Below are 72,089 nucleotides of genomic sequence, written 5' to 3' on the forward strand. Positions count from 1 at the left end.
CCCCCCCCCCCCTCCCACCCCTCCCACCCCTCCCACCCCTCTTTTCCCTCTACACAGTCCTTCTTTCCTTCATTCTTACTGCTCTCCTTAGCCTAACTCTAAACCTAACCCTAAACCTAATGCTAGCCCCTCCCACCCCCATTATATGTCCTCATCCGCTTATCAGCGAGATCATTTGTCCTTTAGTTTTTTGAGATTGGCTTATCTCACTTAGCATGATATTCTCCAATTTCGACCATTTGCCTACAAATGCCATAATTTTATCATTCTTCATTGCGGAGTAATATTCCATTGTATTAATATGCCACAGTTTCTTTATCCATTCATCAACTGAAGGGCATCTAGGTTGGTTCCACAATCTGGCTATGGTGAATTGAGCAGCAATGAACATTGATGTGGCTGTATCTCTGTAGTATGCTGATTTTAAGTCCTTTGGGTATAGGCCAAGGAGTGGGATAGCTGGGTCAAATGGTGTTTCCATTCCAAGCTTTCTGAGGAATCTCCACACTGCTTTCCAGAGTGGTTGCACTAATTTGCAACCCCACCAGCAATGTATGAGTGTTCCTTTTTCACCACATCCTCGCCAACACCTATTGTTGCTTGTATTCTTGATAATCGCCATTCTAATTGGGGTGAGATGAAATCTTAGGGTGGTTTTGATTTGCATTTCCCTTATTACTAGGGATGTTGAACATTTTTTCATATATCTGGTGATTACTTGTACATCTTCTTCTGTGAAGTGTCTGTTCATTTCCTTAGCCCATTTGTTGATTGGATTATTTGTATTCTTCGTGTAGAGTTTTTTGAGTTCTTTATAGATTCTGGAAATTAGCGCTCTATCTGAGGTATGGTTGGCAAAGATATTCTCCCACTCTGTAGGCTCTCTCTTCACAATTCTGATAGTTTCCTTTGCTGAGAGAAAGCTTTTTAGTTTGAATCTATCCCAGTTGTTGATTCTTGCTTTTATTTCTTGTGCTATGGGAGTCCTGTTAAGGAAATCTGATCCTGAGCCAACAAGTTGAAGATTTGGACCTACTTTTTCTTCTATAAGATGCAGGGTCTCTGGTCTGATTCCGAGGTCCTTGATCCATTTTGAGTTGAGTTTTGTGTAGGGTGAGAGATAGGGGTTTAGTTTCATTCTATTGCATATAGTTTTCCAGTTTTCCCAGCACCATTTGTTGAAGAGGCTATCTTTTCTCCATTGCATATTGTTGGAACCTTTGTCTAGTATGAGAAAATTGTATTTATTTGGGTTTGTGTCCATGTCCTCTATTCTGTACCATTGATCTACCTGTCTATTTTGGTACCAATACCATGCCATTTTTGTTACTATTGCTTTGTAGTAGAGTTGAAGATCTGGTATTGCAATACCCCCTGCTTCGCTCTTGCTACTGAGGATTGCTTTAGCTATTCTAGGTTTTTTATTCTTCCAGATGAATTTCATAATTGCTTGCTCTATTTCTGCGAGGTACATCATTGGGATTTTAATTGGAATTGCATTGAATCTGTATAGAACTTTAGGTAGTATAGCCATTTTGACGATATTAATTCTGCCTATCCAGGAACATGGGAGATCTTTCCATCTTCTAAGGTTTTCTTGAATTTCTTTCTTTAGTGTTCTGTAGTTCTCATTGTAGAGGTCTTTCACCTCTTTTGTGAGATTGATTCCCAAGTATTTTATTTTTTTCGATGCTATTGTGAATGGAGTAGTTTTCCTAATTTCTCTTTCTGAAGATTCATCACTTATGTATAAAAATGCATTGGATTTATGAGCATTGATCTTGTAACCTGCTACTTTACTGAATTCACTTATGAGTTCTAAAAGTTTTCTGGTGGAATTTCCAGGTTCCTCTAAATATATAATCATGTCATCAGCGAACAGGGATAGTTTGAGTTCTTCTTTTCCTATTCGTATCCCTTTAATTTCTTTGGTTTGTCTGATTGCTCTGGCTAGAGTCTCAAGGACGATGTTGAATAGAAGCGGTGAAAGAGGGCATCCCTGCCTTGTTCCAGTTTTTAGGGGGAACGCTTTCAGTTTTTCACCATTTAGAATGATATTAGCCATGGGCTTAGCGTAGATGGCCTTTATAATGTTTAGGAATGTTCCCATTACCCCAATTTTTTCTAGTGTTTTGAGCATGAAGGGATGCTGTATTTTATCAAATGCTTTTTCTGCATCTATTGAAATAATCATGTGATTCTTAACTTTAAGTCTGTTGATATGGTGAATGACATTTATTGATTTCCGAATGTTGAACCAACCTTGCATCCCTGGGATAAAACCCACTTGATCGTGGTGCACTATCTTTTTAATATATATTTGTATGCGATTTGCTAAAATTTTGTTGAGAATTTTTGCATCGATGTTCATTAAGGATATTGGTCTGAAATTTTCTTTCCTTGATGTGTCTCTGTCTGGTTTAGGTATCAGGGTGATATTGGCTTCATAGAACGAGTTTGGTAGGGTTCCCTCCTCTTCTATTTCATGGAATAGTTTGAGGAGTATTGGAATGAGCTCTTCTTTAAAGGTTTTATAGAACTCGGCTGAGAACCCATCTGGTCCTGGACTTTTCTTTGTTGGTAGGCTTTTGATGACCTCTTCTATTTCATTGCTTGAAATTGGTTTATTTAAGTTGTGTATGTCCTCCTCGTTCAGTTTAGGTAGTTCATATGTCTCTAGAAATTTGTTGATGTCTTCAAGGTTTTCTGTTTTGTTGGAGTATAGATTTTCGAAATAGCTTCTAATTATGTTTTGTATTTCACTCGTGTCTGTTGTGATGTTTCCTTGTTCATTCCGAATTTTAGTAATTTGAGTTTTCTCCCTCTTTCTCTTTGTTAGTGTGGCTAAGGGTTTATCAATTTTATTTATTTTTTCAAAGAACCAACTATTTATTTTATTAATTTTTCCGATTGTTTCTTTTGTTTCGATTTCGTTGATTTCGGCTCTGATTTTAACTATTTCCTGTCTTCTACTACTTTTGGTATTGGTCTGCTCTTCTTTTTCTAGTGCTTTGAGCTGTAGTGTTAACTCGTTTATTTGTTGATTTCTACTTCTTTTTTTGAATGCACCCCATGAAATAAATCTTCCTCTAAGTACTGCTTTCATAGTGTCCCAGAGATTTTGATATGATGTGTCTTTGTTCTCGTTTACTTCTAAGAATTTTTTTATTTCCCTCCTGATGTCTTCTGTTATCCATTCATCATATAATAGTGTATTATTTAGTCTCCAGGTATTGGAGAAGTTTCTGTTTTTTATTCTGTCATTTATTTCTAGTTTCAATCCATTATGATCTGATAGAGTACAAGGTAGTATCTCTATCTTCTTGTATTTACTAACAGTAGCTTTGTGGCATAAAATATGGTCTATTTTAGAGAAGGATCCATGTGCTGCTGAGAAGAAAGTGTATTCATTCTTTGTTGGATGGTATATTCTATATATGTCCATTAAGTCTAAGTTGCTGATTGTGTTGTTGAGATCTATAGTTTCTTTATTCAATTTTTGTTTGGACGATCTATCCAGTGGTGAGAGAGGTGTGTTAAAATCGCCTAGTATTATTGTGTTGTGGTCTATTTGATTTCTGGAATTGAGAAGGATTTGTTTGACGTACGTGGATGAGCCAATGTTCGGGGCATAGATATTTATGATTGTTATGTCTTGCTGATTTATGCTTCCCTTAAGCAGCATGTAATGTCCTTCTTTATCCCTTCTGACTAGTTTTGGTTTGAAGTCCACATTATCTGAGATGAGGATGGATACTCCAGCTTTTTTGCTGTGTCCGGGTGCATGGTATGTTTTTCCCCATCCTTTCACCTTTAGTCTATGGGTGTCTCTTTCTATGAGATGTGTCTCTTGCAGGCAGCATATTGTTGGATTTTTCTTTTTAATCCAATCTGCCAGTCTGTGTCTTTTGATTGATGAATTCAGGCCATTAACATTCAGGGTTATTATTGTGATATGATTTGTATTCCCAGTCAATTGACTCATATTTGTTTTTGACATGATTTGGTTTCTCCTTTATTTGGCTATTCCTTTAGGCTAGCGCCTCCTGTTGCTGATTTGCATCGTTGTTTTTCACCTCTTCCTCATGGAATATTTTGCTGAGAATGTTCTGTAATGCTGGCTTTCTTTTTGTAAATTCCTTTAGCTTTTGTTTATCATGGAAGGATCTTATTTCATCGTCAAATTTGAAGGTAAGTTTTGCTGGGTATAAGATTCTTGGTTGGCATCCATTTTCTTTCAGGGCTTGGTATATGTTGTTCCAGGCCCTTCTAGCTTTTAGGGTCTGGATTGAAAAATCTGCTGATATTCTTATTGGTTTCCCTCTGAATGTAATTTGATTCTTTTCTCTCGCGGCCTTTAAAATTCTGTCTTTATTTTGTATGTTAGGTATTTTCATAATAATGTGCCTTGGTGTGGGTCTGTTGTAATTTTGTATGTTTGGAGTTCTATAAGCCTCTTGTACTTGGTTTTCCATTTCGTTCTTCAGATTTGGGAAATTTTCTGTTATTATTTCATTGAATAGATTGTTCATTCCTTTGGTTTGTTTCTCTAAGCCTTCCTCAATCCCAATAATTCTCAAATTTGGCCTTTTCATGATATCCCATAGTTCTTGGAGATTCTGTTCATGATTTCTTACCATCTTCTCTGTTTGTTCCACTTTGTTTTCAAGGTTAAATATTTTGTCTTCAATGTCTGAGGTTCTGTCTTCCAGGTGTTCTATCCTATTGGTTATGCTTTCTATGGAGTTTTTAACTTGGTTTATTGTTTCCTTCATTTCAAGGATTTCAGTTTGGTTTTTTTTCAGTATCTCTAACTCTTTATTGAAATGATCTCTTGCTTCCCGTATTTGGTCTTTTAACTGTTGATTGGTGCGATCATTTAACGCCTGCATTTGCTCTTTCATCTCCTCCTTCAATGCCTGCATTTGCTCTTTCATCTCCTCATTAGCTTCCCTGATCGTTTTAATTACGTACATTCTGAACTCCCTTTCTGACATTTCTTCTGCTCTGCTGTCATTGGGTTTTATTGATGTAGTATCTAGGTTTGTTTGGGACATTTTCTTCCCTTGTTTTCTCATAATGGTCAGTTGTCAGTGGGACCCTGAGATATTGCAGTTTTCCACTATTGGCTTATAGTGTCCCAGTAGATTTCCAGTGTATCACCTCCCAGCCTTCAGTAGCCTGATGTCTTGGAGGAATCTGATAAAGCAGCTCATTCGAAGAATACTGCCCCTAGCCCCCTACTGGTTCCACGTTTTGGAACTGGCTCTGTGCGGAAATGCTCTCACTGTGGGCCTGCACCGTGCAGCTGGCCGTGTGGGAAGAGCCCACTGCCGGAGTGTGGAAGACTACCTTGGGAAGACTCAAGCTGCCCTGCCCGGCTCTGCTAAGCCACCTCTATCTGGGCCTGCCACCCGGGCCGAGCTTTACCCAGTGGGCAGACTCACCCGTGGCTCCACTTCAGTCCGAGTCTCTCAATGCCTCCCCTTCTTAACTCCTGGGTTCTGGAGCGACCGGGGGTGCAGTCTCCCTCTAGGCCGCCATCTTGGATCGCCCCGTGAAGAGAGCCCGCAGCCGGAGTGGGCAGAGCCGCCTGAAGAGGTCTCCGGCTGCCCTGACCTTATCCCTGAGGCTGACTGCAGATCGAGCCTCTCCGCTGGTTCTTTGCAGGAGTACACTGCACTGCAGGGGCTCCGGGACTCGGAGCGTGCTCTGTTCAGACAGGCTCTCACTAGCGGGCCAGTTCCGTTCCGAGAACCTGGAGAAGCTGGCTGTGTGGGCGGGGCCCACCGCCGGAGTGCGCAGGACTGCCTGTGGATGGCTCTAGCTGCCCTGCCCGGCTCCGATAAGCCACCTCTATCTGGGCCTGCCACCCGGGCCGAGCTTTACCCAGTGGGCAGACTCACCTGTGGCTCTATTTCAGTCCGAGTCTCTCAATGCCTCCCCTTCTTAACTCCTGGGTTCTGGAGCGACCGGGGGTGCAGTCTCCCTCTAGGCCGCCATCTTGGATCGCCCTCCAAAAGAGGTTATTAACTTAAGGAAGGAACCTAGCACAGGGAAAGAGGGATAGGAAGAAGGGGGAATGATGCCCCAAAGTATCCCAACAGAATTTCTTTATTGTGATGTCCAAAAGGGAAAAATACATAATTGCTTGATATATGATAGTTTTTGAAATCAGCTGTTTGGATTATGACATCAGTCCCTGTGGTATAACTCAATATAGTATAAATTTTAAAAAGTATGAGAGAAACAGAAATTGAATTGAAGAAATTCAAGTGATGACTGCCATTGTCTGGACACTACCCAAACATTTAAGCCCTGCTCTCTCTCTCCTCTCTCTGCTCAAGGGATCTTTGCAAATGCAAGTCTGCTAGTCTTTGGTGACATAGGGCACCTGTGTTAAGAGACAATGTTAGGAAACCTCCAGAGGCACCTGGGCCATTCACAGCTGATTAGCAATGCAGTGAGTGGGTTGCTGCAACAGGGGAGCTGAGTGCATATTATGAGACATGGGTTACAGTGATGGCAGAGAGATATTTGGGGGGAGATTTTATTGCAATTTGACAAAGAGCCTAATTCCTACAGTCTCATCTGAAATTGTCACACCATAAAGCTTACTCCGCTAGGTCGGTAAGTTTAAACTAGGTGACATTATATCCTAGTTTCTGAAGTCAAAGTAACTTCTTTCTTCCCTTCATAACCCCAGTGCCTCAAATGGCCATAAGAACCGGAAAGATTCTAGTGCTAAAAGAAAGTTCTCAAGGTAAAATGCTTCTAAAAATTCTGTCAGGGATAAAGGTGGCTTGCTACTGTGGATGCTTCATAGCCAGAATGATTTCCTTCTTGCAAAATGAGAATATTTTTTCAGTCTCAAAAGAGTTATTTTCCATTAGTTTTTCTTCTATTTTCCTCATAATAAATTATATTGCATGTTTCTTATAGTCATAAGTTTTAGTTAAAATGTGAATCAAGGTGTAGAATACAAAGAACTAAAAACACTAAAGATGGCGTTTTTCTGGGGAAAAAGGGAAGCTTATCAGGGAGAGTTAGTTTTGTTGGCAATGCTTCATTCCATATTAGTGCTGTGAATGCACAGATATTCAAAGTATCATTTTATTTTATTTATTTTTGGTAGTAGTAATTGAACCCAAGAGCATTTTAACCACTGAGCTACACCCCAAGCCCCTTTTTATTTTTAATTTTGAGACAGGGTCTCACTGGGTTGCTTATTGTTTCGCTAAGATGCTTGAGACTGGCTTCGAACCTATGCTCCTTCTGCCTCAACCTCCCTCAGCCTCCCAAGCCGCTGGGATTATAGGCATGCGCCACCTTGCCCGGCTCAAAGTATTATTTTAAAGTCTACTTCTGTGTCTTAAATGCAGCAAATTAACTTTTTCATTTGTCATGTGCAGCTTGGATGTTTTGAAATGTGTATACATTGTGGAATGGCTAAATTGAGCAAATTAACATAGGCATTCCCTCAGTAAAACTCAAGGGTAGAGAGAGTAGTTGACAGTAAAGGAATTAACTTTTAAAAAATGAAGTCATGGTAACATTCTTGTTGCCTTTCCTTCAAGGCAAAAGATTGCTCCCAGAAATATTCTTTGCGCTTTTCCCAAAGCTGTAGAATTGACTTTAAACTGTAACAAAAAAGAACTGGAAAAACAAACAAAAACCCCTTTTATCTCAGGAAGACTTCGCATTATGGTTAAGCGGACCTGACTACCATATGAAGTGGATATTCATTTTTGTCGTGTATATATTTATCCACCTTTCTTTTCGTGCTCCCTTGCTGTTAGATACCTTCATTTTGCTCTGAAGGACTCTGTTTCCTCCTCCCTTCTCAGCCCACACACTTTGCACCGACCTCTGTGGAGGATGTGACCCTGTCAAAACTAGTCACCAGGCTACAGCGATGGATTCAAAAGATTTTGTAAGGAGTCATTGAAAAGCAACACTTGTCATTTTCTCCTCCACTAAGCTGAGACCAAGAGAGAATATGAGCCCCAAAGCTGTTCCAGGCTTGTTGCGAGTAGGAGGTTTTCCAGTTAGCCTAAGCATGAGGCCATGGACAGTAGCACCAAGTGAAGAAAGAGAGCAGGAGATACCAGGTCCTCTTGGATTTGTCCCATCTTCTGATCAAACTATATCTGATGACAGTCCCACCTCTGAGCTTTCCAGAACTGAAAAGATCAGAACACCCTCTTTATAATTTGACTTTCCCTTTTTTTTTTTTTAAGAAAACCCCAAATGGATATACCTGATCTTTCAATGTAGTAAAATATGAAAATGAATCTTCTTATGAGTGAAGAAGATCTTATCTTCTTCTTAGTACAGTCACAATTTTGGCTGAAAGGAGAGCACTCGGCCCCCTCTGCCCATCCATGGCCCACCTGCCATGTCATCAGTTTCCTGAGCCACTTTCCTGAACACCTCAGCAGCTCACAAAGGAAACACAGCTGGCTCTACTCAGATGCAATACCTAGTCCTTTTATCATAGAATTGCCTAATCAAAACAACGAAAATTGCCTTCCCAGAAATTAAACCCTTCTTTTGACTAGAGACACTTATCCCAGCCAAAAACACTTGATGAAGACCCAAGGAGGGGGTCATTGTTATCTTCATTTTGAATAACCTAGAAAAATGAAGGGAAAAGAGATGAGTCCCCGAGGAGGTAATTTGTTTCTTCTGTCAGATGTTTCACAACAAAGGTGATGGCCTAAATTTAAAGATTCCTTAAACAGCATGTACCCAGACTAATGAAAATCAAAGTTCAAGGACTTATTTCAATTCTGATGCACAATCCACCCATTTGTAAGGATTTATTGACTAGCTGGGGAATATTTAAAATTTGCATTTCACTTACCACTTTAGAATTTTTTTTTCCAAGAGCATTTAATCTTTTTTCTTCTTTCTCTGTTCTTCAAAAGGTCTTGACTTGCTATTCTTAAATGAAATTATCCTTGTCTGCTTCCTCTTCAGTGAAATGAAACCAACTTTAAATAACTCACCTACACGGCTGAGTTTTAAAACTTTCTGAACAAATACTTTCTCTGAAAGCCACTCTGTGTTCTGATGTCACAGATGAGTTATTCTATCCCATGCCATTCCATTCTATTTTAAAACACCTTGGACAGAACCCACAAAATTTGCTACTGCTGAAATGATTTCTTTATTTCAGAGTTGCTCTGTACTTGATCAGAAAAATCTTTGAACCAGCAAAGCAAAGATATATATATATATTTAATTTTTTTTTTTTGTAACAGGAATTGAACCCAGAGATGCTTAACCACTGACCACATCCCCATCCCTTTTTCATATTTTATTTAGAGTCAGGGTCTTACTAAGTGGTTAAGGGCTTCACTAAGTTGCTGAGGTTGACTTTGAACTCACGATCCTCCTGCCTCAGCCTCCCAAGGTGCTGGGATTACAGGTCACTGAACCAAGCCCAAGTTAATTATTTTTTTACTTTATCTTTTGTCTAATATTTTCAATCAATGAGTACAGGTAATGCATTGAACCTGGGAGTCTTCAGTTCTGTCTTCCTTCTCTACCACAACATCTATGTCTAAAAGGACTTTTCCAGTTATTTGCTTTTTGCTTTTAGGTAGAGGGAGTGTCCTTCCTATGCTCTGCATAAAGAAGCCTGTTTTTATATTTCTCAGACTCTTTTTCCAACTACCAGTTAGTTTTATTTCAACAGGGGAATTGACAAGTGGAGAGGTACTGAGAGGAATAAAGCACATTTCTTCCCCTTCTTAGCACTGGTTGCATCTCCATAGGACCCTCATTGTTTTGGAAGCCTCTGTTCTTTTGCTTTGTTTTTGTTTTCTTTAATACACATATTTATTAGAAAAGACCATTGTGTTGTCTGAACTTCCCTTTCTCTTTGCAAAGAAGACGGATGTCAGTATATATATACAGAGTACATATAATCATAAACAGTGTTACTTAAATTATAAATTGTATCAATTTTCTATTAGCAAAAAGGAATTAAAAGACATCATCAATGGTCAAAAATTAGTTTTATGAGATAGAGGTTAAAACAGGTGTTATCTGAGCGTGACTCAAAAATCACATTTTTTCTTTTTTTTAGTATGTTCTTTTTAGATGTACATGACAGTAGAGTGTGTTTTGATGTATTATACATACATGGAATATAACTTAGGATCCCATTCTTGTGATTGTACATGATATAGAGTTTCACTGTAATGTATTCATATATGAACATAGGAAAGTTATGTCTAATTCATTCTACTGTCTTTCCTACTCCCCCCCTTCCCTTCATTCCCCTTTGTCCAATCCAATGAACTTCTAGTCTGGAAGCCTCTGTTCTGACTCTGGTTTGCTCTGCTAGACCTCTGGGTAGAAGCAATTTTCTGCCTTGCTAATCTCTGGGTTGCCCTCCCATTCTCTATCTGACCTTATGATGCTTTAGTACCTTTGTTAACTAGTTCTCATGTTAAATTCCTTCTATTGAATTGCCTGTTATTCACTGTTTTCCATTCTTGACTTTGACTGATAGCTGACTTACTATTGGATTATACCTGTTATTAATATGACCTACCTATTGAACTTTATTTATGAAGAAGGGTGCATTTGAGGGTCCAGAATCCCAGAGAAAAGAATGTCACAGAAAAGTGAACCAAATATTCTGCATGCCTGAATTTTTCTCTTGAGAAATTTGTTATTTTAAGAGGCTGAGAAATCCAAGAGAAATGTAAGAGATTAAGAAACTAATTAGAGGATTAAGTAATCCCAAGGCACTTGAAAGATGAGAAGAGAGAGAGAATATTTTAAGGTCTGCTGTAGGAAAGGGAGGGATCTTGGAAAGAGCACAGACATTTAGTTGAGACCCTTGAATGACTCTTTCTAGGAACAAGAGCAAACTGGAAGGAGGCCAGTCCTCACCAAGTCTGTATCGCAATCCGAGACATCTTAATTACTGATTAAATCAAGATGGTCTTCCCAAGTTGGTCTGCCAGAGGAAAATTAAATTTTACCTGGAGGAATATAAATCATCCAAAGCCACTATATTAAAAAATACAATAAAACTAAACATGATAGAAAAAAATGATCAGATGACCAAAAAAAAAAAAAAAAAAAAAAATCAATAGAAAAAAAAAAAAAAAAGAGAAAGGGATCAGAGCCATAATGCAAGAAAGCTCCAGATCTACAATATAACTCCAGAATTTGAAATTATCAGACAGGATTTTGTTTTCAAAAAGAATTACACTTCATGTGCTCGGGAAAATAGATGGGACATGTTACTGTCAAACTAAAATCTATTTTAAAAAGTCAAGTGGAAATTTTATAGCTGAAATAATTTCAGTAGATTAGTTCAACAGTAACATGGTTACAACAGAGCCAATTAATAGAAAATTAAAATGTGGATCAGTAGTAAACATATAGTTTGAAACAAAAAGAGAAATGTGTAAAGAAAACAGGAATGACAAAAAAACTAAATATGTGTAATTGGAATCTCAAGAGGAAAGGAAAGAAAGAATAGGGCAGAAAAAAATGTTTAGTGTTTCAGGCTAAGAACTTCATAAGATCTAATGGAAACTCTCAAGACCAAATTCAAGCGGTTCTACAAACCATAAGCAGAATAAATGCAAAGAAATATACTTCAGCACATAGTAAAACTGTTGTAACCAAAGTCAAAGTACAAATCTTAAAAGCAATCTGAGGAAAAGAAAGTTAATTAACTTCAAAGGAACAATAATAAGACTGACAAAAATCAACAAAAAATAAAACAATACCAAATTCTAAAATAAAAATATGCTCACTTACAATTCTGTGTTTTAAAAATGATAGTGTGTTTGTTGACTGTTTCCCTGAGAAAAACAACTTAGGGGGTAAAAGTTTATTTTGTCTTGTGGTTTCAGAGGTTTAGTTCACAGATAGCTACTCCATTGCTGTGACCCTAGGTGAGGCAAAATATCATGGTGGAAAGCTGCTCACTTCAGGGTGATCAGGAAGCAAAGAGAGAGGGGCACACAGAAAGAATAAACTCTTCCACAGCACACCCCCAGTGACCCACCCCCTCTAGCCATGCCCTCCCGCTTACAGTTACCATCCAGGCAGGTCATTCAAATTGGGATGGACTGAGTAGAACATAGTTGTCATAACCTAATCATTTCATCTCTGCATATTCCTGCATTAACACAGGAACCTTTGGGAGGCACTCCACATCCAAACCAAATAGATAATAAAATATTTTTAAGAAATACAAAAGGAGAAAACTTATTGCCAGTTGTCTCACACTAAAATAATGACTGAAAATATAAAGACCTGTCATATTGAGGAAGTCAACTGAAAATTATAAAATATATAAATTTCTTTGCATCTAATAAGATTAGTAATATATGTTCATATACTTCTGTAATATGGTAACTTTTAGAATGTATTGTCTTAATGTACCATGAAATCTTTATCAAAATAGGCTATAAGAACACTTCCTTAATAATATTTCCAGAAATTTCAAAAATTTAAAATCCTGTAGAGTATGTTCTCTGATTCTGACCAAAACAGAATCAGTCTAGGAACAAAATCCCTAAACACTTGAATATTAGTCAAAACACACATCTTGATAAACCTTGAGACAAAACATAAATCATAATGGAAGTTAGATAATATTTTGATTCAAATATTAATGAAAACATAGAATATCAAAACTAGGATGTGAATAAAGCAGTTCACAGAGGAAAACAAACCTTAAGTTCACAAATTACAAAACAAAAAAGCATTAAAATAGAGGTGCTACACATGTATTACAAGAAGACACATAAAAGACATAAATGAAATAAGAAAAACGATAGGGGCAGAAATCAAACAAAATTATCAATAAGACCAAATATTATTTCTTGGGAAAAGATTGTTTAAATTGATAAATGTGTAGCAATACTGAACATGAGAAAGAATGGGAAAGAAGATCATATTACCAATATGAGGAATTTAAAAGTCAGCATTATAGAGACTTTATAAATGATAAAATGTTAATATGAAATGCAACATAATGATGGCAGCAAGAAGGAGCATCAGGAAGCTCAATTTCTCATCTCCCCATAGAAACACCAAGTTTGGCAACCACTCAGGAACTGGAATAACTCTACAGGGGTGCCGGATTCCAGCCAAGATGCAAGCTCCCTGCTAGAAGGCAAGAAGTTTTCCCTTCACTCATGTCCATCCTTTCTCTAAGGTAATGCAGCTTGATTCTGAGAGACAACCCCTAGACCCAGAGTTTACCACAGGGGGAACTGAGAGCAAAGTGAATGCCAGGTTTCCCAGACTTAGGAGACATTTCCCGGGAAGTCAACTTCTGTTCTCCTACAACACTGAGGGGATAGGTGCAGAGGAATTGTCAGAGGATGGAGAGAAGCAGGGAGAAGGGGAGAAAGTGTTCAGAAAGCACCATGCCATTTTCAACAGCAGGCCTTGGATCTTGCTGACTAGTTTTCAGACTCCATGAGAGGTTCATGAGAGGCTTTCTCATGAACCCAACAGAATGACTCACTTTACCCCCACCCCAACCATGGGAGAATCATGACCTCAATATTCTGAATGCCCCCCTGTGAATAGCACCCTGCATGTCCATGGTCACAGCCAGACAAGGTCCTTTAGGGGGCATACAAATCTCAACAGCAGCTGCGGGTAATAAAAGACTTCTGGACACAGCTGTTTTGGGAGGAGGAGCACAACTTTTACCATTTTATGGCACTGCCCTAGTGAAAAGAAAGTCAGACCTGGCTTCTCAGGATTGAGAGAAAGGCATCCAGTCCTTGCCCCCTGTAAAGTAGTGTGAAATGGGTGCATCCATAGAAAAGATCTGATACACCCTCAGAATCTCTACCCATGCTCCCTGACGAAGGGCTTTCTCTTCTCAAGTCAGTCAGTAGATATTGGAGGAGGTTGCTACTTCTTCAGATAGGAAAACAGACATGTAAGGCTTTTAGGAATAGGACAAATCAAGGAAATAGGACATCTCCAAAGGGGAAAAAAATAAAACTCCTGTGGCTGACCCCAAAGAAATGGAGAATTATGAATTTCCTGATAATTAAAAATATCTTAAGTAAGCTCCACGAACTATAAGAGTACACAGATAGAAAACCAAACTAAATTGGGAAAATAATACATAAATTAAATTGGAAATTTAGTGAAGTTACAGAAAACCTAAAAGAACCAAATAAAAAATTACAATGTCCAAACTGGAAAATTCAGTAAAGAGCTTCAATAACAGACTTGATCAAGCAGAAGGATCAGTATTACATGCAAAGCATAAACAAAAGTGAACAAGGTTGGTTATACTAACATCAGACAAAATAGATTTTAGTAAAAAACTGTCACAAGAGACAAGGAAGGTCATTATATGGTGATAAAGGGATCCATTTATCAACAGGACAGAACAATTGAAAATATACATGGACCCAATGTCAGAGCACCTAAATATATCAGGCAAATGTTAACAGAATGGAAGGGAGGAATAGACAGCAAAACAATAATAGAAGGAATCTTCAATGCCCCACTTTCAACAATGGACAGATCATCCAGGCAGAAAATCAATAAAAAATACAGCAGACTTGAACAGCACCATAGATCAGCTGTGTCTAACAGACGTTTGTAGAACATTCCATCCAACATCAGCAGATATACATTCTTCTCAAGTTCACTGGGAGCATTCTTCAGGATAGATCATTTGCTAGGTCACGAGTTTTAAACTTAAGAAGATTGAAATGCTGTCAAGTATATGACCAGGACAGGAAAAAATCAAAACAAAACTAGAAACCAAGAACAGGAGGAAATTTGGACTACTCACAAATATGTAGAAATTAAACAGCACAACTTCTGAACCACCAATGGGTCAAAGAAAAAATCAAAGAGAAATCCAACATTTGTGTACAATGTGTCAAAATGCATTCTACTTTCATGTATAACTAATTAGAACAAATTAAAAACAATAAAAATAAATAAATAAAATTCTTAAAAAAAGAGAAATCCAAAACTACTTTGAGGCAAATTAAAACTGAAACACAAGCAGAAAAAAACATGCAGAAAAAGTAATTCTAGGAGGAAATTTACAGAAAAAAATAAGCTACAGCTTATGAATAAAGAAAGATCTTAAAGCACTGAACTTTATACCTAAAGTAACTGGGAAAAGAACAAACTAACACTGACGTTAGCAGAAGAAAGGGAATAAGAAAGATTAGAACTCAAATAAGTGATGTAGAACTAGAAAAACAATAGACATGATCAATGAAACTGAGTTGGTTTTTTTGAAAAGTTAAAATTTGAAATTTTTAGCTATATTACCTAAGAAAAAAGACAAAAGTCTCAAATAAATAAAATGATAAATCAAATATATACCACAGAAATACAAAGGATGGTAAGAAACTCCTATGAACAGATAAACGTCAAACAAATTGGATAATCCAGAATAAATGACTAAATTACTTGAAACCATCTACCAAGAATGAAGAAATAGGAAGAATAAATAGGAAATCTCAAAGGACTAATGATGAGTAAGGAGACTGAATTCAAAATTCTCCCAGGATATAAAAGCCCAGAAATGGTAATGAGGGCTCACTTCAAACTTTTTCTACAACGCCAGCATTACCTTGACACTACAGACAGACAAGGACCCTACCAGAAAAGAAAATTATAGATCAATTTTCTGATAGAGATACAGATATCCTCAAGAGAATACTAACAAACTCAATTCAACAGTATACTGACAGGATCATAAATACACATGATCAAGTAGAATTTGTCCCTAGGAGGTAAGGATGGCTTAAACATATGCAAATCAATAAATACCACATAAACACAATGAAGAATAAAAGTCACACAATCATCACAACAAATGCAGAAAATAATTTGGCAAAATTCAATATCCCTTCATGATTAGATATAGAAAGAATTTACCTCAACAAACAACATATGTGGCAAACTCAGAGTCAACATCACACTCAAATATCACACTGTCCTATAAGATCAGGAACAAAATATAGCGCTCACTACCCCACCCCTGGCACTTCCATTCACATATGAGGAGTCCTAGAAATTAGGAAATAAAAAGTAATAAGGGATATCCAAACTGTAAAGGAAGAAGTAAAATTGTTCACTTACTAATGATCTTCCACATAGAAAATTGTAAAGACTCCACTACAAGTGTGTGTGCGCGCGCACACACACACACACACACAGACACACACAGACACATACTCACACACCCCTACTAGAACTGTTAGGCTTTAGATTTGGAATGGTACCCTAAAGTTCATGTGTTAAAGTTTTGGTCCCCAATGCAACAATGTCCAAGTCTATTGAGAAGTGATCGGATCATGAGGGCACTAACCTCATCAGTAGATTAATCCATTTGAGGAATTAATAATTTGAATGAACTCACTGAGGGATGTGCCCTTGTGGATTATATCTGGTCTGGTCCCTGGTCCATTCATCATATTCTCTCTCTTTCTCTCTCTCTTTCTCCTCTCTCTCTCTTTCACCCCTTCCACTGTTGTGTTCTGCTTCACCTCAGACCCTAGGCATTCAGGCCAGCTGACCATGGACTAAGTCCATGAGCCAAAATAAACCTTCCCTCCTTTAAGTTGTTTCTGTCAGTATTAGTCACAGCAACAAAAAGATGACTAATACAAGCAATAACAACAACAAAAATTCAGGGAAGTTGCAGAATACAACAATTTCCTTTTAATACAATAGCAGTGAACTATTCAAAAAGGAAATTAAGAAAACAAAGCCATTTACACTAGCATCAACAACAAAAACTACAAAATTTAATCAAGAAGTAAGGAAAATCCTGTACACTGAAAGTATAAAATATTGATGAAAAATATTAAAGAAGACACAAATAATGGTATTCTGTGTTCACAGATTTGAAGAATTAATATTGTTAAAGTGTCTAAACTACCAAAATTGATCTACAGGTTATACATAACACCTATCGAAGTTCTAAGGGTATTTTTCATAGAAATAGAAAAGAATATCCTAACTTTGATATGAAACTACAATGCCATGAAATAACCAAAGCAATTTTGAGCAAGAACAAAACTGAAAACATCATCCTTCCTGATTTCAAGTTATATTCCAACATAGTAATTAAAACACCGTGGTAAAGACATATGAACAGATGCATGGCCCAGTGTAACAGAATAAAGGGCAAACATATACTGTGCATAGATGATTTGACTAATTTTCAACAAGCAGGCCAAGAACACACAACATCTCTTTAAGAAATAGTGTTTGAAGAACTGGATATCTACATGAATGAAAATGGTCCCTTATTTTATATGATCCACAATTCAACTCAAAATGGATTAAAGCAGTAAATACAAGACCTGAAATTATATTCTAGTAGAAAACAGAAACCTCTTTGACACTGGTGTTTGCAATGTTTTATTGGCCGTGGCACTTAAATTATATGCAATTAAAGAAAAAAAAAAGTGGAATTGCCTCAACTTAAAACTTCTTTGCTACAAAGGAAACAATCACAGAAATTAAAAGGAAGTCTATGGGATAGAATAACATTTGCAAATCACACATCTGATTAAGTTTATATACAAAATATGGAGAAATGTATAACTGAACAACAAAAATAAAATAAACCGGTTAAAAATGGACAAACAACTTAAATATCTATTTCTCCAAAGAAGGAATGTGCATGGTCAACAGATACTTGAAAAGGTTCTCATCCTAACTACTTATCAAAGAGATAAAAATCAATACCACAATGAGATATCATCTCATGATTTTTAGATTGACTTTTTGTTAGTTTTAAAATAAACAACAAAAAATAAGTATTGGTAAGGATGTGGAAAAAAGGGAAACTTGTACATTGTTGGTAGGAATGTAAATTGGTGCAGCTATAATAGAAAATAGTACAGAGATTCCACAAGAATTTAAAAATCGAGCTACCATATGATCCAACAGTCCCATTTCTGGGTATATATACAAAAAATTGAAATCAGGATCTAGAAGATATACTTGTACTTTCATGCTCTTGTAGCTTTATTTACCATAATTAAGATCAGGAAACAACACAAATGTCCATTGTTGGAAGAATGGATAAATAAATGCAGGATGCACAGTTGATGAAATATCATTCAGTCTTAAAAAAGAAGGAATTCCTGCAATTTGTAACCTAATAGATGAAGTAGGAGGATATCCAGTTAATTTTAAAAAGTTGAAAGAAAAATATGTATTTTACAGTTTCACTTACCTGTGGAATCTAAAATCATCAAACTCAAGGAAAAATGGAGAATAATGATTGTCAGGGTCTGGGGAAAGGAGAATGTGCAAAGGTGATATTTAAAAGGTACAAAATTTCAATTATGCAATGCAAAAATCTGTAGAGATTTACTATAGTGACTACAGTTAACAATTCTGTATTATAACTTAAAATATTCTAGGAGACTAGATCTTATGTCAATTGTTCTTTCCAAAGGAGAAAACAAAACCAAAACAACAACATTATAAAGAAGACAGACAGGAGAAAACTTCATAGACAATGATAAATATGTTAAAGGTCTTGATGGTGTACCATTGTGTAGTTATCTCCAAACTCACTGAGATGTATTGCACACTAGGAGTTGAGATTTAACTCTGTTGAGGACCAGAGAGTAAATAATTTGATCTTTGAAGGCCATATGATCTCTGTAGCAATAACTTGACTGCAGATGTAGTGTAAATTAGCCATAGATAATATATTTCTAAATGAGTAGTGGTTGTTTATAAACATTAAAATATGAATTTCCTATAGTTTTGTATAAGTTTCGTGAAACATAATGCTCCTTTTTTATGTTATCCAACATTTAAAATGTAAAAAAAATTCTTAAATTGCAGACTAGAAAAATAGGTGGCAGGCCAGATTTGCCTCCTGGGTTATAGTCTATATTTTGACTAAGTTGATAGTTAAGTGGATGTGTTCACTCAGTGAATGTGTTCACTCTCTAATGATTCATCAAGCTACAAACTGAATATTGGTGTACTGTAATTATATTTTAGTAAAACTCTTTATTTAAAAAATGCTGAGAAAAATCTATGTAGACCTTGGGTTTATTGATGCAGTTTTAAATATAACACCAAAAGTTCTATCCTCAAAAGAAAAAAAAATATTGATAAATTGGACTTTATTAAAATCTAAATTATCTCCTGTGTGAAAAATTCTGTTAAGAAAATGAAAAGACATTACAGACAGAAATAGTTGTGAACTATATCTGATAAAAATGTATGTCTAAAATATATAAAGAACTCTTAAACTCAACAATATGAAAACAACTCAATTTTTTTAAAAAATAGGCAAAAGATCTGAACAGACATCCAGTTAAAAGATATACAGATGACAAATCAGCACTTGAAAAAATGCTCAATACCATATGTCATTATGGAATTGCAAATTTAAAAAAATCAAATAACCAAGCAACTACTATACTCTTACTAATGGCTAAAATGCAAACAAATGTGAATAACCAAAAAAAAAAAAAAAAAAAAAACAGGAGGAAGGAAAAAGCAAGCTAATACCAAATGCTGAGAAGGATGTCATACAAGAGCAACTCTCATTAATTGATCCTGGCAATGCAAAATGACACAGGCACTTTGGAAGGCAGTGTGGCAGTTTCTTATAAAGTTCAATATAAGCCTGTAATCCAGCAATTATACAACTTAGGTATTTACAGAATTGAGATGAAACTTTAAGTCCACACAAAAACATGCATATAAATGTTTATACATTCTTTATTCATGATCACCAACAATGGGAAACAACTAAGATGTCCTTCAGTAGGCAAATGAATAAGCAGCCTGTGGTACATCACCAAAGTGGAATAGTATGCAGTGATTGGTGAACAATTAAGCTATGTAAAAACATGCATGAATCATAATTCTTATTGCTGAGTGAAAGAAAGAAGTTTGGTAAGCTTATACTTTCCATTTATATCATATTCTAGCAAAGGCAAAATTGTAAATATATCAGTAATTACTTCTGTTTCAGAGATGAGGCACAGGGCAATTTATAGGATATGAAGTTATTTAGTTTGATGCCACAATGATGAACGTGACTATATGCATTTGTCAAGATCTGTGGAACTTTACAGCACAAAGAATGAATCTTTTTTTTTTAATTGTAAACAAATGGGATACATGTTGTTTCTCTGTTTGTACATGGAGTAAAGGTATACCATTTGTGTAATCATAAATTTACATAGGGTAATGTTGTTTGATTCATTCTATTATTTTTTCCCTTCCCCCACCCCTCCCACCCCTATTTTCCCTCTATACAGTCCTTCCTCTATTCTTGCCACCTCCCTAACCCTAACTCTAAACCTAACACTAAAGCCTCCCACCCCTCTTTATGTGTCATCATCCACTTATCAGCAAGATCATTTGTCCTTTGGTTTTTTGAGTTGGGCTTATCTCACTTAGCATGATATTCTCCAATTTCATCCATTTGCCTGCAAATGCCATAATTTTATCATTCTTTATGGCTGAGTAATATTCCATTATATATATATATATATATATATATATATATATATATATATATATATATATACCACAGTTTCTTTATCCATTCATCAATTGAAGGGCATCTAGGTTGGTTCCACAATCTGGCTATTGTGAACTGAGCAGCTATGAACATTGATGTGGCTGTATCTCTGTAGTATGCTGACTTTAGGTCCTTTGGGTATAGGTCAAGGAGTGGGATAGCTGGGTCAAATGGTGGTTCCATCCCAAATTTTCTAAGGAATCTCCACACTGCTTTCCAGAGTGGCTGCACTAATTTGCAGCCCCACCAGCAGTGTATGAGTGTAACTTATTCCCCACATCCTCACCAAAACCTGTTGTTGCTTGTATTCTTGATAATCACCATTCTAATTGGGGTGAGATGGAATCTTAGGGTGGTTCTGATTTGCATTTCTCTTATTACTAGAGATGTTGAACATTTTTCCATATGTTTTCTGATTGCTTGTAGATCTTCTTCTTTGAAGTGTCTATTCATTTCCTTAGCCCATTTGTCGATTGGGTTATTTGCATTCCTGGTGTAGAGTTTTTTGAGTTCTTTATAGATTCTGGAGATTAGTGCTCTATCTGAAGTATGATTGACAAAGATTTTCTCCCATTCTGTAGGATCTTTCTTCACATTGCTGATAGTTTCCTTTGCTGAGAGAAAGCTTTTTAGTTTCAATCTATCCCAGTTATTGATTCTTGCTTTTATTTCTTGTGCTATGGGAGTCCTGTTGAGGAAGTCTGGTCCTAAGCTGACATGTTGAAGATCTGGACCTACTTTTTCTTCTATAATCTGCAGGGTCTCTGGTCTGATTCCAAGGTCCTTAATCCATTTTGAGTTTACTTTCGTGCACGGTGACAGATACGGGTTTAGTTTCGTTCTGTTGCGTATGGATTTCCAATTCTCCCAGGACCATTTGTTGAAGAGGCTATCTTTTCTCCATTGCATATTTTTGGCCCCTTTGTCTAGTATAAGAAAATTGTATTTATTTGGGTTTGTGTCTGTGTCCTCTATTCTGTACCATTGATCTACCTGTCTATTTTGGTACCAATACCATGCCGTTTTTGTTGCTATTGCTTTGTAGTAGAGTTGAAGATATGGTATTGCAATACCCCCTGTTTCGCTCTTTCTGCTAAGGATTGCTTTAGCTATTCTGGGTTTCTTATTCTTCCATATGAATTTCATAATTGCTTGCTCTATTTCTGTAAGGTACATCATTGGGATTTTAATTGTAATTGCATTGAATCTGTATAGCACTTTTGGTAGTATGGCCATTTTGATAATATTAATTCTGCCTATCCAGGAACATGGGAGAACTTTCCATCTTCTAAGGTTTTCTTTAATTTCTTTCTTTAGTGTTCTGAAGTTCTCATTGTAGAGGTCTTTCACCTCTTTTGTGAGATCAATTCCCAAGTATTTTATTTTTTTCGAGGCTATTGTGAATGGGGTAGTTTTCCTAATTATTCTTTCCAAAGATTCATCACTTATGTATAAAAAATGCATTAGATTTATGTGCTTTGATCTTATATCCTGCTACTTTACTGAATTCACTTATGAGTTCTAAAAGTTTTCTGGTGAAATTTCCAGGTTCCTCTAAGTATATAATCATATCATCAGCAAATAGGGATAATTTGAGTTCTTCTTTTCCTATTTGTATTCCTTTAATTTCTTTGGTCTGTGTAATTGCTCTGGCTAGAGTTTCAAGGACGATATTGAATAGAAGTGGTGAAAGAGGGCATCCCTGCCTTGTTCCAGTTTTTAGGGGAAATGCTTTCAGTTTTTCACCATTTAGAATGATATTAGCCATGGGCTTAGCATAGATGGCCTTTACAATGTTAAGGAATGTTCCCACTATCCCTATTTTTTCTAGTGTTTTGAGCATGAAGGGGTGCTGTATTTTATCAAATGCTTTTTCTGCATCTATTGAAATAATCATGTGATTCTTGACTTTAAGTCTATTGATATGGTGAATTACATTTATTGATTTCCTGATGTTGAACCAACCTTGCATCCCTGAGATGAAACCCACTTGATCATGGTGCACTATCTTTTTAATATGCTTTTGTATGCGATTTGCTAAAATTTTGTTGAGAATATTTGCGTCGATATTCTTTAAGGATATTGGTCTGAAATTTTCTTTCCTCGATGTGTCTCTGTCTGGTTTAGGTATCAGGGTTATATTGGCTTCATAGAATGAGTTTGGGAGGGTTCCCTCCTCTTCTATTTCATGGAACACTTTGAGAAGTATTGGAATGAGCTCTTCTTTAAAGGTTTTGTAGAACTCGACTGAGAACCCATCTGGTCCTGGACTTTTCTTTGTTGGCAGGCTTTTGATGACTTCTTCTATTTCATTACTTGAAATTGATCTATTTAAATTATGTATGTCCTCCTCATTCAGTTTAGGCAATTCATATGTCTCTAGAAACCTGTTGATGTCTTCAAAATTTTCTATTTTGTTGGAGTATAGATTTTCAAATTAGCTTCTAATTATGTTTTGTATTTCAGTCGTGTCTGTTGTGATATTTCCTTGTTCATTCCGAATTTTAGTGATTTGGTTTTCTCTCGTCTTCTCTTTGTTAGTGTGGCTAAAGTTTTATCAATTTTGTTTATTTTTTCGAAGAACCAACTATTTATTTTGTCAATTTTTTCTATTGTTTCTTTTGTCTCAATTTCAGTGATTTCAGCTCTGAGTTTAACTATTTCCTGTCTTCTACTACTTTTGGTGTTAGTCTGTTCTTCTTTTTCTCAGGCTTTGAGTTGTAGTGTTAGGTCGTTTATTTTTTGAGTTTTACTTCTTTTATTGAATGCGCTCCATGAAATAAATTTTCCTCTAAGTACTACTTTCATAGTGTCCCAGCTATTTTGATATGATGTTTCTTTGTTCTCATTTACCTCTAAGAATTTTTTAATTTCCTTCCTAATATCTTCTGTTATCCATTCATCATATAATAGCATATTGTTTAATCTCCAGGTGTTGGAGTAGTTTCTGTTTTTTACTCTTTCATTTATTTCTAACTTCCATCCATTATGATCTGATAGAATGCAAGGTAGTGTTTTTATCTTCTTGTATTTGCTAACATTAGCTTTGTGGCATAATATGTGGTCTATTTTAGAGAAGGATCCATGTGCTGCTGAGAAAAAGTGTTGGATGGCATATTTTATAAATTTGCATTATGTCTAAATTATTGACTTTGTTATTGAGATCTATGATTTCTTTGTTCAATTTTTGTTTGGAAGATCTGTCCAGTGGTGAGAGAGGTGTGTTAAAATCACCCAGTATTATTGTGTTATGGTCTATTTGGTTTCTGAAATTGAGAAGGATTTGTTTGACATACATGGATGAACCACTGTTTGGGGCATAGATATTTATGATTGTTATGTCTTGCTGATTTATGCTTCCCTTAAGCAGTATGAAATGTCCTTCTTTATCCCTTCTGACTAACTTTGACTTGATGTCCACATTATCTGAAATGAGGATGGATACTCCAGCTTTTTTGCTGAGTCCATGTGCATGGTATGTTTTTCCTCATCCTTTCACCTTTAGTCTATGGGTATCTCTTTCTATGAGGTGAGTCTCTTGCAGGCAACATATTGTTGGATCTTTCTTTTTAATCCAGTCTGCCAGTCTGTCTTTTGATTGATGAATTCAGGTCATTAACATTCAGGGTTATTATTGAGATATGATTTGTATTCCGGGTCATTTGGTTCATTTTTTAAATTTATTTATTTTTTTTGACACGACTTGGTTCCTCCTTTATTTAACAATTCCTTTAGGATAATTCCTCCCTTTGCTGATTTGCTTCTTTGTTTTTCATCTCTTCCTCATGGACTATTTTGCTGAGAATGTTCTGTAATGCTGGCTTTCTTTTTGTAAATTCTTTTAGCTTTTGTTTATCATGGAATGATTTTATTTCATCGTCAAATCTGAAGGTAAGTTTTGCTGGGTATAAGATTTTTGGTTGGCATTCATTTTCTTTCAGGGTTTGAAAAATGTTGTTCAAGGCCCTTCTAGCTTTTAGGGTCTGGATTGAAAAATGTGCTGATATCCGTATTGGTTTCCCCCTGAATGTAATTTGGTTCTTTTCTCTCACAGCCTTTAAAATTCTGTCTTTATTTTGTGTGTTAGGTATTTTCATTATAATGTGCCTTGGTGTGGGTCTGTTGTAATTTTGTGTATTTGGAGTCCTATAAGCCTCTTGAACTTGATTTTCCATTTCATTCTTCAGATTTGGGAAATTTTCTGATATTATTTCATTGAATAGATTGTTCATTCCTTTGGTTTTTTCCTAAGCCTTCCTCAATCCCAATAATTCTTAAATTTGGCCTTTTCATGATATCCCATAGTTCTTGGAGATTCTGTTCATGATTTCTTACCATCTTCTCTGTTTGTTCAATTTTGTTTTATAGGTTAAATATTTTGTCTTCAATATCTGAGGTTCTGTCTTCCAGGTGTTCTATCCTATTGGTTATGCTTTCTATGGAGTTTTTAATTTGGTTTATTGTTTCCATGATTTCAAGGATTTCTGTTTGGTTTTTTTCAATATCTCTAACTCTTTATTGAAATGATCTTTTGCTTCCTGTATTTGCTCTTTTAACTGTCGATTGGTGCCATCATTCAATGCCTGCATTTGCTCTTTCATCTCATCGTTTGCTTCCCTGATCATTTTAATTATGTACATTCTGAACTCCCTTTCTGTCATTTCTTCTGCCATACTGTTATTGGATTTTATTGATGTAACATCTAGATTTGTTTGGGGCATTTTCTTCCCTTGTTTTCTCATATCGTTCAGGTATCAGTAGACCACTGAGATATTGCATATTTCCTCTATTGATTTACAATGTTCCTGAAGATTTCTAGTATATCCCCTCTTAGCCTTCAGTAGCCTGAAGTCTTGGAGGAAGTTGATAATGCGGTGTTCCACAAGGAAGCTGCCTCTCTAGGAGTGGTGGCCTTCAGGTGGGGTATATTTTCTGCTAGTGGGCAGAGGTGCCTCCACTTGTTGACCAATGGCCATGCAAAGGGGAACTAGGCTGCAGGCTGAGGCAAGGCCTGTTTGTGCCTGTGTCTCTGGTTTTATCGTCCTTATGGGAAAACCTCACCTGGCAGGGAAGACTCACCTGGTGGGGAGGTCTCGCTAGTCAGTTCCCATCCTAGAGGTTCCCCTCAATCCACAACTACCGCCTGGGCTGGGCTGCCTTCCTCTGCAACATTCCAAGGGTCCTGGACCTACTTCCTGGTCTTGGGAGCCTTACCCTGCGCAGAAGAGTCTCCTTAGGCTTCCCCTCCTCGGAGAACCTGCCCTCAGTCCTGGAACTTTCCCTCCATCCCTCAGCTTGTCTCTGTGTGGCTCTTCCACCATGAAGCCTCCTAGGTCCTGGGATCCTGCTCTGTACCTAATCGCCTGGCTATGCGGCCCGTCCTCTGAGCAGCCACCTGGAGCCCCGTATAGTCGCTCCGATTCCCAGTGACCCCGCCACACTCCTCTTCCTCCAGGCAGCCACCCAGTGTTCCAGTGTGGTTGCTAGAAATCCAAGCAACTCACTGTTCACCTCCTCCTCCTGACAACTGCCCGTAGCCTTGGGTGCAGTCACTCCGAGTCCAAGTGACCCGCCATGCTCCTCCTCCTCCAGGCAGCCCCCCGGGTGTTCAGGAGCGGTTGCTCTGAGTCCAAGCAACCTGCCATACACCTCCTCCTGTGGGCAGCCGCCTGGAGCTCTGGTGCGGCAGCTTGGAGATCAAGTGACCCACTGTGCTCCTCCTCCTCCGGGCAGCCCCCCTGTGTTCAGGAGTGGTCACTCTGAGTCCAAACAACTCACCGCACACCTCCTCCTCTGGGCAGCCACCTGTAGCCCTGTTGCAGTCACACCGAGTCCAAGCGACCCACCGTGCTCCTCCTCCTCCTCCCAGCAGCCCCCCAGTGTTCAGGAGCGGTAGCTCTGAGTCCAAACTGCTCCCCACACACCTCCTCCTCTGGGCAGCCACCGGAGTCCCAGTGGTTGCTCCGAGTCCCAGCGACGTGCTGAGCGGCCTCCTCTATGATGCTCCCAGTTGTCCGAGTTCACTGCCCCAACGGGGGGAAGGGTGTCTCGTTGGGCAGCTCTGCTTCACAAAGTTCCCTGTGTTCCGGGACTACCGCCCCATCCGGGACTCCTCCCCAACCGGAGAGACTCACCCGGTGGCTTTGAGTTGATCCCAAGTCTCTCAATATCTCCTCTTCTTGAATCCTGAGTCCTGGAGCAACATGAAATACAGCCACCCTCTAGTCTGCCATCTTGAAAACCCCAAGAATGAATCTTAATGTACTCACATTAAAAAAAGAAAAAAGAAAATTTAGGAAATTAAGGAATCCAAGAATGAAATTCAGACTGTGACAAAAAATTTAACTCTATTATGAATGTATGAAACAACTCATTAGAGAAAAAGGGAATGGCAGAAGTTAGTTAACATAAGTGACTTTGGAAATGAGTAGCACCTATAAAACTAAAGGTAGAAAGTACTCCATATCAATGTTGTCTTCTACTTGATAAAGATTTATTTTTTCCTACAGTGGTACAGTTTAGCAAGTATGAACCTGGCCCATAAGTATGCTAGAATCAAAGAAGTAAATAAATGGGTGGCAGATATTAGGAATCAGGTTTCTTGCTATTGAAGCAAAAGGTTATGGATAATCAAGGGGAGAAGGATGCAATGATCATACAGTAATGAATTAGAGTTGGAGGCATCAGCATGAACTCAAATCTTGTTTTATATATATATATATATATATAAAGTCACACATATATATTTTATATGTAAATATATATTTATAATATGATTATATATAAATAAATGCATAAATATTTATATATATATTCATATATTTTATATATATGTGTGTATATATATATATATATATATATATGTATTTCTTCACTCTGACAACTTAGAGAACTATAAAGCAATGATATCCCAATACTAACAAGCATAGGAATCCTCATTTATCCACAGGGGAAAAGTTTCAAGGTCCCCAGTTGATAGTTGAAAACATGGGTTCAACTCTATACATGTCACAACAATTAATCTGATAACTGAAATGGTTAAGAGATGTCCTTATGGATTCACAGGAAAAAGGATGTTCCCATTCAAGGGTGGTGCAACGTAAGACAATTTGGGATTTCATCATGCTACACAGAGCAGCATACACTGTAAAACTTTTTAATTATTTATTTTTGGAATTTTCCATTTTTATTTCAGAAAGCAAACCTGTAGATGAGGGAAGAATTGTTATTATACATCCATAAAATAGAATATTCCCTGGCAATAAAAAGGAATAAAATGCTAACACATGTCATAACATAGCAAACCTTTGAAAAGATTAGGGGAAGAGAAAAAGTCAATCATAAAAGATCACAGAGTTTGTGAGTTTGTCATTTCAATTTATATTACATCTTCATTTGGAATACTTCTTAATATCTAATGTGTCAGCATTTTATTTTCACTTTTATCCTATTTTCATGTCATTTGATATTTATTCACTTAATATTATTAGCCAAATCGCACTCCCATGTCCTTAAGCTAGCTACTTAGAATAATTGGTATATCTAGATAGCTGTGGACTCTGACATTCCTCTTTAAAGATGGAGACAAAAACTAAAACATCAAGCAAATAAACTTTATACTTCCAGAAAAATGCAATAAAAAATTTCAGAGAGTGTCATGATAGACAAATGGGAAGAAAGGTCTACTGTAGAAAAGATAGCCTTTCTGAGTGTATAACATTGAAAGCAAGGGTAGAAAAACATGTAAAGACTGGAAGTAACTTTCCAAATATCAAATATCAAATATCAAATATCAATATCAAATATCAAGAGAAAAAGGCCAAATTTTGGTAAAGCATGGAAGTCTTGATGTGGAGAGACCAACAAATCTGGCAGGGAGTGGGCTAGGAAAGAGGAGTGAAAGTTGAGTAGGTACAATCAGAAAAATGAGAAATTACACTTCATTTATGTATGATTTATCAAAATGTAAAAAATGCATTCTACTGGCATGTACAACTAATTAGAATAAATGAAAAACAAAGATGCGTAGGCATGGATCAGACCAAATAAGTCATTGTACATCAGGGTAACAACAACCACCTCATGAAATATATCAGCCTGTTTTCAGTTCTACTCAAGAGTATAACATATGTTTCATGTCATCCAGAACCTTGTAAGAATCAGCATGGCTAGGTCACCTGGGGATAGATAAGAAAAACAGGAGATTGGGGATTCTCAACAACCAGTATACCAATCTCAGGAGCAGTTCCACCACCCCAGAACCAGGGCTTCCTACCCACATACCCCGTTTCTATGCCCACTGATAGACCTCATCAAATGACCTTCTTAGACTCTATGGCCAGGATGACTGGTAAAAAGCTTCCCATGCCAAAGTAAGTCTAAAAAGAATACAAGAAGTTATTGCTGCTTCTAATGTACAGACACAAGCACAAAACTACGATAATCATAAAGGATGAGGACACAGGTACCATCAAAGTAATAAAACAAATTTCCTTTTATTTGTCATAGAGAAATGAATAGTTAAAAGTTTCCTAATAAATAATTAGGATAATCATCTTAAAGAAGCTTATCTTAGTAAAATAATCATCTTAAAAGAAGCTACATAGAGAACATAGACAACGAAATAAAATCCCAAAAACAAAATTAGAAATTCAACAAAGAGACAAAGAGATAGAAACTAGATGACCAGAACAGAAATTCTGAAACTGAATAATACAATGAATAAATCAAAAAAAAATTACTAGAAAATTTCCATAGCAGATACAATCAAGTAGAAGAAAAATCACCAAGTTGAAAGACAAGTTGTTTGAAATTATCCAGTAGGAGGAATAAAATAGGAAAAGAATGAAAGCGTAAAAGAGCTTATAGGACTTATTGATCACCATCAAACAAAGCAATATATGCATTATGGAAGTTCCAGAAGGATAAGACACACAGCAAGAAACAAAATCTGAATTAAAAAAAAAATGACAGCTGAAAACGTCCTAAATATGAGGGGGAAATGGATAACCAGGTCCACAAAGTCCAAAGGATCCCACATAGGTTGAACCTAGAGAAATATAAACAGAAATACATTATAATAATACTGCCAATATTCAGACCAGGGAGTTCATATTGAAGCAAAATGATTGCCATGAGTGACACCATTTTGAATTGTACTTATGTATGTCTCTGTAAGGTAGATCTTGTGGAAATAGGGTGAAGGAAAGTTCAAAACAACACCTGCTGCATGCAGCACATTGTTATCTCAGTTCTGCAAAGAGAACATTTCCAAGAAAGCTATGACATCCAGAAGGGAACTTAGACATTAACAGAAGAAAAACATCTTGTATGTTTATAAAGTTCCTGCTTGCTGGCACTAGGGCTGATTGCTGATCATAATAAAAAGATAGGAGTCCAGCTGTTTGATAGCTTGGCTCATTCATGGTTTCAACTACTCCATGATTTAGTTTTGCTTTATTCATTGCACTGCATCAAACAAAGAATAGTTTGAAAGCAGCAAGAGAAAAGCAATCCATAGATACAAAGAAACCCCAAAAGATTACCATGAATTTCTCATAAGAAACCTCACAGGCCAGGATATAGTGGAATTTTTTAGGAGAAATTTCAAACTGCTGAAAAAACACAAAATCAAAAAAACAAATACTGGCTAAAACATGTATATGATACCCAGAAAAACTATCCTTTAAAACTTAAGGACAGATAAATAATTTCTCAAATAAAATCTGAAGTTTTTATCGCCACTAGATTCACCTTGTACAAAAATTGATAAAGGGAGTTCTTCAAGTTTAAAAAGCATGCAATATGAAAGCATGTGAAAATATAAATCCCACTGGTAAATGTAATTATAAGAAACAGAAAATATAACACTGCAATGGTGGTGTAGAAATCACATGCAACATCAGTAAAAAGTTAAAAAGCTGAAAGAATGAAGAATAACTATAAGCACAAAAAAATTTGTTGATAGAAATGGAGTATGAAAAAATTTCATCAATAACATCATAACATCCAATGGGAGGAAGGAAGAAAAAGTATTGAAAAGTTGTATGTAATTAAAATTCTCATCAGTTTAAGATAAACTTATCAAATATATAACATTTTATGCAAGATTCATAGCAACAAAGAAAATATCATAATAGAAACAAAAATAATTATAAGAAAAAGGAATCAAATTATAGTAAAACAAATAAAAAAATCATCATATCCAAAAGGAACAGCAGGAAAGGGAAAAGGGAAATGAACTAGATAATAAGATAACAAAAGTCAATTAAACAATAAGATATAATATTTATAAACATAAATGCACTCAACATTAGAGTGTTTAGATATACAGAGCAAATACTGATGGGTCTGAAGGGAGAAATAGACTATATAACAATAGTAGTAAGGGACTTTCAACCCCACTTCCAATAATGAATCAATCATGCAGACAAAAATCAATAAGAAACCAGCAGATTTCAATACTGTAGAGGAATGGACATAATTTACCTTCATAAAATGTTCTACCCAATACACATGTTCTTCTCAAGTGCACATAAGGCACTTTCCAGGACAGATTTCATGCAAGGTCATAAAAAAAATCTTTTCAAATCTAAGCAGATTGAAATCACATCAAGTATTTGACCACAATGGAATAAAGTAGAATTCACAACAAAAGGAAAATGGGAAAGTATACAAATATATGAAAATTAAACTGTAAACTCTTTGAAACAGACAATGAGTTAAAGAATAAATGAGAAGAGAAATTAGAAAATGTCTCAAGACAGATGAAAATAAACCACACCAAAACTTATGCAATGTGACAAAATCTGTACTGAGAAGTAAGTTTATACTGATAAACAGTAACATCTAGGAAGAAGAAATATCTCAAACTAACTTTGCACCTTAAGAAATGAACTCTAAAAAGATGATGATGAGATTAAGCTCGAAGTTTAGCAGGAAGACAGGAAGAATGATTATAATACAAAAAGCCGTAATAGAGAAAAACAACAACAAACTAGGAAAACTGGTGAAACAAAGAGTTGGTTATTTTAGAAGACGAACAATATTTATGAATCCTTAGGTACATTCATAAGTGAAAGAGGAGACAGAAATGATGCCACAAAAATAAAAACATGTGGAGCTAATATAGTTATTTTCCCCCAAATTAGACAAACTCGAAGAAATGAATAAGTTCCTTGAAACATAATCCATTAACCCATTGTACAATTTTACCACAATTATTTTTTATCCATGATGATATTTATAGATAGATAAGTGGATTCTTGATGAGGTCAAGAGCAAATTTTTTTTTTTTTTTTTTTATTATAGAAATCTATCCAGAATGAGCAGGATCAAACACACTGCTTGGGGAAGACTCACTGTAAGAAAATGGATACCAAGCTTATTTACAGAATTGAAAATGTGTTTAGATTAACAAAATAAATTATAATTCATTGTATGTTTTAAAAGCTGACATCAGTTTTAAGAAATCAGAAAAAATAAGAATTTTTAAAAATTTATTGTGTGCTATACTCTAATACTTTAATATTTTAAAAAAAATTTGTCTACATATTAGTCTTTGCTCTCTTTAAATAGCAATGTATTTTGTAATATTAATTTTGGAAGAAAATATGAGAATAATTGTCTCTTTTCTAGCATGGGTGAGTCAAATCTTTTGTTTTGTTATAAATAGCTCAGAAATGTGTCTGTCTGCTTCAAAACTCATCAGCAATAATATTATGCTCACTTTTAAGATGGTTGTAAATATTAGAAAAAACTTTATCAAGTTTTTTACACTTATAATCTGTAAGATTTCAAGGAATTTAATTTTTTTGTTGAATTAAAGAAATATTAGTGACTATTTCTTAGCACTCTTTGGATTAATGTCCAGGAGGATGCTCAATACAAGGATGGATTCTGATAAATTCTACTTTTTATGACTCCTATCAAAAAAGAAAAAAACTATTTGCCTTTATAATTATATATATATGTATGTGTACAGATATATATATATATATATATATACATATATATATGTCCACTATCAAACATATTCTGACAAGACAGTACTTGTATTTGACTAGCATCCAAGGAAATTGATTTCTTAGTTTACCATTTTAGGTGTCAGATTAATGCAAATCTTTCCCACAAATTACCTTCTTGCTTTATACATTAGAAAATTTCTTTGCTCATATAATTTTATTGCTAGATATTCTAACACATGCATGTGTCCTGACACACCTTTGTGACATACTTCTGGGTGAATTATCACAGTGAGTAATGGAAGTCATTTCTACAAATGATGGAAGTAATAACAACTTTACAAAGGAGGGACTGTGAACAACACAAATATTTCCCACTGGACCCCAAACACATATTTCCTTAATTCAGTATTTTTCAGAAGTTCTTGAAGAAATTGAGACATATCTAATGTCACTTCATCTAAGAACAAATGCAACAGAGATCAAGATGATCTACAACCCATTGCAGTTAACAAGATAAAACATGATCTTATAAATTCTACAACATTTTTCCTTGGGAACTCATTGCTAGGACTTTAACCAAAGCCTTGGAAAGTTTCATGAGAGTATAGGTAAGTCTCACTATTTTTATGGTAAATTCGTCTCTGTTCCTACCTTTCTTTACACTGTGGCTTGCCTTTTCACTCCTGTTGCCGATGACATGATTATATACTTAGAGGAACCAGAAAATTCTTAACTTTTTAAATAAATGTTTTGTATACTTAAGGTTTAGAGCATAATGTTATGGGATAGGCACCATTTATAGTATGTGTGAACACTATAGAAATAAATTTGACAGATCCCTCATCTCTCATAGTTACTAATTGTGTGGCAAGAGCAGCTGAAGTCTATTCATTAAGCAAAATTACTAAATACAATTTAATATTAACTATAGCCTTATATTGGATATTAGATCTGTAGACTTGCATCCTTCTATATATCTGCTGCTTTGTATCTTTTGATTGATATTCCCCATTTCCTCTGCCCCCTCATTTATCCATTGTAACCAACAAATCTATGAATTCTAACAGTGTTGCCCTACAGTGATATGTCAAAGATAAATCTGTCTCAAAAAGAACTGTGGGTATCTTTGTTTTGTTACAGTTTTTAGAGGGAATGCTTTCAAGTTTTCTCCATTTAGAATTATGTTGGCCTTGGATTTAGCATATATGGCTTTTATGATGTCGAAGAATGTTCCTACTATCCCTAGTTTTTCTAGTGTTTTGAATGTGAAGGGGTGCTGTATCTTGTCAAATGCTTTTTCTGCATCTATTAAGATGATGATATGATTCTTGTTTTTGAGTCTATTGATATGATGAATTACATTTATTGATTTCCATATGTTGAACCAACCCTGCATCCCTGGGATAAACCCCACTTGATCATGGTGTACTATCTTTTTAATATGGTTTTGTATGCAATTTGCCAGAATTTTATTGAGAATTTTTGCATCTATGTTCATCAGGGATATTGCTCTGAAGTTTTCTTTCCTTGATGTGTCTTTTTCTGATTTTTGTATTAGGGTGATATTAGCCTCATAGAATGAGTTTGGAAGGGTTCCCTCCTTTTCTATTTCATGGAATAATTTGAGGAGTATTGGTGTTATTTCTTCTTTGAAGATCTTTTAGAACTTGGCTGAGAATCTGTCTGGTCCTGGACTTTTCTTAATTGGTAGGCTTTTGATGTTATTTTCTATTTCATTACTTGAAATTGTTCTGTTTAAATTGTATATGACCTCCTGATTCAGATTAGATAGGTCATATGTCTCTAGAAATTTGTCAATGTCTTCAATATTTTCTATTTTATTAGAGTCTAAATTTTCAAAATAGTTTTTAATTATCTTCAGTATTTCATTTGTGTCCATTGTAATATTTCCTTTTTCATAACATATTCTAATAATTCAGATATTCTGTTTGTTAGTGTGGCTAGGGGTATATCAATTTTATTAATTTTTTTCAAAGAAACAACTTTTTGTTTTGTCAATTTTTTCAGTTGCTTCTTTTGTTTCAATTTCATTGATTTCATCTCTGATTTTAATTACTTCCTGTCTTCTACTGTTTTTGGTGTTGATTTGTTCTTCTATTTCTAGAATGTTGAGATGTAATGTTTGTTCATTTATTTGTTGACTTTTTATTCTTTAAATAAATGAGCTCAATGCAATGAACTTTTCTCTTAGTACTGTCTTCATATTGTTCCAGAAATTTTGGTGTGTTATATCGTTATTCTAATTTGAACAAGACAAGTATGCCCTCTTTCACCACTTCTATTCAACATTCTCCTTGAAACTCTAACCAGAGCAATTAGACAAAAGAAGGAGATTAAAAGTACACAAATAGGTAAAGAAGAACTCAAACATTCACTATGTGCTGATGACATGATTCTATATTTAGAAAATTCAAAAATTCCTCCAAAATCTTCTAGAACTAATAAAATAATTCATCAAAGTAGAGGATATGAAATCAATACCCATAAATCAAATGGATTCCTATATATCAGTAATAAATCCACTGAAAGAGAAATAAAGAAAGTTACCCCATTCACAGTAGCCTCAAAAAAATAAAATACTTGGGAATCAATCTAACGAAAGAGGTGAAAAAACTGTACAATGAAAATTACTGAACACTAAAGAAAAAAATTGAAGAAAACCTTAGATGATGGAAAAACCTTCTATGATCCTAGAGAGGCAGAATTAATATTGTCAAAATGGCCATACTACTAAAAGAATTATACAAATCTAATGTAATTCCTATTAAAATCCCAGTGGACATTTTTCACAGAACTAGAAAAAGCAATCATGAAATTCATTTGGAAAAATAAGAGACCCAGAATAGTCAAAGCAATCCTTTGAAAAGTGAAGCAGGAGGCATCACAATACCAGACCTCAAACTATACTACAGAGCATAGTAATAAAAACAGCGTGGAATTGGCATGAAAGCAGACATGTTGATCAATGGTACAGAATAGAAGACACAGAGGCAAACCCACATAAATACAGTTATCTCATACTAGACAAAGGCACCAAAAACATTCACTGGAGAAAAGATAGCCTATTCGATAAATGGTGCTGGAAAAAATGGAAAACCACATATAACAAAATGAAATTAAACCTTTATCTCTCACCCTGCACAAAAATCAACTCAAAGTAGGTCAAAGGCACTAGAACAAAGATCCTGTGGTTACTTGAAGAAAAAGTAGGCCCAAGTCTTTACCATGTCTACCTAACATCTGACTTCCTTAGGAAGATCCCTGAAGCATAAGATATAAAATTAAGAATCAATAAATGGGATAGATTCAAACTAAAAAGCTTCTTCTCAGCAAAAGAAACAATCAAAAATGTGAAGAGAGAACCTACAGAGTGGGAGAAAATATTTACCACATGCTCCTCAGGTAAAGCATTAATCTCTAGGATATATAAAGAACACAAAAAAATACCAAAAAAAAAAAAAAAAAACCATAATCAATATATAGGCTAAGGAACTGAATAGACACTTCATAGAAGAAGATATACAATCGATCAACAAATCTATGAAAAATTGTTCAACATCACTAGCAATTAGAGAAATGCAAACCAAAACAACTCTAAGATTTCATCTCACTCCAATCAGAATGGAAATTATCAAGAATACAAGCAAAAATAGATATAAAAGGAAAAAGGTACACTCATACATTGCTGGTGGGAATGCAAAATGGTGCAACCATTATGGAAAACTGGTATAGAGATGCCTCAGAAAACTTGGAATGGAACCACCATTTGACCCAAAGGACTTAAAATCAGCATACTACAGGGACACAGCCACATCAATATTTATAGCAGCTCTACACACAATAGCTAAAGTATGGAACCAACCTAGGTGCCCTTCAACAGATGAATGGATAAAAAAATGTGGGAGTATATATATATATACAAATATACATATATATGATGAAATATTACTCAGTTGTAAAGAAGAATGAAATTATGGCATTTGCTGGTAAATGGATGAATTGGAGAATATCATGCTAAGCAAAATAAGACAAACCTAACAAATGGAAGGCCAAATGCTTTCTCTGATGTGTGGATGCTAGTTCATAATAAGGGGTGGGGGCTAGGGAAGAATAGAGTTACTTTATATTTGGTAGAGGGGACTGAAGGAAGGGGAAGGAGTATGGGGGTAAGGAAGGATAGTAGAGTGAAACATACATTATTACTTCATGTACATATATGACTGCATGACTGATGTGATCCTACAATATGTACAATCAGAAAAATGAGAAATTATACTCCATTTATGTATGATTTGTCAAAATGTATAAATGCATTCTACTGCCTTTACAACTAATTAGAAAAAGTAAACTTCTAAAAATTAAAAAAAATAATTTTAGGTAGAATTTCCATGAATGTAGTAGATTCAAGTCAGGAAGTAGGAAATCTATAAAATTGTTAAAATAATTTTAATCAACAAAATACTATGTTTTGAGTTAAAGGAAATTGTGATTATTCAAATTTCAATGTGTCTCTGTACTCTCAACTTCTGCAGAGAGCCAGAAGGCTAAAAACTTACTCAACTATAGAGTCCATCATGTATGGGAAAGAACCCCTTCTCACATCAGAGCAAAGAGTGAAGAACAATAGATTCTCAGGGGAAATGGAGAGTAATGGAGTGGTGAGCCACTCCTGGAGAGAAATAGATCCTTCCAGAAACTATTTCTCCTTTTGAGATGTACTGAATCATCATATCCCCTTCCATCCCTCTTCATCACTAAAGTATCACTAAACCACCCCTTCTTTCATGTTTTTTTTTTCTTTTGTAGGAGATCCCTATCTCTCATCATTTTTTTCTCTCCACAATGATGCTCATGCAGTCTTCTCCATTATCTTAAGGACTAGGCCTGGTGCAAACCAAAGCTAGGACCCTTTAACCATAACTTTCTCTATCTTCCTCTCACTTTCTTTTCCTATGGTGATAAGAACAAAGTTTATTTGCTTGAATGAGCAAAGGAGGAAAAGTGAACTACCTAGAGACTGAAAAAAAAATTAACATAAAAATTTTTTCATCAGAATTGTTTTATTTCCTATTTTAACTCTATTTTATATTATCCAAAATATTATTAAAGCTAATCTATAGTTGATCAATTTTTCATAATTTTAATATAGTTCCAGGGCTTAGTTGGTAATAGGCTATCTTTTATATAATTGTAATTGAAGGACTTCTCAAGTGAAGATGCCATCTGGAAACCACTTTCCAGAAACATGAATTATTTTTGAGTAGTATTTGAACAATCATACTTAGATATAAGTAAGGTCAGTTAATTTTGTTAACCATCCTTGCTTATTCAGGGAGGTTTTGTTTGTTCAATACAAAAAAATTATACACATTTCAATTGGATGTAATTGAGAGGTTTCTACGGCACGTATTAAACACACAATTTTTGTTGGCTTTTCTAAATGGTCTTGTCCCACCTCTCCGAAATTAAGAAGACTCAATGGTACTAAACTTACCCACCAAATAATATTTTTCAAAAGCTTCAATTTTAAAATATAAATCTGTATACTCTCATCTATCTGTTAATTTTTATGGAATTATTCTTTGTGGGATAATTAGAAATAGTTGGATTTGTTGCTGTGAACTGTATATGCCCTGGGCCATATTCTCTCTGGTTTACATTTGAGAACTTAATTTTAAACAGCAATGGGACACAGTTCTTACTTTTTGTATTAGAGCATCCTCAACTCTTAACTTTGGTCTTGAGTTAGGATAACAAGGGGATTCCAATACTCAGTTGGATGTGAATTCTGTGGAATCTTTTACTGTCTTTTACTTCTTAAACTCTCATAGATGACAAGCACTAGTTTGTATTTATTAGATGTGAGGAAAGTTTATGGGATACTTCTTTCCTGACCCATAGCCAGGATAATACAAAAAGCTGGATCTCTTCCTTTTCTATACTCAAAGCCTCTCTTTGGTGGTATGCTGGAAATTTCCTGGTAATCTCTTGAGGCTAAAACTCAGCACATCTTTAGGATATATGAATCTATTCTCTATCTTACACAAACTTTAAGGACTACATCCCACTTATTTTTAAGGCAAGGATATCAGAGTCTTTCTAATAAAGAAAAAAATGTGCTATAAAAATGGAGAGAAATGTTTCTGACTAGCTTGTCAAATCTACATTCTAGCAAACATTTTCACTATAGCCAGATATACTTCATTCTTCTATGTCAGCTCAGATATGAAAGTTTAATTCTAGGCATAAAAAAGATTGAAGCTTCAGAGGAGAATTCCACGGAAGTTTACTTTTCCCTACAGGATAGAACAAGGAAATTAGAGTTAATCCAGGTCAACAGATTACTGGGGAAATCTGGTTATTATGTTCATCCAAGAATATTCTAGTTACTATTGCTGCATAACAAAACATCCTAAGACTTAGTGAGGTTAAAAAAAATCCTCCTTATTTTGCTCATGATTTTTTGGGCCAGACATTTGTAAAGGACTTGCATTACTTGAGTTCTATCATGTAGGTACAGCAAGAGGTTCATTTGGTTGCAGAATTGTGACAGCTTTACAGACTGGTAGCAATTGTTGGCTCTCAGTTGAGAGCTCATATGAGCTGCATCAGGAGTAGGTGTATGTGGTATCTTCACTACGATGGTCTCAGGGTCACTGGACATGCACAGTGACTCAGGGTTCCAAAATGAGTACTCATACTCATGAGATGGAGGCTGCATCACCTTTTATGACAGTCTTGAATGTCAACGTGAAATCACTTACATCACATTCTTTTGGTTCCATGTGAGTTACAAACCTGCCGAGATTCAAAGGGATCTCTTGATGATGGTGGGAGAAATTAGGAGAGGAGGAATTGGGATGGAAATTAATAATCAACTTTAGGAAATACAATCTCCTGCAAAGATATTATGAGATGGGAATCATCAAGTGAACCAAGAAATACTAGAAGACACTGCTTTTCTTCAGTGTAGTTAAAAAAGGAAGCTGGGACTCCAGAAGCAAAGCAGAAGCTAAACCCAGAATCGTATGCTGAGGCTTTCATTTGGGTCTCTCTCTCTCAGGAAGCTCAGGGACACCAACAGGTCAAGTTTCCCTTATCTTCCACTTCCAATCACCTCCAAGGATCTGACTAAACTTAAGATAAGGCTCCATAAGAAGGAGAAAAAGTACACATTTTATCACCAGCAGTTCATGGAAAATATTGATTAGGTTTAGTACCTACAAACTAGAGCAAAGATTGCGTCTCCCTAGATTCTAGACATTAATGAGGACTAGATAGGTCCTTTATTAAGTGTTGACAAAGCACAGTGAGTAGTGTGAAGGAAGGTAGAGCTTATGAACAAAGTTGCCAGATCATGGGGTAGATAGGTTCTCATTTGTAGTTTCTTTTCAGAGGATTTTAACTCTAAGTAGTGTTTCTACTCTCTCTTAAAAGTCTCCCATCCCTTGGCATTGGAAAGGGTGTTTTTTTGTAATACTTTAGAGACCTTTCTCCATTGGGTCACCACACAGGCCAGAAGGCAAATTTCCTGAGGGAACATTTACTCTTTTTAAAATTAGAGGTAGTGAGAGGAGAGCTTCGAAGACTGAAAATGAAATGAAATGTCTCTTTGAGTAAGATGTTGTTCTGGATGCCATGCGATCTCATTTTAGCTTCAAAACAATCCTAAAATGTTAATAGAATTCTCCCTTTATAGATGATGAAATGTTCATCTTTAAAGGACTAATTCTGAGTAAAGTTCTCACTGTTAGAACTCTATGAATCACAATTTAAAAAGGTGTGTCAAGTGCCAAAGCCCTGGTCTTCACGCTACACTTTGAATGCTTTTTAGGTTCCCAATGAAGCAAAGAGGAAATTATTCATCATTAACATTTTTGTTCTTTTAGGTCTTCTCTAAAGGACTGTTTAATTTTCTCCAACTCCCAGAGTAAAACTCATAAATCCAACAAAGCCTGTGGCATAAGGGAGGCTGTAGATATTTCCCTTTGTGATCATGCTGAGATCCAAAGCTGGGAAGTCAATCCCTGCAGTCAGAGGTGGACAGAGTCTCAAGACAGTCTGAATGAGTCAAGGCCATAGCTGCACTTTTAAGACTCCAGTTGAGAGACAAAAGAGAAGAACCTTGGACCCTTTTACAGATATTACTCTTATGTAGGAAAAGCAAGTGACAGCACATGACAAATGGTACTACCCCAAAGCTCAGTGGATGAAATCATTTTAAGACTGAAATGGCAAAGAATAGAAAAAGAGCATTCCAGCATTCCCTGCATCTCTACTCTTACATATATTTAAGGTAACCACAAAATTAATTTTCAGAAAATGGAATGAAATTTAGTACTAACCATTATTTTATTCATTCACTAATTAGTTCATATATTAAAACATGAGTTTCCAACCACTACTGTGTCTCAAGCACTGAGGAGCTATTAGGACACAAACAAGGCATAGTCTTTACCCTAATGGCTAGTCTACTTGAGAAAGCATGAAATACACTATTGAAAAAACAAATGACCATGAAATTAGTGATTTGATAGGTGTTATTTTACTCAGCTTTTACATTGCTGTGACCAATATATCCAACAAAACCAACGTAGAGGAAGAAAAGTTTATTTTGGCTCGTGGTTTCAGAAGTATAAATCCATCGATAGCATAGACAACTAATCCTATAAATATGGGCACAAGGTAAGTAAGAATATCATGGTAGAAGGGCATGATAGAGGAAAGCAGGTCAGCACATGGCAACAGAGAAGCATAGAGAAAGAGAACTGCATTCAAAAGGGACAAAATAAGTACCCAAAGATATTTGTGACCCACCTTCTCGGGCTACATCTTCCCTGTCTGAATTTATTTCCCATTTAATCCACATGACTGGATTAATCCGCCAATTAGGTTAAAGTTTTCATTTCACCTCTAAACCTTCTTGTGTTGTTTCACACATGAGTTTGTGGGGGACAACTCATACAGATTTATATTTAGTTGTTGGTGGATAAGATAAATGTTTGATAGTCACCATTGTTTTTATTTTATTTATTATTATTATTATTTTTATTTTTTTTTTTGCAGTACTGGGGATTGAACCCAGGGCCTTGTGCTTGCAAGGCAAACACTCTACCAACTGAGCTATATCCCCAGCCCGTCACCATTGTTTTGATGGCTTAAACAATAATGACATATACTAGAGCTCTTTCCCAGAAAGGAAATAATGGAATGTCACCTATTTCTCTTTGTTTCTTCTACAGTCATTTGTATCCCTGATGAACAAGATAACAACAAGAGGACTTCTAGACAGTCAATCCTAGTTCTGCTTGCATATGCAGCTGCAACCAGAACTAATCCCATCAGCTGTTGTGAGGTGTCTCCTCCAAATAATAGCTGAGCTCAGAGGAAGGGGATGAGAGAAAGTAAAAGATGGGAAGTTGAATGAGAGAGGACCTCCATCCCTTAACTCAATTTCATATGTGAGAGGTGTGGTCTACGGGGGAGGTGATTTGTTGGATGGAGAGGCTGTTCTTGATGTTCACGGGCAGAGTTCAGAGAGAGTTGTCTGTGTTGATGTATTTGGTATCAGATGTGTATTCCACTTGAAGAGCTTGCAGAGTCAAGGTTATCACTGGCTAGATGAGTGATCCATGCAGGACTTCCAGGATGGTGAGTGCTGTGAAGAACACAGGGCCAGCCTAGAGGAAATTTCCGGTCCTCTAGATGAATCTCTCCTGTCATGGGTTTGGTTTTAAGGCAATAACAACACCAAGTCTATGGAGACATTTGGTTTCTTGGCTCCAGCAATCATGGACATGGAGACTAACACAACTTTATATCCCACATACTGTTGGGGAGAGATACCCTCTTTTTTCTAGGTCAGGATCTGCTTGGCTTAGAACTGGGCCAAGAGTGAGTCTGCAGGGGATGAGGGCAGTCTTGCTGGCAGTTGGGTGGAGCTGGCAGAAGTTGGAAGGGTCCTCAACCTTTATCACCCACTTCTTTTCCCTGTCCCTCCATTCCTCCTCCTCCTAGCAGTTATCTTCTTCTTTCTCCTAGTTTCTCTCCCTTTCCTTCATTCTATGTTCCCTGTCCCAAGTAAATGAAAGTAACAAAGATGATGCATTATTTCTTTATGTAAATATAAGTGACCTTTTGTTAAGTTTTTAAATCAATTTCACAATGGGACATTTTTGAAAGAAGATATTAAGGTTAAGGATAGCTCCTGGGAACACAATTTCTCATTGGATCCAAAAGCAACCTTGAACTTGCCAGGGCAATAGAGTCCTGGGGTCTACAGAGATCTGTTCAGGGGTCTGCGGATAAAAACTTTCATAACCCACTGGCTACATGAAGAATGCTTCCCAATTATTAGCTTTGCCTCATGGAAGTTATCATTGAGATTCTGAAGGATGTCTCCTTAGCATCTTTGCCTATGAAACAAAAAATCAATCTAGGTGAAAGGGACTCTTCTGAAGTCAGGATAAGAGTCTGTGCTAGATTAGAGGTCAATTAGGTTCTGGATTAGGGACTAAGAGTTATTCCATGGCTTACAGATTTTTCCTTCTCTTTGGATATGGCAAATATGTATTGCAAAAGTTAGAGATTAGTTGAGACTAGAATCTTTAAGGTTGTGGGATTCAGTGACTTCTGAAGAGAAAAGACCTGAATAATGTGTACTTTGACTTATGATGTGTCTCAGAACATCAGGTCAAACTTCCTGAAGGCAAAGGAATGATGATAGCCATTATTTCCCCTACAATGCTAGGGAGAAATGACAACCCAGGATATGTTCATTGAGATGTGGGTATCTGATGGGCTAATTCCAGCTAATGCCTTTTTTTGACCATGAACCATAGAAAATCCCAGAGTTATATCTGAGAAAGCTGCACTTGGGAATAGCATGGCACAAACATGTCACTTGTGGACCTAGTTCCCAGCAGGGTCTTTCCTGTGCAGAAACAGATAGTAGGTCATCCACAGGCTGGACATTGTGACACATGGGGCAACCAGTGAAACAATTCATGATACAGTTGTGTTTCCTTCTCAAAATACCCCATTCAAAACCAGAGGATGAGACTAAATTCCAGAGGAAACCCTCTGTAATCATTAGAGACATGGGAAAGAAATCCCTATGAAAGTCTTCATGTAGGTAATAGAGAGAGAACCTGATCCACAGTGCCTCATTTCTGGATCAGTAATGGCACAGCAGAGAGGGCCAGGGTATGAAATTTGTCCTAACCAAGGACCCATTACACTTTTTATCCCATTCAATGGGAAAAAACCTGAAATATTAAATAAAATATATGTCTGAGTATCTTTATTGGTATATATCACTTTTTAAGATCACAGGCTCAAATGATTCCATGAAATGGGATGAGAATAAGACAATAGGGAGTGGTGGAGAGTTTGGGCAAGTGGGGAAGACAGGTTAGTCTGGCATTCAGTTTCACAAAATTGTTAACATGCTACTATCTAAAGTTAATATTATCAGACTTTTCAAAGTTTCAGAAAAATCATGCATCCAGAATTTAAATGACATATCTTGTTTTGAAAAATTATTTTGAAATTTTGTTAAAAATATTGTATGGATAGAACCTAACACATCTGCAGTTCTGCATCTGTCCTGGGAATTATCGTTTGTAACCAGGAGCTTTGCAAAGATAATGGTTATGTATGGTGATTCTCTTGCTCACTCTAATCCAATCTAATTCTCTGTGGGATTCTAGGTCTGCTTGTAAGAATAGCAACAAAGCAAGTTTATGCAGAGCAAATGAGATTGTGAATAGATGACCTGGCTGTAAGCTCCTTAGATACTAGAATAATGTGACAGATTCTCTTCCCTGGAGATAACTTTATGTGACTATGGTGTTTCATCCCTGGGGCTTCAGGGACCAACGTATCTTGCAAGATCTGAGCATCCACAGGATCTTTGCTTCAGAATTTACTAACAGCTATATATGATGAGCACAATCTAGTGTGTTCTCTGTGCTCTTGGCATAATCTGATCAAATCCCCCTTGTCCAGTGGCCAGACTGTAATTGCAACTGTCAGATGATCATGCTTTAAAGTCAGGATCTTTCACAGCCCAGACATTACCAGACAGAAGCTCCATGCAGGGATAGTGGCACAGGAGGCAAAGGTTAGACATCACACCAGAGCCTCACCTGTGGTTTCAATCTCTGTGGGCTCTGGAAAACAGCTCTTATTTTACTGATTCATCTCAGCCCACTACTTTGGGGAAAATGTCTCTAAATATTTCATGGGCAGCTCAGCCCTTCTCAGAGCCTCCACAGGAAGCTCAAGTCCTTCCTTCTTGTCTCATTAATTCACAAAATGTATTTTGTTTCACTTGATGGAAAATTCCTTTGTTGGAAAAGGAGACGCCCGCATTGTTGTGCAGAGAATGAGATGCAAACATTGCCTCAGCATTTGTCAGAGGGCAGTCAGACATCAGGGAATGGTTAAAGAGCGCATGGACCACTGCAGTCCAGCCCCTCCCTGCTGCTCAGTCCTCTGCAATCCAAAGGAAGTTGAGGACAGAGACCCCTGAACTCCCCAAGCCTGAGAATTCTGAGTTGGGGCTATGGAAATCTCAAGTCTAAATCCAGGAGGTACACACACACACACACACACACACACACACACACACACACATTTTACAGAACTGCCTGTGTAATGTTGTGCTGAATTCAGTGTTTGATGAGTATATCCTTTAGTTACTGAAATAGTAAACGGGGATGCCATTGCCACTAGGTATTAACTCTAGTGGTTACTCTGTCTGTTTTGCTGCTCATGCCCTGGTCCACTCTATATCCCTGATAGAACACCTAGGCCTAACCTGAGGGCATAGAGTCTTACCCAGCTGCCTTCTTTTCTCGGTCTTTCTCTGATTGAACAAGGTCTAGCAATAGGTTTGGAAATGATAAATAATCCATTCAGATGTATGGAGTCATCACTGACCCTATTTCACATTACTGAAGAGCAATAAGTTCATCTTATGCCTGTGTAGAATGCCTAAGTTTCTATAGTAGCCCTCTCTTTACCTGTCTTCTTCAGAGCAAAGGAGTGGGAATCATCCCTGAAGGATCACTGACCAGGAAAAGCATATTCCTTCCAGGGAGCACATACTCACCAAGGTAAGAACACAGCATCACAGAAACATTCACGGGAAAGTGAAAATCCCCTTTCCCTATCTGATAGGTCAAGTGTAGTCTGTGTTATGAAACATAAAATCTCCACATATAAGGATCTTACAACACAAGAACATTTATTTCTCACTCTTATTCCATGACTTTAATGAATAGGGTGTGTCTACGTCCCACATCCTCTCCTTTCAAGGACCAAAGATGAAGGATCACTCCTGTCTTAGAAGAATTCAAGCTTATCCATAGTTTCATTTTCCACAGCTTCATCTACCTATAGTAAACTCCAGTCTGACAGTATTACATGGAAAATTCTAAAAATGAATGATTCCTAAGTTTAAATTGTGTGCCATTCTTAATAACATGATGAAATTTTGTGCTGTCCTATGTCCCATCAAGTATGTGAATCTTACCTTTTGTTCACTTGAGCCACACTCTGTAAAATGCCCTCCAGTTAGTCAAAGTGGCTATTGGATTATTGCAATATCACAATCTCATGTTCAAGTAACACTGATGAAGTAGCTTACAGTACATCACAATGTTTATATCACCAAAATCCATCTCTTCACATGGGCATTAGATCAGCTCATATCATCACAAGCATAAGGGTGCATACAGTACAATAAGTTATTTTGAGAAAGAGATCAGGTTCCCATAACTGTTATTATAGTATATTATAATAATTGTTCTATTTCATTATTAGTCATTATGATAGTCTCTTCTTGTGCCTAATTTATATATCAAACTTAATCTTAAGTATGTATGCATAGGAAAAACCTGGAAGGTACAGAATTGAGTAGTACTCATGATTTCTGGAATCTACTATGGTTCTTGAACTACATACCCTGTGGATAAGGGGATACCTACTGTACTCATCTTTTTTTTTTTTTTCACCCAAAAGAGTTACCAGGCCCTAAATCATTGGGGAGGAGAACTATAACACTCTTGCATGAAAAAATAGCAAATACTTGGGAAGGATATACTTGTGCAGGTTATATCTTGTGTAGGGGAAAGGAAGAATAAAGTTCAGAAAAATAATTTATTAACTTAAGTAACATTAATTAAATATCTATCATATGCCAGCTGCTTCTAGGCATAAGGGATAAGATACAACAGGAAAAATTCCTACTCTTAGCTTATATTCTACAGAGAGTTAGAAGACAAACATGCAAATATACAGTACATTTGTTATTAGTTCTATGGAAACTAATGCAGCACAGCAACAGGGAAGGAGTATGTGTATGTGCTCATGTGACGGTTAATTTAGGGTTGACTAACTTTAGGCAGAAGCATCACATGATCCTGTGAGATTGTGAACGTTTCCTCTGTTTGCTATTGGGCAGAGACTGGAGCATAAGGCACGGTTTTTTGTGGTAACTCAGGCAGGTGTGGTAGTGATTTGGACCAGGATGATTCCACCTCACATCCAGATATGTGAAGTGGTCAGATTTTAGTTATATTTTGAAAATAGACCATGGATTTGCAGGTGGGTTGGGTGAGAAATATCAGAAAAAGAACACCTGAAGATGTCTTAAATATTTTTCCTAGAGCAACTGAAACAGATGAATTGATTAGCAAAGGGAAGGGTTAAGAGTGAAGGGGACGAGGGCAACCAGCAGTTTAGCTTTGGCCATATCCAGGTTGAGATGCCTGTTACACATCTGAGCAGAGATGTCACATAGACAATTGTAGTTGTGGTTTTGGAGTTCAGGAAGATGTTGAAGCCAGAGATTTAAATTTTAAAGCCATCAGCTGCTTGGTATTTAAAGCAATGAAACTGGATGAGCTGACTCAGGGAGTGAGAGCTATGAGCAGAGAAATGGTCTGAGGTCAGAATGCTGGAGGAGAAACTAGTCAAAGACACAGGGAAGGAGTGACCAGCAAGGAAGGAGTGAAATCAAGGGACAAGTATTGTGGATGCTGGATGAAGAGGAGGTCCCAGGTAAGAGGGAATGACAACAGTGCCCAGAGTGGCCAGTGAACATTGAGCACAGCCACTGCATGTAGACAGAAGTGGCAGGAAAAACAGTTGCAGAGGAAGGATTTCAACGGGAACAAGTGATCCAAGGCCATCTTTCTGAATCCTCTCAGGTATGGTCATTGAAGATGCTTAACTGGCAAACAAAACACTCAAGCTACTGTTGACCCTGAATTGCTAGCTATTAGCTGGCTCAGACCTTTAGCCTATGGAATCTAGAGTCCCTTTTGGACAGCTAGGACTCAGGCACTTGCTAATCTACTGAGCGAAGCTTGTTTAATCACATGTAATCCTCATAAAACTGGCCCAAATATATGGAGTTGCATTCAGAAATAATACTGGTATAACATCCAAACGGCACTGAAAATCAACTGAATTCTTTATTGTGGGCTCTTTAAAAAGCACTAAATGGGGATTATTCACTAACCCAGAGCTGAAATTCTGAAATCCCTTCCCTGAGTCTCTCTCCTTTACCCTTTCATTTATAAGGCAATGAAAGCTGCTCCTCAATCTCTCCTCTTATATCTACACAGTCCCATAAAGTCTTGGTAAACATGACCTAGGCTGGCTCTTTCCTCTTTCTTCATCTCTACCTGCCTCTTTGAATCTATTTTATTTATTTATTTTTCCTATCATGCAAGGCTTTCTGCCCTTTCTAATGCAGATTAACTTAGCCTTTCTGGTTGTCTTTCAATTTTCTTCTCTACTATTACTGAGATCAATAAAGGAAAGGGCAGAAAGCTGGCCAGGCAAACACAGAAATCTTAAATGGAAAAGGAAGTAGAAAAACAGTGCCTAGTTATCCATTAGAATGTGCCTGCTTGGATTGGCATATGCCACCAGCCACCTTCTTGGGTCAAAAGTCCATAAATCAATCACTTGATGAGAGTCATGAATGTGTCCTTTCTAGATCCCCATATCTGGCCAGGTCCATAGAGGTATCTCTAGACAAAAGCATGGGCCTTCCTTGTAAGCCCTGACTACTGCTAAGAAATTAGACTCTGCTTCTATTTTGACCTGTTTTTCCTTCTTTCTGGGCCATATGACTTATTTTCCCCTTTGGGGATTTTCCAAAAACAAAAATAACAACCCCAACTGCCTGTCATTTAAACAAGAGAAGATTTATTAGGTTTATCAGAAGGCACACAGCGCATGAGAGATAAAAACACAAGGTTAACTTCAGATCAAGCAGTCTCAACTCTCATCCAATCAGGTCTTCCCCCAAATCATTTTTCAGCTTCCATTGCTGGCTGGCCAGGCCCAGACCTTGACTCCCAGGAAACAACCGGGAAAGAGAATCAGAGGATCCTGACAGGTTGGAGCTGCAGTCCTGAGCAGATCTCTCAGTTCTCTGTGTGTTTGTCAGCCTTAGGGCTTCTGTGGGATGAAGAGCTGCCACTCAAATTGGCTACTTCCCTCTGCCACTTGTGCTGTGGTCTGTTCAGGGCTGGGGCCAACAGAGAACTGGTTTCCTCCACTCCTACTATTAACTTCTAGGGCATGGCAGGGTGAAACCAGCTTTCAACAGGTCTTAAGGAAGTGAGGGGTAAGGTATAACAGTTGACTATTCCTATCACCACCTCAGTCCCCTATGAAAACCCTGGAAATAGTAGAGAGTTGAAATCAAAGTGCCATTCAAGTAGCAATCAAAGCTTATTTAGTATCTTCTTAAACACATAATTCTACATCCCCTTGGACTGAAAACAACAGCCATCTCCATGGTTACGGAGACCTGTTTTCTAGGAAAAAATATAAAATGTTTCAAAATGAGTGATCAAAGAGAAATAGAAGTTTGGGAATGATTGCATGGTGTGTGTGTTTGTGTGTGTGTGTGTGTGTGTGTGTGTTCTGCTCCTATGTATTCTGACTCTTCAGTATTCTATTCCAAAGCAGAATCATGCATACCCTTACAAGACAGCAAGCTCTGTGGACACAGGCATTGTATTTATTGTTCTTGCTGTACCCTCAAAGAAGATCCTGACCAGAGTTACATGTATTGAATTGATGAAAGCAGAGAGAATCAACAGCATATCTGTAGTTTCATTTGTTTGAACAAATACATCTATTCTCTCTACTTGTGCTCCACTCATCATATTATAAGCTCACAGATAATCTAAGGCCAGAACTGAGTTTGCCATACCTCCTGGGATGCTTGGATGAAATCACCTTCCTTATCCCAATAAAGGATAGCCTGAAATCAACTCCGTCCCCTCAGCTCATGACCCATTTATTTCCTCTTCTCCCCCAGCAATAGTTTGAGCAAGAAACATTAAAGTGGCACAACTTAAAAAACGTGTCAACACCTGATTTGAATAATCTCTGCCTTCACAGTAAAGAATAAACTATGTTGGATCCTTTGTCTTCCCTCCTGTGTTAAGTACCTACCAGGCCTCCAAAGCTGGCCCCTATTTTCTTTTTTGGTATATGAACTGGAATGGGGTGGTATCTGAGGTGTGTGAGTGTGATATGTTTGTCAGGAACAGGTTGAAGGCTGTATATCCTTGTCTGAAGGTCCATGTTGACTGGGGAAAGGTATGGAAGGTGATAAGTGATCACTAGGTGTTCCCCGGAGCTTCAAAGCACATTCTTGAAGCAAGTACCGAAGAACCTCAAGCAAAGTATTAAGAATATACAGGTAAAGACCTAACTTTTCAACAAGGAATTCTGCTGATGACTGAATCTGTTTTTAGTGATCATCATTTGTGTTCTTTGCCCTGATGCTAATATTATTTTAAGCAGCAATATAGCTCTATTGTGTGATTAACTCATTCCTCATTAACACACATACAGGTTATTATTTTTTATGGGTATTGTTTTTACAAACCAGGCTATAATATTGATATAGCATTATAGCTTGGGCTCCTGTTTTCTAAGATATATTATTTAAATTGGACTTTATCAGGTCACAGGTTAAAATGTTTTTAATTTTAGTAGCTATTGCAAAATTACAGTCTGGAAGTTTTGAACCTAAAGTCTCATCAACCAATAAGTGAAAGATCTTCATTATGCTAATCACCAGCAGGCATTATAAATCTTTCATAGTTTTACTTATCTAATATGTGATAATCAAAATTTAATTGTTTGAAAAAGTATTTATTTACAAGTTAAATATACTAGTGTTCACAATTTATTTTAGTACATATTTTTGATAAATTTTTGGATTTTTTTAATGCATTGGTATTAGTTATTTGTTTAATTGGCAAGGGTATTTCATAGGAGTTTATGTCTATCTTAGGTTCTGAAAAATATTTCTAAGAAGAAAACTGTGTCTGTTTTGCACATTATAGTTTTCCTAGCAATCTGTACAGTGCTTGGCTCAGAATGGGCACTGAATAAATTTGTGTTTTAAAATGAAGGAATGCACAATGATGTAGAGGCTATAGATGGAGAGACCGTTGCCTAATTTGCAACTTTTTATTTTTAATTTTACTAGTAATGATTTGTCTCCTTGTCCGCCTGAGTCCCCAGAATATGCCTTTTCCATTCTTAGAGACAATTCCTCCTTGGCAAAATTCCAGCATTTTCCTGGAGCATGCCTCTCAGATCATCTATGGATAACCAACCCACCCCACCCCCACCCCTGCAAATCTGCTTGTGTGAGCACAGCTCTTCTTCTGCATCCTACTGTCTAGGAATGAGGATTGTGCAAGGAATGGTCTTCAGGGATAAAATTCAGTTACTTGCATGTTTCACCTTTGTTCTGGTAGTAAGATTGAACAAGAACAGGATATTTGATACTACATTTTGGGGTTTAGCTCATCATTTTGTGGCCTCCTCCAATTTTATGTGTATAGTTGGCTCATTCAGATGAGACATCCTCTTTCTAGAGAGGTAAAATTTTTCAAAATGTGATTCAACTTGAACTCTTTTTCATGTATTATAATCATGGTCTGTATATAGCCATTCTGTTGTTCCTAACCATCCCAGACCATTAAAGTAGATCAAAACAAACAAATATCAGACAATGTCTTCTTTATTGGAAAAGCTCAATCTTTAAAGTTAATATTGCCTCTTCCTAATGTTCCTATCTACATTTTTGTCACATGTTTTGCAACTAGATCTCTATGTGATCTGAACCAGACAAAAACAGAACATAGGAACTAGAGAGTTATAGCCTGACTTCTCAGGAAAGATAGAACATGGGCACCATGGTAGATGAGAAAACCCATGACCAGAGTTTTGCTCAATGAGAATGTATTGAGCAGAAATGGACGTTAGGACTTTGGGTAGAATTGACTGGCTGAAGAAAATAAGAGTTGAAAATATGTTTTCCATTTAGAAAATATAAATTACCACAAAATCTATATTTTTTTTCTAACTCTCTCTCTGCTTTGGTTCATTTTGGAAGGAAAATACTTTTTTTCCTTTCTATTTGAATCCAGGTATGATCTGATATAAAATACTTTGAACAAATAACCAAACCAATCAGAGATATTTAAAAAGTTGAGTTCTGAAAAAAAAGTGACTGAAGCTAAATAAGAATCTTTTCTGACTACCTCAAGTAGGAAAGGGTTCATGCTAGGAGGGGTCTGGAACTCAAGAACGTATACTTTGTAGAGCAATCCTAAGATGACACTGGCTCTCACAAAGCCCTAGAACTCATCATGAGGCATTTAGGAAGGAAGTGAAACAGAAAATAGATTTGTATGAGTTGTGTGAGAATCTAATTTGGTAGATTATCATCATATCTTGGAAGCTGGTCAAGAAAATGGTTGGTTTCTGGCTCTGACTTCTGATCTTGCCACATTTAATTTGCCTTTCATCTTCCTGTCTCTGAGAAGATAATTTTAAGCTGATATTAAAGTATAGAAGGAGGCAATGGGAAAATCTGCAGTCACAGCATATTTATAATTTAGAAAGGACCCATGCATTATGCAAAATGGTTCTGTTCTTTCTTAACCAAATATGATGAGTGACAAGAGAAGGCTTCCCTGTGGTTCTTACGGGTAACAGAATAAAGAGTAACTGGGAAAGCTGACAGAGAAGGACATAAACCCCATCCCTAAGCTTCTGCAACTTGTTTTCCTTTGAGTCTACCCTCACCTCCGAGGGAAGCCAGGCAGGAGGTGAGCATATACCTGGTTGATTTGTGACTGCACAGGTGTGTAAGAGCTCAGTAGTTTCATTTAAATGGCTCAGTCGAGAGCTCTTTTCTTTATAGTACTAAAGACCCATGTCTTCCTTGCCCCTGTGGTGCCAACTGGAAGTTTTGTCTGCCATTTTCTAACAGGAAGTTCAAGGAGATGGGAAAACAAAACAAAACACCTCCATCAATTATATATAACACCCAAGTTACTAAAAGAAAAGACTGCAAGTCTTTGGCCACCTCAGACCTCCCAAGGTATATTTGGAAATATGAGTCGTGTGCTTGTCTCTCTGCAGGGTCATCAGGTTTGGCTGCTGCTCCTACCATGCTAGACTCGGAGTCTCCATGACCTCCTGAGTTCTCATGGGATAGCATAGACAGGCTACTTTGAATGCTAATTCAAAGAGGGAGATAGAGACACAAAAAAGTCTAAAGCCCAGAATATGAGGCTTAGAGGAACATTTTATTCATTTTAAGGATTCCATTCTATCTTGGGAGATACCAGTACCTCCCTCCACCTCATGGACCCCAGTTCTTTCCACTGCCTCGGATTCTCAGACTTCACCATTTAGTCCACACTAGGTGAGCACTTCTTCAAGGTCTCTGGGTCCTTTCTTCAGTCTAAACACTGATGTCCAGGCCTCTTGGTGTGATACTCATGATCTTCATTCTGGTGGGGGCTGTCTCAGAAGGAGCCTCACCCTTTTTGAATTCTTATTCCTGGATAGTGGCCCTAAGTGTTGGTCCTTTCCATTTGACCTGTTGTGCTTATCCAAGGTGCATTCAGAAGAATCTGGTGTTATGACCAAGTGTGGTCCTCTTACAGACTTTATCTGTTTCATATAAGCCTAGAACAGATACCTGGGACAAAAAATCCTTACTTTTGGAAATGCCACAAATCTCTACAGAAATCCTGTTGCCAATGAAGCTATTGCCACCTTTCCCTCCTTGCTTGACTGTTCTTGTCCCTTCACTCCTATTCCTTTCTTAGTTTATCACAGTCTAACCACTTTTTTTCACGATCTCAGAAGAAGCTGCACTCTGGCCATTGGTCCTGTACAGTGGACTTCTGCCTTTTTGAAACTTTCTCAAACTTTCACTTTCTTAACATTTTACCATCCAGGGTTTTCCTCTGTGGCCTCCAATGTCCTTGTTTCCCGTATTTGAAGGTCAATATAAAGTGCAGGTTAAGCATTTCTGCTCTAACAAAAATACTTGGGTATAGATTCTAGCTTGGCCATTTCCAGTCCTGGATGAGATTTTAACCTTTTCATGAATTGGTTTCTCCATATAAAGCAGAAAGAATTGCAGCAGCTAACTTATAGGGTTATTGTAAGAGTTAAATGAATATATGGCAAATGCTTCATGGACTACCTGGTCACACAGTGAGCAGTCCATTATACAATGCATAGCAATGTTTCAGTTAACAACTGCATAAGCAATGGTGGCCCCTTGAGATTATAATGGAGCTAAAAAATTCCTATCACTTAGGGACTTTGTATCCATTATAACATTGTGGCATAATGCATCACCTATCTGTGGTTATGCTCACGTAAAAAATGCACTACACACCCTACGTACATGTATGATTACACAAATGGTATGACTCTACTTCATGTACAACCAGAGAAACAAGTCATACCCCATTTGTTTGCAATGAATCAAAATAAATAAATTATTTTTTAAAAAGATGCTATGGCTCCTGAAAGTATTAATAAATCGATTGAGATCAAATTAAATACTTTAACAGCTACTATTATAAATATAAGTAATGAACTTTTTGCTCTCCAATTTAAACAAAGACTTAAATGCCATAATGACTGTAAGCATGTCTGTGTTACTATGATTAAATATCATACTTTCCAATGGGACTAGGAGATAATTAAAAATCACCTAATGGTAATAGCCTGGATCTTATAAAGTTACCTCATCACATCCAGGATATTCAAAAAAGTAAAATTGATCTCATGAACCCTGCATTTCTAGCTGATCAAATGCTTCCTAAATTAAATGGTATTTTATTGGAAAAAAAATACACTACACTGCCAGTGTAGTCATAAACATAGAGCCCGTACAACTCTCTACGGTATGTAATACTTGATTAGGGTAGTAAAAAAACATATTACTGGTTTATGTATATGTTTAATGTATTATGCTTTTTATCATTTTAGAGTGTAATCCTTCTACTTTTAAAAAGGTTTTCTATAAAACAGTATGGTATATTTACACCTGCAACAGACTCTTATGATTACCATGTCTCTTTTTTTATTTTAATATTTTATTTTATTGGTTATTCTTAGTTATACATGACAGTAGAATCTACTTTGATAAAATTATACAAACATGGTATATATCTTATTCTAATTAGGACCCCATTCTTGAGGGTGGGCACTATGGTGGGATTCATTTAGGTATTTTCATAGGAAAATTATGTTAGATTTATTCTACTATCTTTCCTATTCCTATTGCCCCTGCCTTCCTTTCCTTCCCCTTTGTCTAATCTACTGCATTTCTCTTTCTCATCTCCTCCACTTTATTGTGGTTTAGCTTCCACACATCAGTGAAAATATTATTGCATCAAAAGGTCACATTTAACAACTGACCAACTTTATTTGAGTTAATATATACCCCATGACGTTTGCACAATGACAAAATCACAAATGACACATTTCTCAAAAGGTACCCCTATCCTGAAGTGGTGCATAGCTATATTCTATTTTGGTTATTCATCTGTCGTTTGGTTATCCATCTCATTTTGTTATTCATCTCTCATCTGGTAGGTTTAACTACCAATCCTACAATCTTGAGTCCCAAAACTATTGCAGTAATTCAAAATTCAGACTTTAGTTTTAACCTATATTTCTGTTTTCCATGTTTCTGGATATACCAGAGAAACAAAAATTAGCATGTCCAAACTCTAACTCATTATCAACTTCCTACCACCAGCTCTTTTTGCTACACTCACATCTAGGTTGATGATACTGGAAGCCACTGGTTTTTCCTAATTAGAATTCTTAAAGTCCTTGTCTATTTCTCCCTTTGTCTCACATTCCATAGTCAATTTTGAGCCAAGCCCTGACAATTAATCTTTCAAAATATTCCTTAAATATTTTATAATCAGCCCCTAATGTCAAAACTTCAGTTCAACCCCTTATCATTGCCCATTACAATAATTTTCTTTCTCCAAGTTTACTTCTTTCTCCAAATATGTATCTATATATCTATATCACTCTATCTCTGTGTGTGTATTTAACAATGATCCTGTTTTATTTCTAGTCTCAAAAAATAAGCAAATAAGTACCTCCATGGAGTGTCCCATACCTATAGGAATAAGTTATAGCTATTCAGTCTCCAATCTTACATCTCCAAAAACTGCCCTTACATACTTTGAACTCACATTTTTCACTTTTCACCTGAGTTTCTAAATTTCCAGTGCTGAAAAAGGATTCTTGATTTTACAAACAAGTCACAGCCTTTCACCTCTCTTTGCCATTATTTCTCCCCTTTTCTTTTCCTTTCTTTCTTTTTTTCTTTTTTCTTGACAAAAACTCACTGAGGTTTAAGGTCCAGAACAAATATCCTGTGTCCTGGGCTGCCCCTGTGCCCTCCCTCTCACTGCCCAAGGCAAACACACCACCCCTCTTCTGAGCTGTCTGCTCTTTGACCCTGCTTCCTGAACTTGTAATACTATAGTGATATTTATTTCTGGCTCACTCTCTTAGTATTGGGTTCTTAATGATCTCTTATCCCTTGCATCTGACGTGGCTCCTGGCATATATTAACACTAAGTAAATATCTATTGATTGCATTTTTTTCTGAGAATCTTTCTTCTTTTTATCAATTTCCCTTCTAGGGCAGCCAGACCTGGCTCCTCTTCCTTTTCCACTCAGGCATTTCTTTGTTTTTGCTGAGTGCCTCTGTGTTGGCAGTGGGTTCTTCTAGCTCACTGCCATTGTCACCATGATGGACGCTCATCTGGGAGCAGGCAAATTTGCCTACGGCCCATTTGAGTAAAACTAATTTGGTTAATGGAAACTTTCCTAATGACACCTAAAATCATGATTATACAATACAATTCATTTTATGGAATACACACAATGTTACTACTGTTAGAATGAGTGTGTGCATCCTTTTAGGAATAGTTTGATCTGTTTTGTCTATTTTTGATTGAGTATTTTTAGATTCAGAAATCTTCCATTTATGAATTTTACATTACGTCACAGGCAATTTATCAAGTACATCCCTTTTGGTGTTCTGGCCTACATTTTTCTGTTTAGGGGCTATTTTAAGAGACTATGCACTATATGGATTTATGAAGTAAATTGACTGATACTTATAGGTAGCAGACAGACATGAGCTGTGGGAATATGAGGTTAAGGGGATAATTCTATAGACTTGGTCTACTGTACTGACTACCCATGTGATTTCTTTTAGAAAGCAATTTACCTAAGGCCAGTACTCAGCAAACAACCTGTTAGCTGCAGGAGAAATCTAGGCCCAAGGACTCCTCCCTGCCAATAAGAACACAAGTCACCTTGAAGGAAGAACTTTTGTGACCTTTATCCAGACAAATCCCAGAACTCAGGGAAATAGGTTTATTAGAAGCAAAGCCCACCAACCATAAAATCTGTAAAAACAAGTTGTAATAAGAACTCAACAGTGTAGACTGAAGTGACCCAGTGTTGCCTTTGGACCATTGTCATATCTTAGAATAATAAAATTTCCCCTCCATGGGATAAGAACATACACAGTGGAAACTCAGAAGTCTGATGCACTTCTACTTTTAGTCAAAAATTGAGAGGTGGACCTGGGCAGGACTCTCAAGAAACTTCTTTGGGATCCCCAATAAATCTGGAGGGCAGAGTGTGCACACTCTCCTCTGCTCTCTCCCTTTAGGGTGCCCTTTAATTAGGCATTAGTCAGTCATGAATGGATGAGCAGGGAAAGAATGATAAAGGGCAACTAAAAACCATGAGATCCTTATCTGATAGGCAAACACCTGGAAGATAGATCCTGGAGTGTTGAAACCTCCTCCAGCCATAATTACATCTCTCAAGAAAAATTAAGAGCCAGTCACATCCTACCAGGTGACCTGGACACCCCCACCCCAACCCCCATCGCTGAAACTATCATAATCTCCAATCACCCTGGCAACCAAAACATCAAGACCCTCACAAAGAAAGCTTACTGAGGGTTATGCAAAGGGCAATAAACTGATTCAGGGGACAGGAAATTAAGGTGAAAACAAGAGACTCAATTTCTTTAAAAACTCTAACGCTGTAAGCACCACAGTCTTGGAGCTAGTCCACGCAGCTCATAGGCTCTCAGTCAAAAGTCAGAAGGTGGAGCTAGACTCGATGGAAATTTCCCTGGAACCCCCAATAAAACTGTAGGGCAGGGGAGAAAGCCATCTCTCTCCTCTCTGAGAGTACCCGCTCTCTCCCTTGTGAGTGTCCCTTTTTCCCGCTTTCTATCCTTTCTAATAAATTCATACCTGTCACTCTGAGTGACATGTCTGAAATCTTCCTGACATGATTGCAAGGATCTGGATGAAGGAGGGACTTTGCAGCTACAGTCTCGCAGCAGTCCTGTAACACTTTTTTCCCTTTTTCTTCCCCTTCTAGTGAACTCCTGGCTGCTACTATGTGAGACTCATGTGAAATCCTTCTTGCAAGATTTGAAGCACCAGTGGCTGAAAATTCCCAAGGCCAGTTCAGCTTCATGGGTGGGTCTCCTCTGTAATAATATCCAATCTGCCATTTTAATGGAGTATTGTACTTTGACACTAAAAATGAAACACATTTAGCTCCATTTGTCTATATTAATAAATAATCAACATCTCAAAGTAACATTTGGATAAAAATAGGTACAGTCACAGACTAGAATGATTTAGCCTAATACTTGGAAATTTGTTATCACTTTCACTAGTAAAAGAGTAGGCATTCACTTAAATAAAAATTGGATTGGTGCAACCACTCTGGAAAGCAGTATGGAGATTCCTCAGAAATCTTGGAATGGACCCACCATTTGACCCAGCTATCCCACTCCTCAGTTTATACCCCAAAGACTTAAAATCAGCATACTACAGTGATGCAGCCACATCAATATTCATAGCAGCTCCATTCACAATAGTTAGATTGTGGAACCGGCCTAGATGCCCTTCAGTTGATGAATGGATAAAGAAACTGTGGTATATATATACAATGGAATATTAGCCGTAAAGAAGTATAAAATTATGGCAATTGCTGGTAAGTGGATGAAGTTGGAAAATATCATGCTAAGTGAAATAGGCCAAGCCCCAAAATCCAGTTCTGATAAGTGCATGACAATATATAATGAGTAAGGGGTTGTGGGGGGAAGAGAAGAATGAACTTTGGAAGGTGTGGAGGAAAATGGGGTGGAAGGGAGTGGGGGACAGAAAAAATAATAATAATAAAACGAACTGGGGATGTAGCTCAGTTGTAAAATGCTCCTGGGTTTAATCCCCATAACTAGAAAATTAAACAAAAGCAAACAATAGATATAATGCATCTTAATTCACACTCTCACCCACAAACTTTATCTGTAGAGACTGATTTAAAATATCATACTTATTAAATAACTGTTTTACCAAAAAAAAAAAAAAAATTGGAAAGCATGAAAGTAAAAAAAAATTAAAATTTTACTAATTATGTTAAAAATCCATAATCTTAAGATCTTTTAGTCCTACTATGATTGTTGTTGTAATTTTATATATTATTTGTTATATTATTTCTTGTCATTTTAATTTGATATTTGTTTTATTTAATATTGTATCCATACAAATATTTATAAAATATGTTAGATATGTAGTTGCTGATACACACATACATATTTATGTTAAACTCTTCAGGCATTAGGACTTCATCCTTTTGTGTTACATGAGGCTCTGTGCAAATGCATTGTTTATAGTTGCCCCAAAGAATGTGCCACAGGAGTCCAGTCCCTTCCCCTCCTTTTCACTTCCTGTTTATTCGTACTTTTAAAATTCAACATAAAGTAAGACAAAGATGTGCTTGAGATAATTGCTGCTCTACTCACTGTAAAAAAGGCATTGCCACTTACTGTACTTTAACATCATTTTCTTTAAATATCTATACTCTTTTTGTTTATTGCTTTGAAATTTGCTTTTAGTTTGAAATGCTTAAAAATAGGCAAGACAGAAAAAATGTATACCTAAAGGAATATGAAAATGGAATTCTCAGTAGCTGTTAAAATCATTCTACTATGTAAGAAAAAAATATAAATTTGGTGCACAGTTATTTCAACAGAATATCTCATTTAACAAGTTATTAGGTTTAGTAGAGATAAATTGCCCCAGAGGCTGAATTCTCAGCTACTTTCAGGGTCAGCACATATTCTTTAACTTTTAACTCAGGAAATTATTTGGTTAACTGTGATCTTGGTAGCTTCTCTATGTCCTGCAAATTCTTTGTACTCTAGAGTAAGATGGGGATACTCTCTTATAGTCCTGAATACAACCTTGCTGGTGCCCATGTGAGTAGAGACTCTGGCATCCACCTCTGAGGATAATGTCTATTTCAATATTTGAAGCATGAAACCTTTTTGACCACCATTTACTTTACATATTCTTATTAAAAATAAATGAAAATGTCCATATGTTGATAATAGTTTTATGAAAGGTCTCTAGATCCCTTGTATCAAGTGGGTTATATTTATTTATGGGAAGTTGCTAGCATTAATCATTTTACATGATGCCTAATTTTATTATATGACTTTGTTAAAAAAAAAATAAGAACTAGGAAATGCTCATTCAGTTCAATTCAGCCCATGTTGCCAGCTCCACAGGCTGATGCACAACCCTTGAGGCCCAGGGCTCCAGTCAACAACTATGTGGGGAGGATCAGTGTTTGGGAGAGGAATTACTGATACATGCTGAATGGCTACTTCTGCCATCCTTTAGGTCATCTATCCTCTGTTGTCCCTAATGACATAGTCCCATTGATGGCTGGACCCTTGTGCTGGGGCTCTGCTCTTATGGGGTTCCAAGTTTGTTGGGAACTGCCTCCCCCATTGACCTATACAGAGACTTGGCTTTTTAACTGATAGGAATTTCCACTGTAGCAGGAAATGAGGGTCAGGACACTGAGATCTGGAAGCAACACTTTATTAATGGCTCCAAGGCCCAGAGGGCTAATTCCCCAAATCCAAGTCCTAAGCACAGCAGGGCTTTTACTTTTATACATAAGCAAGTTTTGGGTACATCAAGGTGAGGGAGTTGGTGCAATTCTACTGGAGGGTGCATTTTACATTCCTTATAAGGGTACAAACTTGTCAACAGCCTAGGGACTCTTGGCTCAAAGACTTTTACTGCATTAAGCCTAAAGGGGGATTGTTCTGTCCCCGTTGCTTTGTTTCTTGCTTCTGCAACTGAGGTTATCTGTAATAGGTACACATTAGCTACTGAAAGTCTCTATGGTTAAATGTAAGCAAGCAGAGTTCTGTGTGTCAGTGTGCAAAACCACACTGACACACAGTGTGGTTTAAACAGCCTGTTTAGCCTAAACTGCTAAAGTTTTCATTCTGTCCTACAACACCACCTCCTAAATCTCTCTCTCAACTGTCCGCTGTTGTCTGGGTCCATTCCTTCTGTCTTTGTTCAGGTATTATCACAGAAACTTCTTTTGTAGGGCTGCACTTTCCTGGTCCCACTCCATGCTCCGTATGCTGCACTAGTGCTAGGATGAGCCTCTCAAAGTCATGGCCTTCCGCTGCTACATTCTGGAAGAACTCAGACGCTTAAGTAGTGTTTAGGATCTCTCATGATCCATTCATACCCTGCCAGCCCCTCTTCCTTTCTGTTGGTCTTCACAGTCCACACTCCAGCCAGTGAGACCAAACTCGTCTGTTCCTCTTGTGTTCTTATGCTCTTATGTGAAAGGTTTCCACCAGACTCTCTTCCACTATCCCTCATTCATCAAGTCTCAAGCAAACATTGCATCTTGTATGAAACCTCCTCTATCACTTGAAGTCCTCTTTGTCCCTGTTTAGTGATCAGTGTGTGCCTCAGTCACATTACCCTCTGAATGTAGTTGTCTTTAAGTTCTCCTGCCCATCCCCCAGCCTGGTGTCAGGTTGTGGTTAGTCAAGGAAGACTATCAACAGTCTGATTCACAGCTTCACTGTGCTATTTTAATTGTATGCAGCTCATAGGGATGACAGTGGTGAAGGATAAAGTGCTGGAAAATCCTAAAGTGGAGAATATATATACATATATACAAATGTGTGTTTATATGTACATATAAATATACATGTTTTTGTATATATACATATATATATTTACAGTGTGTGTGTGTATATATATATATATATATATATATATATATATATATATATATATATATATATCTCCAGGTAATTTTTGCTGTGAAATTATGAGGTAGATGCTATTATTGTTTCCATTTACTTATGAAGAGGTGAGACAGACAGAGAAAGAGAGTAATAATATTGCTCCAAGTTATTAAACAATTTTGTGGGTGAAATAGTATTTGATTCCATGTAGTCTGATTCCAGAGCTTTCACTCTTCACCACAACTCTGAACCCTCCCCAAAGATATTATGATACTTCTCCATGAATATTTGTTGAAGAGATAACTTTTCAAAAAAAATACTGTATTTAGAATAACCCAGTCATTAAATGGGCAAAGGAACTGAATAGACCTTCTCAAAAGAAGAAATAGGAATCATCAACAAATATTTTAAAAGATATTCAACATATCTAGCAACTAGAAAAATGTAAATTCAAACTACACTGAGATTCCATCTCATTCCAGTAAGAATGGCAATTATCAAGGATACAAGTAAAAACAAATGCTGGTGAGGATGTGGGGAAAAGGAAACATTCATACATTGTTGGTGGAACTGCAAATTGGTGCAACTCCTCTAGAAAGTAGTATGAAGATTCCACAAACTAGGAACAGAACCATCTGACCCAGTTATCTCACTCCTTGGCATATATTCAAAGGATTTAAAATCAGCATACTACAGTGACATAGTCACATCAATGTTTATAGCAGTACAATTCACAAAAGCTAAGCTACAGAACCAACTTAGATGCCCATCAACAGATGAATGGATAAAGAAACTGTGGTACATATACACAATGGAATAATCCTCAGCCGTAAGAAGAATGACTTTATAACATTTGCCAGTAAATGGGCAGATCTGGAGAATATCATGCTAAGTGAAATAAAGCCAATCCCAAAAAACCAAAGGCCTAAAGTTTTCACTGATAAGTGGATGCTAAACCACAGTAAAGCAGGGGACAGGGAGAGCAGAAGTTCAATAGATTAGACAAGAGGGAATAAAAGGTAGGGAGGGGGGAATAAGAATAGGAAAGATAGTAGAATAAATCTAACATAATTTTCCTAATTACACATATATACCTAAGTGAACCCCACCATTGTGCCCACCCACAAGAATGGGATCCTAATTGGTATAAGATATACCCTATGCTTGTGTAATTTTATCAAAATGGATTCTACTGTCATGTACAACTAAGAAAAATCAATAAAATAAAAATCTCAAAAATTATATTTAGATAGTCTCTAGATTATATGAATCTAGATATATATGGCATAAGGACTCATAGGAGTGTTTTGTCCCAAAAAATCTTTGATATTTGGTAGTCAGGCATAGTGACACATGCCTGTAATCCCAGCGGCTCAGGAGGCTGAGATAGGAGGATGGTGAGTTCAAAGTTAACCTCAGCAACAGCAAGGCGCTAAGCAACTCAAGGAGACCCTGTCTCTAACTAAAGTACAAAATAGGGCTGGAGATGTGGCTCAGTGGTCGAGTGCCCCTGAGTTCAATATCTGGTAACCACAACCTCCCAAAAAAGATCTTTGACATTTTGTAGTTTCTGAATTCATTGCATTAGGTAAAGAAAACTTCAGTCTTGAAGCATCGACCTAAGACTTGCTATACCATAGATAAAGCGATGTGAATTGTATAGTTCCCAGAGGACCATTCACTCTGGGAAAAGAGACAGAGAAGTAGTGAAGAAAGAGTCAGGAGACAGAACCAGGTAGAAAAGTCAGAATTTGGGATGAGGCAGGTCTTATTTCTCATTTTGCTTTTGCCATGCATTAGCTGACTCATTCAGTTAATAATTTATCCACATCCTTTTAATGTTTATTGCACTCCAGGATGTTCCAGGAACCATAACTTCTTTTTATACCTCAATTTCCTCCTATGCAAAATGGTCATGGTGATTCCTACCTTGAAAGAAGTTTGAGAAGAATCACGAATACATACAGAAAGGGTCAGCTGAGAGATCTTCTATGTGTGGTTTTCCTACCCCTGTAGCAACTTGTACCTAGTCAGGGAAAGGAATATGGGTTCAGTTATGCAGGCAAGAGTCAGAAAAGTGATTATAAACCCCAGAAGGAGAAGGAATACGATCCTCAAGTTGAGGTTCAAATCAGTCAGGTTTCAGGGAAGATACCCAAGTCAGGTCAGGAAGGCAAGGGACGAGGCTGAACAACAAAAGAAAGGCAACTTGGATGGAGCTATGCAGTGAGGTAGGGTATATTCCTGCATGCTATATTGACCACACTGTGTTTGAGGTTCATCTGTGACTGGAGATACAGTCTGAGAATGGGTACTGTTAGAAAAAGAAGGTCTTTTCCTTATTTCTAGTATTTTTAAGGGAATTTTTCACTAATAATGCTCATGACTTCTTGTCCCAAAGTACTTCTGCTTATTAAGGTGAATTGAATTTCCTGAGTGTAAAACAACTATTGATCCACATTTCTCATATAGTTAGTCTATCTAATTTTCTGAGCCTGTTTGTTAGTCCACTTTTCATCTCTGTGAACAAAATGCATGACAAGAGCAGCTTAGAGGAGGGAAATTATTTTGGGGTCACAGTTTCAGACATTTCAATCCATGGCTAGCCACCTCTATTGCTCTGGGATAAGGTCAGGCAGAACATCTTGGTGGAAGGACATGGTAGAGAAAAGCTACTCAGCTCATGGGTGCTGGGAAGGAAAAAGAAGAGAGGAGAGGAGAGGAGAGGAGAGGAGACTGATTCTAGAAATGAAACATAAACCCCAATGGCCTTCCTCTATTCATCTACTTCCTCCAATGACCTGCCTATAGTTACCACACAGCAATAGTCCTTTCAAATTATTAATCCAACAAATAAGTTAATCATTTAATTAGGTTACAGCTCTCATAATCTATAATCATTTCACCTCTGAAGATTTCTGCATTGTCTCACACATGAGTTTCTGGGGGACACCTCTTTTCCAAACAATAATAGATGGGGCATAGGTTCTCTTTCCTTCTTCCCCAAGTGGGAGGTAATTACCTTTGTAAGTATGTCTAATTTACAGACTTACATCTACTTCAAATGTGAGCCCACAAGGGTAGACCAGGGTTTCTCAATCTTAGCACTGTTAAAGGCTTAAACCAGGTGATTTTTTTTCTTGGAAGTAGAGATAGAGGAAGCTTCCCTGTGCATTTTAAGATACTTAGCAGCATCCCTAAAGTTCCATGGCATTCTCATAGTTGTGAAAACCAAAAATGTCTGCAGACATTAACAAATGCCTCTGGGTGCAAAATCACATCCTCCCTGCTCCTTTGAAAACTACTACTCTAGACAGATGAGGAGAATTGGCAGACCATTTGAATCAGATAAAAAATTATGTCCTCTAATTTAGCTTCATCAAAAACAAAGCTGATATTTTGGCCTTCATTCTACTCTTCCTTTTACAATTTATAACTTTTTCAGATGAGGATCCTTTTCAAGAGCTCAAGGAGTTTTTCTGGGTAGATGTGTAATGAACCTCAGTTATGTGAATATTTTATCCCTGTAATCATTATTCCTCCCATGAACAGTGTCTGGATAGTTGTAAACAAAAGGCCTTGGGTCCTGCCACTGACCTGATATTTGTGACTGAATTTCAAGGGGATTTGCTGTTTAGTCTTTTGAATATTCAACTCTCAGATGAATCACATAGCCTCAGCAGCTGGGTCAGAGGCAGGCACTAACCCCTTGGCAGACTGGAAGCCTCACCTCAGCAGCCAGCTGGCAGGTAGACCAGTTGGCTCTGGTCTCAGCTACATTTTCTGCAAAAGTAGAGACAAGATTTTTGTACTTGGGAAAGTTCTCTGCAAGGCTTCTGTGGGTAATCAAAAGCCAAGGCCAGGCCTGCAAAGTTTGGACAGGCTCTTCCAAAGGTTCTTTGTCAAATATGGACCATGTTCCTGGCTGAGCACCACCCATGGGCACCATGCCCCAGACAGGACCAATCCATGGAGCAGGAAAGGCTTTGTTTTCAGCTCTGCAGAGGCAGCAGCCTTTAGGCTAATTAATAAATCATCAACACATTTGTGGTGTGAAAAATGAAATATTTATGCTCGCCAGAGTAATATTTCTGTCTTGAAGCCCCATGCTCTGTTGATGCCTGATGGAGGATGAAGTAAATACCAGCTGGTGTAGAATGAGTGGAATATAATTACTCTCTACAAAGTTAAGTGAATATTAAAACACAGAAGTCACAGGCACTGGCACTTGTCCCTCCCCAGCTCCACTGTCCAGTAAATAGTATCCTGACCTGATGTTCGGCTTCACTACAGCTTACTGCAGGGATTTCAGAGAAGGGCAGAGTTGTCAGTGGTGTGAAATAGCTGGGTCACATGCGGCTGAGAAAAATGGAAGCTGACCACCTTTGATGAACACGGAGAGATTTTTATTGATGCTTGACAGAATGTGACATTGTAAAAAGAGTATAGCTTTGCAGATAGAGAGACCAAGTTGTGTCCCATCTCTGAAATTTACAATCCTGGTGACCTTGACCAAGGTCTTTCACTTGTTTGTACTTGTCAGTTTGCCTGTCTAAAAAATAGGCTAACAATGCTCCATGTGATCATAAAACTCTTTCATGAATTAATTGGCAAAGAGTTGCATGGCTACATGGGAGTAGAGAGGGATTGGGGAACTGGTCCATACACGTGAAGGTGATGACAGTGGAAATGTGAAATAACACTCAGGAGAAGCAAGATTTGGTAGGTGATCATTTTGAGTATCCAAGGGGACTCAGGCTGAGAACCTGAACAGTGGCAAAAATGTTATGTCCATGACAGAGACTCAGAGTTCCCGGGGAGGCAGAGAGGTGAGTCGTGTTTAGGGTGGGAATTGAGGTGGGCAGTCTTAAAAGAGGTAAATACAGTGGGATTTTCCTAACTTTGAGAAAAATTTTTAAAAATAAATAATATATGTGTGCATGTGTGTGTATGTGTATGTGTGTGAACATATACATTTCTGCATTTTTAATATTTATTAAAGTATATATATGTGTATTTATATATGCATATATATATGTTTCCCTTTGAATCTGTGGATTATGCATCCATGTTTTCAACCAACCCCAAATTAAAATTTTTCAAAAAAATTACTGTGTCTGTACTGAATATGCACAGACATTTTTCTTGCCATTATTCCCTAAATAATGCAGTATAGCAGATATTTACATAACATTTACATTGTATTAGGTATTATAAGTAATCTAGAGATGATTTAAAGTATATGGGAGAATGTGCATAGGTAATATGCAAATATTATGCCATTTTAGATAAGGGACTTAAGCATCTGCAGATTTTTATATCCATAGGAGTTCTTGGAACCAAATCCCCATGGATACTGAGGGGCAACCATGTGTGTGTGTGTGTGTTTACATATCTATACATACACATATATACATTCATGTGAATTTCAAATGAGAATTGCTTAGAATTACAATTTTTCTATGCTTCTTTTCTTTTTGTAACTATTCAGGACCTTCTCACATTGCAACTTGAAAATAATTTTGGAACTGTGAACATGCTGATAATATGTGTGTTTTAGATCAGAGCTACTTTAGCCTTCCAAGCAGAAAATAAATAATTGGCCAGGATTCTGGTCCTCTCCATAACTCCTCGAACCACACACACAATTGCCTCTTAGTAAAATCCCTGACATGCAAAAGTGACATCCCTCTCTGTTCTTTTCTGAATTCCTGTTTGTTTTTCATTTCCCATGTTGAATACTGCCTGATCTAGTCTGTTTTTTAAGTTTTGGGAGACCTCCCTCACCATACCATTTTTCACCTTCTCTGGGATCTCACTTTGAAAGGTCTATTGTGATCTCTGTGTAGCCACTATGTCATTAGCCCTCTGCAGTGTCCAGAGAGGCAGGGAGATAGTTTCCAATGGGAAGGGCTGCAGATGTCTCTAGCTTTTATAGTATTCCATAAGGCTATATTGTTAGCTGCCTACCATTGATTGTGTTCATGGTGGTAATGTCTCCGCTTAAAGAATAAAAATCATATTGCCAAGGTTCCTTGTAGATAAGTGTGGCCACATGACTCAGTTTTGGCCAGCAACATATAAATGGGGAGGATAAGCTTGGCTTGCCATGAAGGGAAGACTTGCAGAGCTGCTGCCTTGTGAGTGCTCACTTTACATTTGCTCCATTTACAAACAGATACGTTCAGAATCATATATATCTTTTCAGTATATGAAGGATGTGCTGTATCTATTTTTCTGCCATGAGCTCTTTCCATTTGTGTGAAATGTGATTTGGAGCACTTCTATTTAAAATATTTAGATAATTTACTAGTCATTCTCCCATGTTCGTTTGTAGAAGAATAATTTTTAAATGGGGACAAATGTGCCCTAACCCCCACAGAAAATATGTGCCAATGGTTGGAAACACGTTGGGTTGTCACAGCTGTGGTCGTGGGGAATGTCAGAGAGGATAGATGCTGCTGAACATTCCACAGTGCACAAGATGGTCTCCCACAACAAGGAACTCTCCCACTTAAAAGATCAAGGTTCAGATTGAAATGTCAGTACGAGGTTGAGAGACCCTGTGCACTAGAGTATTCTATAATATAATCATGTTACAATTTGCTTAAACAGTCACTACTAATCAACACTAATGTTTGTTTCTAACAATGACTGAAAAGAACATTGTTGTCCCTACACATTTGAAATTATGTGTATGTTTCTTAGAATAATTTTTATGCATGCAATTATTGTGCAGAGACTATATATTGTTAATATTTTGACACTGCTGCCAAATCACCTTCTAAAATAGCCTTCTTTAATTTACACACCTGTCAAAAGTGTAATAGACATTGACTATTTCCCTGAACACTCACCAGCATTATATATCATCAATCCTTTTAATCTTGGTGAAACAGCAGAATTATTGTTGTTTAATGTGCATTCTCTGATATGAATGAGGTCGAGCACCATTTTGTCTGGGTGGGGCTCATCCTTTTATTTCTTTTGTGCCAAATGCTTCATCCCCGTTGTTTACCAACTTTCTTTTTGATTATTATCTTTTTTCTTACTGATTTGTAGGAGCTTCTCTTACATATTGAATATTAGTGCTTTTTGTATTGAATATGTGAGAACTATGTTCTGTCTGCCCTATCTTGCTCTATAACTAGTTTAGTAAAGAAGAAATATATTAAGGTTGTAGAAGTTGAGAAACATTTTATTCATCATTATTTAAACTTGGTTTATCTGGGTGCCTCCTATGGGGCTGTGGAAAATGTAATAGGAAGCAAGCCCATTCCTGTCCTCAAGTATCTCAGCCCAGACGCAGATGAATTTTACATATTTTATGAAGAATTTATATATTGCCTTTGTTTTAATATTTGTTAGGAATCAAAGGCCTGATAATAGTACTTCTCCTTCATGCATAATTATCTGTGGATCAAGACAAAAATAGCAGATGGCATATTAAAATAGCTCTTCTTTCACTTATCACAATGACACTGGAGAGGAAGGCACATGTTTGCATATCATGGCCCAGATACTGATCCCAGGATTGGATAAACAGACCTGCCCTATTATCAGCAGCACTGGGCTGCATGCAGATCTCTGAATCTCTGCTAAGACCTTTTCTGCAAGTTTGGCCACATGCAGAGAGAGTTAGAGAACAAATATGATGTGCTGGGGGGCCTGATCTTGAGAGAAAGAGAATATTCTTTTCACCTTTACTACTAAGATAAATCACTGCATTTACCATGAGAAAAGAGGAAATGAAGGGACAGAGAGAGGTCAGGTGTATTATGTTAGTGATGAACTTCCAATTGGAAGGAAAAGCAAGGATGGAGTTACGAGCTACTTGCTGCCTACTTTTCTGTCATAAAAAACAAAAACAACTCTCTTAAGCTTTTAAAAATGTTCCACTCTTCCTCAACTTTTTTTTCAATGATTCATCTTACAGTGTATTTTTTTTAATATCACCTCTGCTGTTCCATCTGTCACATTACCTCTTCTTTACCTCTTTCTCGTGTCCCTTTTCACTGATCACAGATACTGATGTGGTCGCAGCTTTCTGCATATTCAGTGTTCTCACATTTTCACCTGTGGTTTTCCATGATTACCTCCTTTCTTCCTCCTTCAGGCTTCCAGGCTAGGTGTTTTCATAGTCACAAATGCCTGGGATAGCTCGGAAGAACATATTTCCTGTGTTTTATTCACACTTTATTATCCTTCCTTGAAGTCAATGTCCCCTCCATATCCTAAGAGACCTCCCTGTTTATTCACCATTTATTATAGGTATTGGTTGTAGTCTTCCTTTTTTTACCATCTCCCTGCTTCCTCTCACCATATAAAATGTTGGTATGCCCTAGAGTACCACCCTCTGCTGTTTTCTCATTCTCTATGTCTTGTAAATGCATGAATCTGGCAACTACAGAATAACAGTTTCAAAATGTGTGTCTTCTTACCTAAGCTGCACACGCTCACACCTGTGTTTACAATGCTTTGTGCATATTTATATCTAGCTGTCATGCAGCCATTTCAAACTCAACATGACCAAATCCTATTTTACTTTCTATATTTGTCTCAGTTAATATCATTAGCTTCTGTTCAATTAAAAATTTAGGCATCTACCATGCAGCTCTACCTATTTTATGAATTTGTAGGTTTTATTATTATTTGATTTAAATCTTTTTATATTAACCAAATACACATATACTCAGATTTGTAAACATGCCTTTTTACTTTATGGACTTGACTGGGTCACAGTGCCCAGATATAGATATTTGATTAAACAGTTCTCTGGGTGTTTCTGTGGAAGATTTTTTTATGGATGAGATTAATATTTAAATTGATGCACTCTGGGGGGTGTGACTTACTCCGTGTAATGTGGGTAGGGTCATCCTCAGTTGGAGGCCTTAATAGATTAAACATTGATCTCCACTGAGCAGAAGACATTCTGCTAGCAGACTGATTTTGTACTTGAGCTTAAAATTTTCCCTGGTTCTCTAACCCTATGGCCTACCCTATAGATTTTGGCCTTTCCGTGCCTCCATAATCATGCAAGCCAATTCCTTAAAATCTCTCTCTCTCCCTCTCTTCCTCTCTTTCTCTTTCTCTCTGGAGAAACCTGACCAGTATAAGACTTGATCCTGTCTTTTCAAATGAGATCATTTACCTTTTTCTATATTAGAAAAAAAGGAAAATGTCAGATAAACAACCAAACAAAAATAACCAAACAAGAAACCAACAAGTAGAAAAACAGCTCAAAGCCGTGACCAACCATGTCAAAGCTCCTGTCATTCTGGATATAGCACAGGTTTTCAAGGCCTTTGTGTTGTGTTATGTGCTGGTTCCTCAACTTGGAACACTCTCCCATGTTTCTTTGCCTGACTTTTCTCAGCCTCCTCAGGCAGGTTTAGGTGTGACCTTCTCTGTGCTCCATAACACTTTGTCCCTATCTTTATGTTGGCAGTTTCCAAACTGAATGACAATGATTTATGTCTGCCTTCCTCAAAAGACTTAAACTCCTTGAAGACTGGTGCACACAGCCCTCGCATCCAATGTGTCCTACATCAATCTTTGTGGAATGCAATGCCTTTAACCTATGGCGAACTTATCCCCATTAAATTCTTCCTATACACAGAAGATAGAGTCAATTGCTCAAGAGGAACTCAAATGCTGCCCCTCCCCTCTGAGTCCCTGGCATTCAAGCATTATGTCTCAATGCCTTCTGCACTGAAGTGCTGTCCTAAGTTCAGGTAGGAAACTCAGGAGCCTAGAAGAGATGACCCCTGGGGATCCCAGACCATGAGGCTGGCTGACATGCCTTAAGGACTCAAGCTTCACAGAGTAACTAGTGTTTAACACAGACAGGAGGTGACTTGGGACAGGGGACTGCCACTGCTATTCTACTGAGAGTAACAAGTACAGAGATCACCATGCTAAGACCACCCCTGTCCTTCTTTAAATCTTACGAAATGTCCAAACCCTTTAAAATCAGACTGAGTGCAGCCCAGGACTGTGTTCTCTTTCCTTTATAACTCCC

The 72,089-nt window shown here is 37.1% G+C and overlaps 1 non-coding gene across 1 annotated transcript; it reads right to left on the reverse strand.

Annotated features, from left to right (window-relative positions):
• Positions 1–41,607: 41,607 nt before the first annotated feature.
• Positions 41,608–41,681, reverse strand: Trnaa-ugc (transfer RNA alanine (anticodon UGC)). Its single transcript has one exon. It is a non-coding gene; the product is annotated as a tRNA-Ala (tRNA).
• Positions 41,682–72,089: the final 30,408 nt, after the last annotated feature.

This window comes from Sciurus carolinensis, chromosome 5, assembly GCF_902686445.1.
Source record: "Sciurus carolinensis chromosome 5, mSciCar1.2, whole genome shotgun sequence".
In the NCBI taxonomy this organism is placed as follows: Eukaryota; Metazoa; Chordata; class Mammalia; order Rodentia; family Sciuridae; genus Sciurus; species Sciurus carolinensis.